The following is a 72,089-nucleotide window of genomic DNA, read 5'->3' as shown; positions in this document are numbered from 1 at the left end:
CACAACCAATTGGACAGACCAGAAACATGCTGATAATCCAATCGGCAAGATCCTTCCTTGATCTATCCTTGAAGCACCGTACCTTTAACATTCCTATCCATATCAGCCAATATGACCCCAGATGAACTCAAATCGGCTAATCTCTTCTGCTCATATCCAGAAACTACTCATGCTGATTTCTCTTCTAAACAGAAATCAGCAGATTTCCTAAACTGTATAGAGAGCTCCCTTCTTTACCAATTCTATCGACTGAACCCTATTGTTTTCCAATCGGCTCTGTTGTAATCTTCAACAAGTAGCCGAATCTAATTAGTTGTCCCCCTAAAGCTCTATCTAAGTTTAGTTCAGATCTTTCTGATTGTTATATGAGTAATATGTTAAATAAGTGTTGGATTGCAACTTTATCGTGAATTAAGATAGTTTTATGTGCACACTTGAATGTAATGTTGCATTACATGTAGATACGACTACTTCCGCAAACGGTACCTACAAGATCTCCCAAGAGTCTGCAGAGGATATTTCTGAAGACCAAGGGAACGTCACTGAGGGATTATCGGAAGCCCTGAACCAAAGTTCGGAAGATAATAATACTAACATCCCTGACTTCAGCCCCACTAGTAAAGGCAAGCCCCGGACATAACCCACTATTTTATTTACACTGATATCTATTTACATATTTCCATGCATTAAGTTCTTAGGGATTGCTTGGAACCCTAGTTGCATAATTCCAGGAACCGATGTACTGAACATTAGAACTGGAGTCCGACTAGCTGCTATGTTAATAGGACCGGTATAAGTCGAGTGATTTCCTATCACTCGCGCAATATAGGAGTTGTAATGTTTACATTCCTGCAATCACTATAAGGATGACGGATGGGAAGAATGTGAAGTATCATGGTTGAGATGATACCCCGTCTGTGTGTGTTGAATTTGATAAGGTCGCAGTGTGTGGTGATCGGGGTTAAGTGTTTGAAAGTACTAACCACATGCCGTGAGTTTTGGGTAAGTGGCAAGCCTAGTAACCAATCGGCCCGAGGAGTGGACATACCTCCCACCACTCGTATTTTGGTTCTTCTTGTTACTCGATTCGATGTGTAGGAATACGTGTTTCTGGGCAACCAGGAGTACGGTCATGTAGTCGTGCTACAGGCGTACGTCCTGCACTTTGGAAGTGCGTATGGTCCTGCAGTCGCTTGTGGTGGCTCTGATCCACGAGTCGGAATGAAAGGCAAACGGTTGCTTCGGAACAATCGTTGGATGTTCCAAGCGTGTGAGTTAGGTTTACCCTTGCAAGGTTGGAAATTTGATTCAGAATCGTCTGTTTCTCGCGAAGATTGAGACTGCTTGATCCCTTTATCACATAGAGTAACAAGAGCAATTATATGGTTATCAAAGATGATGTTTGACCAAAGATTATACCATGCTTGCTTAGTTATAGGCGCTTACCTAGAATAGATAATCAACTAGAATCTGAAAGCTAAAACTTGAAAATAAGGATTTACTCTTTATTGCTTTTCAGCTAAAAACTAAACGCAGAACCATTACAAGCCTTCATAAGTCTAGTTACATGGCTAAGTATACCATGAGACGGGTAAGCCTTGCTGAGTATTAGTATACTCAGCCTTGCTAGTTATATATTTTTCAGGTAATGTCTTTGAAGACCTACTCTTCCCCTGCCTTGGCCCTGTGCTCTTCTAGATGGTTGGTCCGTGGAATGGGGTCCGTCCCCGGCCAACACTGATGATATCGAGTGATGTCATGCCCGGGCTTAGCATGACATCCATCTTGATGACGTATTGTAAATCGTCGCATTTGTATTCCGCTGCCAAAAACCATAACTTTAACAGTTTGTAATAGTTGTACTAAATTTGGAACTTCATACTACCTTTGGAAACTCTTGTAATGTAATTCCCTGTGATGTAAAATATGATGGTGACTGTATCTCTAGACTCACCTTCGTGTGAGGTAACCTTATTTGATCCTATATTCGGTGGTTTATCGGGACGTTACCCGACAGGCCAAGGGATTATACCGTTTGAAGCACGTTGGAGCCCTCAGGAATGGACTCGCGTACTTGAGCCGGTATAATTCAGGTTGGTTCTACCACAGCTACGGAGGGCTGGGGAGCTCAAGCAGAGGTTGGGGAAGCTGATTAGGGGATCGGTAAGAGCAGTGGGCGGTCGACCGTGGCTATCCACGATGAGCCGAGGTCGCCGGAGTGAAAGGAGAAGAGGCGGCAGTGGGAAACGCAGCTGGAGTTCGGGAATTGGCAAGAGGAGTAGAAGAACAGAATGTAGAAGCCTTGGTAGTGCTGGTGCGCGCGAGAGATAGAGGTTTGAGGCTCCGTGGTGGGCTCTCCACGGCGACGATGAGGTGGCGGCCGGCGGGTGCTCGGGGAAGCCGTGGCGCGCTCGGAGCAGGACAGCAAGGGGGCAATAGCGCCGGGGTCGAGGAGAGGATGACGCGTGGGGGTTGTTCCAGCAGGAGGTGACGCGGCGGCGGCGGCAGAGCGGCGGCTAGAGGCGAAGCACTGCCGGCGGCAGTGGAGAGCAGAGCAGGGGAGGCACGTGCGCGAGGAAGAAGAAGAAGAGGGGAGGAGTTCCGGGGGACTTGTTTGAAATTTTCAAAAAGTTCAAGGGTCTCTTTGTAAACTAAGATTTCTCACTGATATAGAGATCAAATGAGGAAGTGACCAAAATGAAAGTTGTAGAGTTTTTCAAACTCTACAACAATGCTTTAGGGCTCAAGTTCAAAAACTCAAAGTTTACAGCTTTTTATGTTAAATTTTTTGAATAAAGGTGGAATTTGATTTACCTTTGTCTTTATCAAAATAAATTTGATTAAAATTTGGATATGTTTACAAAGTTTCATGGAATGTCATGATGACTTGTATTCTTACATATTAGTCCTTAAGTAAACCTGGATATTACTTTTACATTTCAACTATTTTACATATAGACCCTTCAATTTTGTGTTAATCACACATAGGTCCCTAGTTTCACACAAAGGTCTATTTTCTTAGAATTTAACCTACCTTTTACACTTTCTTCCCTATGGTCATATAAATTTAACACTTAGTATTATATTTATCCTGGGTTTTAATGTTATCTCCCATCTTACCCAATTACACTCAAGGACCTGTATATTTCATAAATTACAATTATACCCCTGGTTCTCTATACTACTCACATACACCATAACAAGCATGCATATATTATGCTAAAACTTAGTGTCTATGTTTCTAATTACCTGAATGTTACAGCCTTCCCCCCTAAAAAGAATCTCGTCCCGAGATTCCAAAGTAGAATAGAATCGAACAATTAGATTTGGGAATTGACTTGAAGGAAGTTTGGGAAATTTCGTTGAAGATAGGATTCTGTTTCCCAAGTCGCTTCTTCTTCAGTGTGATGATCCCATAAGATTTTATACATCTTAATTGTCTTTCTTCTGGTGAGTCTTTCCTTGGTATCCAAGATTCGGATAGGTTGTTCGGTGTATGATAGATCGGGTTCGATTTCAATGGCACGAGTTTCAATGATCTCCGTGGGTACTTTGATACACTTCTTAAGTTGAGATACATGGAAAACATTGTGAATGGTGGCTAATTGAGATGGAAGATGAATTTTGTAGGCCACTGGGCCACAGACTTTGAGGATTTCAAATGGTCCGACATACCGGGGTGCTAACTTTCCTTTCATACCGAAGCGCTGGACACCCTTGGTAGGAGATACTCGGAGATCGACAAAATCTCCTACTTGGAACTGCAGAGGTTTCCTTCTCTTATCTGCGTAGCTTTTCTGTCTGGACTGAGCTGTTTTAAGATTGGATTGAATAACTTTGATCTTATCTTCGGCTTCGACAACTAGGTCGGGTCCAAAGATTTTGCGTTCACCGGTCTCAGACCAACTCAAAGGAGTTCGACATCTTCGATCGTATAATGCTTCGAAAGGAGCCATCTGAAGACTAGATTGATAACTGTTGTTGTAAGAAAATTCAGCCAAGGCAAGACACTTGTCCCAGTTTGTACTATAGTGAATAATACAAGCTCGGATCATGTCTTCAAGGATTTGGTTAACTCGCTCAGTCTGTCCATCAGTCTGGGGATGATATGCAGAGCTTCGAATTAGTTTGGTTCCAAGAGCAGCTTGCAACTGTTCCCAGAAGCGTGCAATGAACTGGGGTCCTCGATCAAAAATGATGGTCTTAGGGACACCATGCAACCGAACAATTTGATCCAGATAAACTTTAGTATACTTTTTGGCAGAATAAGTAGTATGCATCGGAAGAAAGTGAGCAGTTTTGGTAAGTCTATCAATGATTACCCATATGGAATCATGTTTTTGGGATGTGTTGGGAAGACCGATTATAAAATCCATACTAATGTCTTCCCATTTCCATGACAGAATGGGTAGTGGTTGGAGTGTACCAGATGCTCTTAGATGACTAGCTTTGACTTTCTGGCATGTATCACACTCAGATACATACTTAGCAGTTTCTCTTTTCATTCTGGTCCACCAAAAATTCTGTCGAAGATCTTGATACATTTTGGTACTACCAGGATGAATAGAGGATTTAGATAAATGTGCTTCATCAAGGATTTGTTTACGAAGCTTATAATCTTTAGGTATAACAATACGATTGTTGAACCATAGAATTCCTTGATGATCTGTGTTGAAACACTTATATTTAGTTTCTCCTTGAGATAATTTTGTTTTGATAACTTTGACACCTTCATCATGTAATTGTGACATGATGATTTTATCTCTAAGAATAGACTCGATAGATAGCAAGTTCAGACTACCTTGAGGAATGATCTCTAGATTGAGCTTTCTCATCTGATTGCAGAGAGTGTCACTGGAAGTTGCTACGGATAAGCAATGACAATGTGCCTTGCGGCTAAGTGCATCCGCAACCACATTGGCTTTGCCAGGATGGTAGTGTACCTCAAGGTCGTAGTCCTTAATTAGTTCTAGCCAATGCCTTTGCCTCATATTTAGGTCAGCTTGAGTAAAGATATATTTGAGGCTCTTATGGTCAGTGTAAATATTACACTTAGCACCCATAAGATGATGTCTCCAGATCTTGAGAGCGTGGATAACTGCTGCCAATTCAAGATCATGTGTTGGATAATTTTGTTCATGATTCCGAAGCGCTCGGGATGCATAAGTAATGACCCAGTTGTTTTGCATAAGAACACAACCAAGGCCAGTTCCAGAGGCATCACAGTAGACATCAAAAGGCTGACTGCTATCTGGCTGAGCTAGCACTGGAGCAGTTGTTAGAAGTTTTCTCAAGGTGTGGAACGCTTTATCACACTTGTCGTCCCAACAGAATTTAACTTCTTTCTTTAATAGCTCAGTCATGGGTTTAGCTATCTTAGAGAAGTCTGGAATGGATCGGCGATAGTATCCTGCCAATCCAAGGAAACTTCAAATTTGATGGACTGAAGTTGGAGGTTTCCAATCCATAACTTCCTGGACTTTTGTTGGATCAACCGATATGCCTTCGCTGGAGATAGTATGTCCTAAAAATTTCACACTATCGAACCAGATTTCACATTTTGAAAATTTGGCATAAAGGCGATGATCACGTAGTCGTTGAAGAACGGCACGTATATGATTAGCATGGTCTTCTTTAGTTTTGGAGTATATCAGAATGTCATCAATGAAGACCACGACAAATTTGTCGAGTTCTGGCATAAAGACTGAATTCATGAGGTACATGAAATATGCCGGTGCATTGGTAAGTCCAAAAGACATAACCAGATATTCATATAATCCATATCTGGTCGAAAAAGCTGTTTTTGGAATGTCACAAGGCCTGATTTTGATCTGATGATAACCAGAGCGTAAGTCAATCTTGGAAAAGACTTTAGCTCCGGCTAACTGATCGAATAAAATATCAATGCGGGGAAGAGGGTACTTATTTTTGATAGTGACCGCATTGAGTGGACGATAGTCGACACATAACCTTAGGCTATTGTCCTTCTTCTTTACAAAGAGGGCCGGACAACCCCAAGGTGAAGCACTTGGGCGTATAAAACCCTTGTCAAGAATATCTTGGAGTTGAACTTTCAGTTCAGCCAATTCATTTGGAGGCATACGATACGGCCTCTTGGAAATAGGAGCGGTGCCAGGTTGAAGTTCAATAATAAACTCAATGTCTCTGTCTGGTGGCATCCCAGGCAAGTCACGTGGAAAGACGTCGGAATACTCACAGACTACAGGAATATCTTTTACTTTGATATTTGTGATAGCATAAGTGCAAGGGTGTAGATATTCTTGCTGAGGCAGATAAAGGGTAGTGGCCCCATGATATGGTGAATCAATTTCGACAACTCGGGAAGATATGTCTAGCTGTACTCGATGTTCAGTCATCCAGTTTGTCCCCAGTATAACATCAATACCCTCCAAACTTAGTAAAACCAAATCAGTTTTGATTTCTTTACTACCTAACTGAATTGGCACACTTCTAATCATTTTGTTGGAAGTAATACTTCCTCCTGGGGTAGAGATCATATATGACCCTTGGGTAGGACAAAGATCAAATCCTATTCGGTTACCATAGTTGTTACTAATAAAACTATGGGTTGCTCCTGAATCAAATAATGTAACAACTGGTTTGTGGTGAATAGAAAATATACCCGACATGACGGGAGCTCCATCCGGAAGCTCTGCAAGGGTGGTGAAGTTAATCCGTCCTTGCCAAACTTGCATTATTGGCCTCTTGCCCTTGTTCTGATTACCTTGACTGGAACTCTACCCTTGATTAGGTTTCTTGGGCCGCGAACAATCTCTGATGAAATGATCCGCACTCCCGCAATTGAAACAGCGATAATTGCTGCTTCTCTGTTGAACTTGTTGAACATTTGGTCGTAGGCCAGATGGTTGTGGTTGTTGCGGAGGTACGAGAGGTCTATACCTTCCTTGTGGTTGGGGCGGCCTGAAAACCAGTCTGCCAGACGGGGCATTCCGCTGTGGTGTTCTGAACGGTGTGTTGGGAACAACCCGATACCTCGGTGATTGAGCACTCGAGGGTCCAGTAAAGGTCTTTCTTTTCTTCTCCGCACGATGTGCTACGATACAATCTTCTTGGGTTAAGGCCATATTAACCAGCTCGCTGAAATTATTAGCCCTTAAAGATTCAGGCGTTCCTTGAGCTTGGTATTAAGGCCCCGACGGAAACGATCTTGTTTCTTGGCGTCATTATCCGCATGATATCCCGCATATTGGCACAAATGATTAAAAGTCTACGCATACTGCAGGACTGTGCTGGTGCCTTAGGTAAGTGCTAAGAATTCATTCAACTTTCGCTCCAACAATCCTTCGGGAATATAATGTGCCTTGAAAGCTGACCGAAACTCATCCCAGGTGATAACATGCCCTGCAGGCTGCATGGCGCAGAAATGATCCCACCATATCCGAGCAGCACCGCGAAGTTGCTGGGCGGCAAAGTAAGCTTTACTTGAGTCCACACAAGGTATAGTCAATAAAGCAAACTTCGATTCAATGATATGAAGCTAGGCATCAGCGTCCAAAGGTTCTTCAGTCTTACTGAAAAATGGAGGCTGGGTACTGAAGAAATCCTGATAGCTGGCCACGGGAGGATTGAGGTCGTCATGACCTCCTCGGAACTATTGACGTTGCTGGTTCTGCTGTGCTTGTACCAGCAGATTGAGAAGTTCGGTTTGCCGAGCCATAACTTCTGCCAGATTGGGAGGTGGTGGTGGCGGTTGTTGAGAACCACTGGCCTGATCTGCCCAGAAACCTTCCGGGGTTCCGCGCGTGGCTCCAACCATCTGAAACAAAGGAGATGTCCATCATTAACCATATAGCCTTACTCCCAATTTCAGAAGATATACTACTTAGATAAACAATGCATACATTCCATTCAATCATCTCATTTCAGAACATAAGGATAGTGAACAAGATGATAGAACAAGAAGCTTATATTACAACACCGATTCTGATTGTTCTCCATATCACACATCCAAAGGATCCCTACACAAGCCATCTATGTTACAACAAATGGCACGAGGTCTAGATAAACTACTTACTACCTAAAGCATTACACTTCTCACAGGTTACATCTAGAAAGTCGATGATTTACTAGACTAGAAATTGTCGAAGTTTCCTACAAAAGACTGACTGCCAGAGGAAGAGTGATGGGGACTAAGAACAGGATCCCCGTGCTCAGAGTCAAGCTCTGAGACACCCTCAATCTCTTCCGGATCTTCTTCTTCTTCAAGCATTACGGGTGCAGCGGGTAGTATCGGTTGTTGCTGCAACTCTTCAAGATGAGCCTGGGCATTGTCAGCTTCAAGGATCAGATCATGGATTTGTTCCTGAAGGAATTCAATAATGGTGTTACGCTGAGTGATTATATGGTCACTCTCGTTGATCTAATCTTCTCGATGAAGGATGGTCTCATCCCGTGCTGTGATGATCTCATCCTTCTGAGTCACTAAGGCTTGTAGTTCCACTATCTGGGTAACTTGACGGTCAGCATTCCGATAGTGACCTTGAGATACATTAGTTAACTGACCCATGTTATGAAGTAGCAAAATCTGGTAATGATGCTGCACATTCATGAACCTGGTGATACTATGGACCGTTTCTTCAGCCAGATCTCCTAGCATATGACCAAGATGCTCTGTCCGAAAGTTCCATTCCAAATTATCAGAGTCTATAGCAGGGAATAAACCAATAGGATATGCGGCAACCTCCGTTGGATGCTGATTGCAGAAGAGTTTGATAGCCTCCAAGGCAGCAGTCTCAATGGTATCAACCAGATGATACCCTACCACATCAACTTCTATGGGATGCCATTGGGGGCGGAAAGGATGTTGAGGAGTTGTCATCTTAACCCGGCATTGAGGAACTCCTTCTTCGCGATATTCCACCCCATCATATTGAGGAGGCTCCGTGTAATGAAACAAACTTAAGGATTCCCACAGGAGACGAGGAAAACCTTCCCAACGTAAGGCATTAGTGTGAAAGTGCCCTTCATGATCCCAAAAGGCATTTGAAGGAGCGGCCATCTGCGACAAGAATGCAAATGGTAAGATATGTTTACCCTGCTGAGAACTCACAAGGTAACTGGAACAAGATAACTGATTCTGATAACAGCAAAGGCTGGAAATCAGATGGATACTTAAGATACCTAACTAAAGATGTCTGTTTACCCAAACTAAGAAATACCCACATGTTACCTATTTCTTAAAAAGCAACAAAATTAAGCATCCATTTTGTTGGTTAATGTATTATGCATGCACGCACTATTCGACCTCACAACCAAAAACAACTGCCGAATATCTTCGGACTTACGTAGTTAATTTCAGCGGCATAATACATACGTCTCTCACTAATAACTAGCCGATAAGTCCTATTCGTCCTAATTTCATAATCGTGGTTAGTGTACCTGCAGAACACCACAATACATATATCAAATGAACCTTTCATGCTAGCATGTCATGAAAGCGTCGACAATCATTACTGTTCACTATAGAAACAGCATTTGTACAATTACCGCCGTACAACATTAACATACGTTATCGGAACAACGTATTCACGGGGGTACCGCAAAATGCAGGGGTATGAACATCGATCGCCATACCCTACGCCGAACCATCTACTCCCAACGTAGTCAACCGAAGTTGGTACATTGGCAGCATCTCAAGTAGGCCACTGCTTGTGAAACAGCGTTCGGTTCGCATCACCGACAGGAAGGCCAAGCTCCCTCAGTTGGCTAAGGATCCTTACCTTCTTACCTCACGATCGAAGGAGTCGTTACAGAAAGTAAAGTTGGATTGTGCATGAATTTAAGTTTTGACAGAAAAGTAATGCTGGGAGTTAGAGTTATATATATATACTACAGCCACCTCTAATTCCCTTAGTAATATTAACCTAGGGCTTTACGTACTATGCACAATCCTTAACGAACTCAACATAGTTTGCATTTACTTTGTTGACCAAATTTTATACTAAAAAGTATTTTTAAGGCACTTCACGTGTGGCAGAACCAACTCGAATTACACCGGCTCAAGTATGCGAGTCCACTCCTGCGGGCTCCAACGTGCTTCAAACGGTATAATCCCTTGGCCTGTCGGGTAACGTCCCGATAAACCACCGAATGCAGGATCAAACAAGATACCTCGCACGAAGGCGAGTCCAGAGATACAAACGCCATCATATTTTACATCACAGGCAGATATATTACATGAGTGTTCAAAGATATATTCCCAACTGAGGGAATTTATTACAAAACAGCCATAAGTTTCAAGTCATGAAGCGGAGTTTAAAGCACGGGAACGGTACACGTCGTCCATGCAGACATCATGCTAGCCCAGGCATGACATCACTCGGAGGGGTCTGCGTTGGCCGGGGATGGGTCCCACTCCACGGACCAACCATCAGGCAGAGGGTAGGGCCATGGTACAGGCAGAGCTGAGCCGTCAGGCGGATTACCTGAACAAAAGTTACAAGGCAAGACTGAGTATTCTAATACTCAGCAAGGCTTACCCGGTCATGGTATACTTAGCCATGTAACTAGACTTATGAAGGCTTATACTGGTTTTGGGTTTAGTTTTTAGCTGAAAAGCAACAAAGAGTAAATCCTTATTTTCAACTTTTAGCTTTTAGATTCTAGTCGATTATCCATTCTAGGTAAGCACCTATATCTAAGCAAGCATGGTATAATTCTTGGTCAAACATCATCCTTGATAATCATGAAATTTCTCTTGTTAGTCTATGTGATAAAGGGATCAAGCAGTCTCAATCTTCGTGAGAAGCGGACGATTCTGAATCGAATTCAACCTTGCAAGGGTAAACCTAACTCACATGCTTGGAACATCCAGTGATAGTTCTGAAGCAACCGTTTGCCTTTCATTCCGACTCGTGGATCAGATCCACCACAAGCGACTGCAGGACCATACGCACACCCAATGTGTGTAGGACGTACGCCTGTAGCGCGACTACATGTCCGTACTCCTGGTTGCCCTTGCAACACGTATTCCCACACGTCGAATCAAGTAACCAGAAGAACCAAAATACGAGTGGTGGGAGGTATGTCCACTCCTCGGGCCGATTGGTTACTAGGCTTACCGCTTACCATATTTCGCGGCATGTGGCTAGTACTTTCAAACGCTTAACCCACACTACCACACACTGCGACCTTATCAAGTTCAACAACACAGACGGGGTATCATCTCAACCATGATACCTCACAAAACTCCCATCCGTCATCCTTATAGTGATAACAGGAATGTAAACATTACAACTCCTATATCGCGCGAGTGACAGGAAATCACCCGACTTCTACCGGTCCTATTAGCATAGCAGCTAGTCGGACTCAAGTTCTAGTGTTCAGTACATCGGTTTCTGGAATTATGCAACTAGGGTTCCAAGCAATTCCTAAGAACTTAATGCATAGAATTACATAAATAGATTTAGATTGCAGTGTAATTAAAATAGTGGGTTATGTCCGGGGCTTGCCTTCTTGCGTAGGGTTGGGGGCAGTAGTGTCAAGGTTTTCCGAACATTGGTTCGGAGCTTCAGTTAGACCTTCGACGGTGCTCTCGGGGTCTTCAGGAACTTCTATGGCTGGATCAGAGATTAGCTCGTAGTCACCGTCATCGAGTGTCGTTGTTTCTACATGATATGCAACAATTGAGTTGAGATAGTGCTTAAGTTAAAGATTTTACTTCCCGATGAAGTTGCAATCCAAAAAGTCACACACATGAACTCATGAAACAAAAGGGGTTTTAGCCTTGCTTCATCATTTATATTTAACTTATGACTATAGCATCGAATGTACTGAAAACAGGAATTAAAATATTTAAGTTTAGATTCAAATCCTAATTTAAATTCAAATCTTAGGTAAATACAAATATAAAGTCTTGAAAATTTAATCATAGATTAATTATCCACTTATTAGATTATGACAAAAAGATCTAATTAATTAAGCTTTAGTAGACATGCTTAACTAATTCTATTTCAATTCAAATTTGAATTGCCCAATTTTAAAAGAACTCAGGCTACAAAACAAAACTAAGTTTGAAAATTTTACACTAGTTCATACATAATTCATAGAATTTACATACCAAAAATCACAAGTAGCAAAGTCATCATGTAGAAGCTATGCATATTAAACTCCCTTATCTTAGATTTAAAATAGATTCAAAAATACTTAGTTTCAAACCAAACTTACTTAATAAAAGTTGTAGAGTTTAAAATCTAGTTTCTAATAAAATTGGTTTGACAATTTTTGGAATTTCCTACAATTTTCTATCAATTTTACAAGTTAACTGCATGGCTCACATAAAATAACAGCAATGTTTACACAGGGGTCCTTAGCAGCACTGTTTCTCTGAGTCTTTCGGTTTGCAAATAGCCCCCTGGGCTTTTGCTCCTTCTAACCCGAGATCCTTGACCAGAGACAGAAGGGGAGCAAAGAGGGGATGACCGTGTTTCGGCGAGGAGGGTCGCCGACGGCGAGGTCCGAGGGGAGGAGAGGACTCAGGAGCTCACGGCGGTCCAGAAGCACCAAGTGTCGAGGGCTGCGCTGATCGGGAACGTGGATCTCGACGCGAACCCGAGGTGGTGGCGGGGAGGTCACTATCGATGGCGAGGTTCCGGTGACCGGCGTCGGTGGAGGGGTAGCGCAAGAGCTTCAGCGGGTCGTGGGGAAGATATTGACACAAACAATTGGGAGTGTATGCGTCGGATTAGAAGCAATCGACAAAGACAGTGGCGGCGATGGCAGGGACAGACGCCGGCGAGCGTCGGGACGGCAATACAGGGCACTAGAGACCCCACGAAGAGGTCGTAGAGTTGCACGGCGTTGATGTAGTGCGGGTTAGGGAGTCGTGGTGGCGTGGGATCACTCAGAGTGAGCTGCCCACGGTGAGGCCGAAGGCGGCGACGGCGGCGCTTGTCGGAGACAGGACTCTGGCTGCAATTGGAGGGCAACAGGGGGTCGACGAGCACGAGTAAGGAATAGGGGAAGCTCGCACAGGGGTTGGTGGGGGCGAGAGATGCCTGGTGGCGGCTGCCCACGGCAATGCCGATTGTTGCCGGAGCGGAAGAAGAAAGGCGGCAGTGGAATTTGGGTTGGGTGCTCGAGAATTGGCAAAGGAACTGAAGAAACGGAATGTAGAGGCTTGTGTAGTGCTGGTGCGCGCGAGAGATAGAGGTCTAAGGCTCCGCGGTGGGCTTTCCTCGGCGGCAATAAGGTGGCGGCCGGCGGGTGCTCGGGGGAAGCCGTGGCGCACGTAGGGCACGACGGCAAGGAGGGAAAAGGGATCAGGGGCATGGAGAAGACGACGCGTGGAAGCATGGGAAGCAGGAGGTGGACGACGGTGATCTGCACAGCGGCGGCCGGAGGGGAGCTGCACCGGCGGCAGAGCAGAAGAGCAGAGGAGCAGGGGGTAGAGGGGGTTCATTGGAAGAAGAAGGGAGGGAGAAGCTCTGGGGAACTGTTTTGTGAAAACTAAAAACTTCAGGGACCCCACAGAAAAGAAGAATTTCCCACTGATCTAGGGGTTTTCTAAGAAAAAGTCCAAAATGAAAGTTGTAGAGTTTTTCAAGATCTACAACTTAGCTTTAGGGCTCAATTTCAAAAACTCAAAGTTTGCAGCATTACATGCTGAATTTTGAACAAAGTATAATTTTGAATTACCCTTGTCCTTACCAAGGGGGATTTGATCAAACTTTTGATCTATTTGCAAATGTTTAAGGAATGTCATGATGACTAGTATTTTTACAAATAGGCCCTCAAGTAAACATGAAAGTTACTTTTATTCCACAATTATTTTGCATAAAAGACCCTTTAGCTTATGTTTTATTTACAAATAGGCCTTTACTCTTACTTAAGGGCTTATTTTCCTTAGAATTTAATCTACCCTTACACTTTCTCCTTATGGTAGCATAAATTTAATACCCAGTATTATATTTCTAATAGGTTTCAAGGCTACCTTCCACTTCACCCTATTTACATTCAAGGACCCATATTTTATAGAAATTACAGATACACCCCTAGTCTTTTGTAATACTCACATACACCATAGTAAGCATCATACTAAACCTAGTGTCCATATTTTCTAGTTACCTGAATGTCACAGCCTTCCCCCCTAAAAAGAATCTCGTCCCGAGATTCGGAAGCAGAATAGAATTAGACGATCAGATTTGGGGAATTTGTTCGAAGGAAAGTTGGGAAATTCCGTTGAAGATAGGATTCGGTTTCCCAAGTTGCTTCTTCTTCGGTGTGATGATCCCATAAAATTTTGTACATTTTGATCTTCTTCCTTCTGGTGACTCTTTCCTTGGTATCCAAGATTTGGATAGGTTGTTCGATATAGGATAGATCGGGTTCGATCTCAATGGCACGGGTTTCAACGATCTCCGTGGGTACCTTGATACACTTTTTAAGTTGAGAGACATGGAAAACATCATGAATAGTAGCCATTTGAGATGGAAGGAGAAGTTTGTAAGCCACTGGGCCACAAACTTTGAGGATCTCAAAGGGTCTGACATATCGGGGTGTTAGTTTTCCTTTTATGCCGAAACGCTGAACACCTTTGATAGGAGATACTCGGAGATATACAAAATCTCCTACTTGGAACTGCAGAGGTTTCCTTCTTTGGTCTGCATAACTCTTTTGCCTAGATTGGGCTGTCTTAAGGTTAGCTTGAATAACCTTGACCTTATTTTCGGCTTCGATAACTAGATCCGGTCCCAAGATTTTGCGTTCACCGGTTTCAGACCAACTCAAGGGAGTTCGACATCTGCGACCATATAACGCTTCAAAAGGTGATATTTGAAGACTGGATTGGTAACTGTTGTTGTAAGAGAATTCGGCCAAGGCAAGACATTTGTCCCAACTCGTACCATAGTGAATAATACAAGCTCGGAGCATGTCTTCAAGAATTTGGTTGACTCGCTCAGTTTGTCGATCCGTCTGAGGATGATATGCAGAGCTTCGAATCAGTTTGGTTCCAAGAGCTGACTGCAATTGTTCCCAGAAACGTGCAATGAATGGTGCCCCTCGATCAGAAATAATGGTCTTGGAAACACCGTGTAACCGAACAATTTGATCAAGATAGACTTCGGCATACTTCTTAGCTAAGTAAGTAGTATGCACAGGAAGAAAATGAGCCGTTTTAGTAAGTCTATTAATGATTACCCATATAGAGTCATGCTTTTGAGATGTGTTGGGAAGACCAACAATGAAATCCATACTAATGTCTTCCCACTTCCATGACGGAATGGGTAACGGCTGAAGTGTACCAGATGCCTTAAGATGATTGGCCTTTGACTCTTTGACACGTATCACACTCAGATACATATTTGGCAATTTCTCTCTTCATTCTGGTCCACAAAAAATGTTGTCGTAGATCTTGATACATTTTGGTGCTACCAGGATGAATAGAGAATTTGGATAAATGTGCTTCATCAAGAATTTGTTTTCGAAGTTGACGATCTTTTGGTACAACGATACGATTGTTAAACCATAAGACTCCTTGATGATCAATGTGAAAACACTTGTATTTAGCTTCTCCCTGAGATAGTCTTGTTTTAAGAATTTTGATACCCTTATCATGTAATTGTGACATGATGATTTTATCTTGAAGGGTAGACTCGATAGACAAGAGATTTAGACTACCTTGCGAGATGATCTCAAAATTAAGTCTTCTCATCTGATTACAGAGTGTGTCACTGAAAGTTGCTATGGATAAGCAATGGCAATGAGCCTTGCGGCTAAGTGCATCCGCAACCACATTGGCTTTGCCAGGATGGTAGTATACCTCAAGGTCATAGTCTTTGATCAGTTCTAACCATCGCCTTTGCCTCATATTCAAGTCAGCTTGGGTAAAGATATATTTGAGGCTTTTATGGTCAGTGTAAATGTTACACTTAGCATCCATAAGATGATGTCTCCAGATTTTAAGAGCGTTGACAACTGCTGCTAATTCCAAATCATGAGTTGGATAGTTCTGCTCATGGTTCCGGAGTGCTCTGGATGCATAAGCAATGATCCGGTTGTTTTGCATTAGCACGCAACCAAGGCCAGTCCCAGAAGCATCATAGTAGACATCAAAAGGCTGAGTATTATCTGGCTGAGCTAGCACGGGAGTGGTTGTTAGAAGTTTTCTTAAAGTGTGGAACGCTTCGTCACACTTATCGTCCCATCGATATTTAACTTCTTTCTTAAGTAGCTCAGTCATAGGTTTAGCTATATTGGAGAAATCTGGAATGAATCGGCGATAATATCCTGCCAATCCAAGGAAACTTCGGATTTGATGGACTGAAGTTGGAGGCTTCCAATCCATAACTTCCTGAAGTTTGGTTGGATCAACCGATATGCCTTCACTAGAGATAGTGTGTCCCAAAAATTAAACACTATCTAGCCAAAATTCACATTTTGAGAATTTGGCGTAAAGGCGATGATCACGTAGTCGTTGAAGAACAATACGTATGTGATTGGCATGGTCTTCATTAGTCTTGGAATATATTAGAATATCGTCGATGAAGACCACGACGAATTTATCAAGTTCCGGCATAAAAACTGAATTCATGAGATACATAAAATATGCCGGTGTATTAGAAAGCCCAAATGACATAACCAGATATTCATATAACCCATATCTGGTCGAGAAAACCGTCTTTGGAATGTCACAAGGCTTAATTTTGATCTGATGATAGCCAGAGCGTAAGTCAATCTTAGAGAAGACTTTAGCTCCAGCTAATTGATCAAACAGGATATCAATACGGGAAAGAGGGTATTTATTCTTGATAGTAACCGCATTAAGTGGTCGATAATCAACACATAACCTTAGGCTATTGTCCTTCTTCTTAACGAAAAGAGCGGGACAACCCCAAGGTGAAGCACTTGGGCGTATGAAACCTTTATCCAGAAGATCTTGAAGTTGGATTTTTAACTCGGCCAATTCATTTGGAGGCATGCGATATGGCCTCTTGGAAATAGGAGCGGTGCCCGGTTGAGGTTCAATAATGAACTCGATGTCTCTGTCTGGTGGCATTCCAGGCAAATCATCTGGAAAGACATCGGGGTATTCACAGACCACCGGAATATCTTTTACTTTGAGGTCTGTGATAGCATAAGTGCAAGAATATAAATATTCTTGCTGAGGCAGATAGAGGGTATTAGTTCCTTGATATGGTGAGTTAATCTCAATAACTCAGGAAGAGATATCTAATCGTACTCTGTGTTCAGTCATCCAATTTGTCCCAAGTATAATATCGATGCCCTCTAAGTTTAGTAGCACCAAATCAGTTTTGATGATTTTACTGCCTAACTGGATTGGTACACTTTTAACCATTTGGTTGGAAGTGATCTTACCTCCAGGAGTAGAAATCATATATGACCCCTGGATAGGGCAAAGATCAAGTCCTATTCGGGTACTACAGTTGTTACTAATAAAGCTATGATTGCTCCTGAATCAAATAATGTAACAACTGGTTTGTGGTGAATAGAGAATGTACCCGACATGACGGGAGCTCTGTCCGGAAGTTCTGCAAGGGTGGTAAAGTTAATTCGTCCTTGCCAGACTTGCATCATCGGCCTTTTACCCTTATTCTGGTTACCCTGATTGGAACTTTGTCCTTGGTTAGGTTTCTTGGGTCGTGGACAATCCTTGATGAAATGATCCGCACTCCCGCAATTGAAACAACGATAATTGCTGCCCCTCTGTGGAGCTTGTTGCACACTTGGCCTTGGGCTAGATTGCTGTAGTTGCTGTGGAGGTACGGGAGGTCTACACCTTCCTTGTTGTAGGGGCGGCCTGAAAACCAGTCTGCCAAACAGGTATTCCTCTGTGGTGCTCTGATCTGGGGGTTAGGAACAACCCGATACCTCGGTGATTGAGCACTCGAGGGTCCAGTAGGAGTCTTTCTTTTCTTCTCAGCACGATGTGCCAAGATACAATCCTCCTGGGTTAAGGCCATATTGACCAACTCGCTTAAATTGTTAGCCCTAATAAGATTCAGGCGCTCCTTGAGCTTGGTACTAAGGCCACGACGAAAATGATCCTGTTTCTTGGCATCATTGTCTACATGATAACCTGCATATTGGCACAGATGATTAAAAGTCTGTGCATGCTGCAATACCGTATTGGAACCCTGGGTAAGTGCCGAGAATTCGTTCAACTTTCGCTCCAGCAATCCTTCAGGAATATAATGTGCCCTGAAGGTAGTCCAAAATTCATCCCAGGAGATGACATGTCCCGCGGGCTGCATGGTGTAGAAATTATCCCACCATATACGAGCAGCACCGCGAAGTTGCTGGGCAGCAAAAGAAGCTTTACTCGAGTCCGCACAAGGTATAGTCAAGAGGGCGAACTTCGATTCGATAATATGAAGCCAGGCATCAGCGTCCAAAGGTTCTTTAGCCTTACTGAAGAACGGAGGTTGGGTACTGAGAAAGTCCTGATAGCTGGCCACTGGAGGATTGAGGTCCTCACGACCTCCTCGGAACTGTTGACGTTGCTGGTTCTGCTGTGCTTGTACCAGCAGATTGAGAAGTTCCGTTTGCCGTGCCATTACCTCAGCTAGGTTGGGAGGTGGCGGTGGCGGTTGTTGAGAACCACTGGCTTGTTCTGCCCGGAAGCCTTCCGGGGTTCCACGCGTGGCTCCAACCATCTGAAATAAAGGAGACGTCCGTTATTAACCACATGACCTTACTCCCAATTTCAGAAGATTCAATATTCGTATAAACAATGCACACATTCCATTCAATCATCTCATTTCAGAACGTAAAGATAAAGATCAAGAGGATAAAACATGAAGCTTATATTACAACGTGGATGTTGATAGTTTTCCCACATTACACAACCATAGGATCCATACACCGGCCATCTATATTACAACAAATGGTGCAAGGTCTAAGCAAATTACACACTATCTAAAGCATTACACTTCTTATAGGTTACATCTCCAAAGTCGACGATTTGACAACTAGAAATCGTCGAAGTTGCCTACAGAAGACTGACTGCCAGAAGAAGAATGGTGGGGGCTAAGAACAGGGTCCCCATGCTCGGAATCGAGTTCTGAGACTCCTTCAATCTCCTCTGGATCTTCTTCTTTGGACTCGGGTACTGCGGGTGTGGCAGGAGGTATTGGTTGTTGCTGCAGCTCTTCAAGGTGAGCCTGGGCATCATCAGCCTCAAGGATCAGATCATGGATTTGCTCTTGAAGGAACTCAATGATGGTGTTGCGCTGAGTGATTATATAATCACTCTCATTGACCTGATCTTCTCGGTGAAGGATGGTCTCATCCTGTGCCGCGATGATCTCATCCTTCTGAGTCACCAAGGCACGAAGTTGATCAACTTGAGTATTTTGTCTGTCAGCCTCCCTATAATGACTTCACGCAGCATTAATCAACTGACCCATCTCACGACGTAGTAACAGTTGATAGTGATACTGCACATTCATAAACCGCATCATCCCTTGAAGCGCTTCTTCCGGTGGACCTTTCAATCTATGACTCTCAGGGACAATTCTGAGATTCCATTCTGGCTCATTGGGATTTGTCGTTGAAAATAACCCAATGGGCTGTCCTGCAACTTCTTTTGGATGCTGGTTACAGAAACGATAAATTGCTTCTAATGCTGCTCCTTCAATGGTATCAACTATTCGATAGCCCATCATGTTGACTTCAATGGGCTGCCATTATGAGCGAAAAGGATGCTGAGGAATGGTCATTCTAACTCGAGCTCTGTGAACACCTTCTTCCTGATACTCAATAGTGTCATATTGGGGAGGTTCTGTATAGTGGAATGACCTTAAGGATTCCCAAAGTAAACGAGGGAAACCTTCCCAATGCAGGGCATTGGTATGGAGATGCCTCTCTGGATCCCAAAAGACATTAGAAGGGGCTGCCATTTGCAACAAGAATGCAAATGGTGAGATAGGTTTACCTTGCTAAGAAGTCACAAGGTAAATAGAACGAGACAAACGATACTGATATCAGTAAGATCTAGAAACCGGAGGAATACTTAAGATTCTTGACCAACACTACCACTAGAACCCCATTAACCCATACTAAAGATAAACAACATGCCATTCATCCTCATCAAACTTAAACATACATTACATTCTTTTATTTGTCAAGGAATTATGCATGCACATACTATTCGTTTTCTCAACCAAAAACAACTGCCGAATATATTCGGACTTACGCAATTAGTTTCGGTGGCATAACTCATATGACACTCCCTAACAACTAATCGATAAATCCTACTCATCCTAATCTCTTAATCGTGGTTAGTGTACCTGCAAAAGATCACAATATATACATCCAATGAACCTTTCATGCCAGCATGTCATGAAAGCGTCCCCAATCATTACTATTCACTATAAAAACAGCATCTGTACCATTACCGCCGTACAGACAACGTTAACATACGTCGTTGAAACAACGTATTCACGGGGGTACCGCAACATGCGGGGGTATGAACAGCGATCGCCATACCCTGCGCCGAAGCATATACTCCCAATATAATCAACCGAGGTTGGTATATTGGCAGCATCTCAAGTAAGCCATTGCTTGAGAAACAGCGCTCGGTTCGCATCACCGACGGGAAGGCTAACTCCCCAGTTAGCTGAGGATCCTTACCTTCTTACCTCATCGTCGAAGGTGTCGTTACAGAATAAAAGGTTGGGTTGTGCATGAATTTAGGTTTTGACAGGAAAGTAATGCTGGTAGTTAGGATTATATATATATATATTATAGCCACCTCTATTTCCCACATAGGCATTACCCTAGGGCTTTACGTACTAAGCACAATCCTTAACGAACCCAACGTAGTTTTGCAAAATACTTTGTTGGCCAAATTTTATACTAAAAGTATTTTTAAGGCATTTCATATCTCCAGTGTACACTTTTTAGCTCTGATACCAGCTGTGGCAGAACCAACTCGAATTACACCGGCTCAAGTACGTGAGTCCACTCCTGCGGGCTCCAACGTGCTTCAAACGGTATAATCCCTTGGCCTGTCGGGTAACGTCCCGATAAACCACCGAATGCAGGATCAAACAAGGTACCTCGCACGAAGGCGAGTCCAGAGATACGAACGCCATCATATTTTACATCACAGGCAGATATATTACATGAGTGTTCAAAGTAACATATATTCCCAACTGAGGGAATTTATTACAAAACAGCCATAAGTTTCAAGTCATGAAGCGGAGTTTAAAGCACGGGAACTGTACACGTCGTCCATGCAGACATCATGCTAGCCTAGGCATGACATCACTCGGAGGGGTCAGCGTTGGCCGGGGACGGGTCCCACTCCACGGACCAACCATTAGGCAGAGGGTAGGGCCATGGTACAGGCAGAGCTGAGCCGTCAGGCGGATTACCTGAACAAAAGTTACAAGGCAAGACTGAGTATTCTAATACTCAGCAAGGCTTACCCGGTCATGGTATACTTAGCCATGTAACTAGACTTATGAAGGCTTATACTAGTTTTGGGTTTAGTTTTTAGCTGAAAAGCAATAAAGAGTAAATGCTTATTTTCAACTTTTAGCTTTCAGATTCTAGTCGATTATCCATTCTAGGTAAGCACCTATATCTAAGCAAGCATGGTATAATTCTTGGTCAAACATCATCCTTGATAATCATGAAATTTCTCTTGTTACTCTATGTGATAAAGGGATCAAACAATCTCAATCTTCGTGAGAAGCGGACGATTCTGAATCGAATTCAACCTTGCAAGGGTAAACCTAACTCACACGCTTGGAACATCCAATGATAGTTCCAAAGCAACCGTTTTCCTTTCATTCCGACTGGTCGATCAGATCCACCACAAGCGACTGCAGGACCATACGCACACCCAATGTGTGCAGGACGTACGCCTGTAGCGCGACTACATGTCCGTACTCCTGGTTGCCCTTGCAACACGTATTCCCACATGTCGAATCAAGTAACCAGAAGAACCAAAATACGAGTGGTGGGAGGTATGTCCACTCCTCGGTCCGATTGGTTACTAGGCTTACCGCTTACCATATTTCGCGGCATGTGGCTAGTACTTTCAAACGCTTAACCCACACTACCACACACTGCGACCTTATCAAGTTCAACAACACAGACGGGGTATCATCTCAACCATGATACCTCACAAAACTCACATCCATCATCCTTATAGTGATAACAGGAATGTAAACATTACAACTCCTATATCGCGCGAGTGACAGGAAATCACCCGACTTCTACCGGTCCTATTAGCATAGTAGCTAGTCGGACTAAAGTTCTAGTGTTCAGTACATCGGTTCCTGGAATTATGCAACTAGGGTTCCAAGCAATTCCTAAGAACTTAATGCATAGAATTACATCAATAGATATAGATTGTAGTGTAATTAAAATAGTGGGTTATGTCCGGGGCTTGCCTTCTTGCGTAGGGTTGGGGGCAGTAGTGTCAAGGTTTTCCGAACTTTGGTTCGGAGCTTCAGTTAGACCTTCGACGGTGCTCTCGGGGTCTTTAGGAACTTCTATGGCTGGATCAGAGATTAGCTCGTAGTCACCATCGTCGAGTGTCGTTGTTTCTACATGATATGCAACAATTGAGTTGAGATAGTGCTTAAGTTAAAGATTTTACTTCCCGATCAAGTTGCAATCCAAAAAGTCATACACATGAACTCATGAAACAAAAGGGGTTTTAGCCTTGATTCATCATTTATATTTAACTTATGACTATAGCATCGAATGTACTGAAAACAGGAATTAAAATATTTAAGTTTAGATTCAAATCCTAATTTAAATTCAAATCTTAGGTAAATACAAATATAAAGTCTTGAAAATTTAATCATAGATTAATTATCCACTTATTAGATTATGACAAAAAGATCTAATTAATTAAGCTTTAGTAGACATGCTTAACTAATTCTATTTCAATTCAAATTTGAATTGCCCAATTTTAAAAGAACTCAGGCTACAAAACAAAACTAAGTTTTAAAATTTTACACTAGTTCATACATAATTCATAGAATTTACATACCAAAAATCATAAGTAGCAAAGTCATCATGCAGAAGCTATGCATATTAAACTCCCTTATCTTAGATTTAAAATAGATTCAAAAATACTTAGTTTCAAACCAAACTTACTTAATAAAAGTTGTAGAGTTTAAAATCTAGTTTCTAATAAAATTGGTTTGACAATTTTTGGAATTTCCTACAATTTTCTATCAATTTTACAACTTAACTGCATGGCTCACATAAAATAACAGCAATGTTTACACAGGGGTCCTTAGCAGCACTGTTTCTCTGAGTCTTTCAGTTTGCAAATAGCCCCCTGGGCTTTTGCTCCTTCTAACCCGAGATCCTTGACCAGAGATAGAAGGGGAGCAAAGAGGGGACGGCCGTGTTCCGGCGAGAAGGGTCGCCGGCGGCGAGGTCCGAGGGGAGGAGAGGTCTCAGGAGCTCACGGCGGTCCAGAAGCACCAAGTGTCGAGGGCTGCGCTGACCGGGAACATGGATCTCGACGTGAACCCGAGGTGGTGGCGGGGAGGTCACTGTCGACGGTGAGGTTCCGGTGACCGGCGTCGGTGGAGGGGTAGCGCAAGAGCTTCAGCGGGTCGTGGGGAAGATATTGACGCAAACAATTGGGAGTGTATGCGTCGGATTAGAAGCAATCAACGAAGATAGTGGCGGTGGCGGCAGGGCACTAGAGACCCCACGAAGAGGTCGTAGAGTTGCATGGCGTTGATGTAGTGCGGGTTAGGGAGTCGTGGTGGCGTGGGATCACTCGGAGTGAGCTGCCCACGGTGAGGCCGAAGGCGGCGACGGTGGCGCTTGTCAGAGACAGGACTCTGGCTGCAATTGGAGGGCAACAGGGGGTCGACGAGCACGAGTAAGGAACAGCAGCCGCCCACGGCAATGCTGATTTTTGCCGGAGCGGAAGAAGAAAGGTGGCAGTGGAATTTGGGTCGGGTGCTCGAGAATTGGCAAAGGAACCGAAGAAACGGAATGTAGAGGCTTGTGTAGTGCTGGTGCGCACGAGAGATAGAGGTCTAAGGCTCCGCGGTGGGCTTTCCTCGGCGGCAATGAGGTGGCGGCCGGCGGGTGCTCGGGGGAAGCTGTGGCGCGCGTAGGGCAGGACAACAAGGAGGGAAAAGGGATCATGGGCATGGAGAAGACGACGCGTGGAAGCACAGAAAGCAGGAGGTGGACGACGGTGATCTGCAGGGGACAGAGGGGGTTCAGAGGAAGAAGAAGGGAGGGAGAAGGTCCGGGGGACTGTTTTGTGAAAACCAAAAACTTCCGGGACCCCACAGAAAAGAAGAATTTCCCACTGATCTAGGAGTTTTCTAAGAAAAGCCCAAAATGAAAGTTGTAGAGTTTTTCAAGCTCTACAATTTAGCTTTAGGGCTCAATTTCAAAAACTCAAAGTTTACAACATTACATGATGAATTTTGAACAAAGTAGAATTTTGAATTACCCTTGTCCTTACCAAGGGGGATTTGATCAAACTTTTGATCTATTTGCAAATGTTTAAGGAATGTCATGATGACTAGTATTTTTACAAATAGGCCCTCAAGTAAACATGAAAGTTACTTTTATTCCACAATCATTTATCGGGTATTAATTATTTTATCTAGACACATTAAATAGCAGGGTTGATTACATTAAGTATCTAACTAGTGGCATAGGGTAACAGGTTGGGTGGGTTTCCAATATTAAAATAACCATATTAAATAGCTTTATTTATTTTCTATACCAATTATTTACATGAACCCTATGTTGATATTAAATTATGGACTTATTATAATATGTCCAATTTATTTTAGTTGTTTGACACCTAATCCTAGGTTGGGAATTTAATGACAGGTTATGTTATTTAAGAACAGTACCCTAGAATATTTTCATGATTTTTGAGTATTTAAATCCATAGATATTAATTATATAAGGTTAACTATGCATTATTCATAATTAAACTCATATATTGAGAAAATACTACATAAATAATAGAATAATTATTTTTCATAAATTCTACATGTCAAAAAAAAACTAACACAACTGGTTTCACATTTTTATCATTTTTCTATCAATTACTATGCATTCTCTAAGCCTACAACTAATTAAATTAACATTTAAATTAGAGTACAAAAAATTCAGAAACTGAATTTCATCCCTTAAGTAAAGTTTTAGATCTTAAAAAGAGGATTCTAATAAATTTTAGTTTGTATTTTTATGATTTTTCCTTGAATTGATACAGAATTTCAAAGTTTGCATCAAAAAAACACAAAGGGGTCCTTCTAGAACTATTCACACGAGTCTATGGTTTTGTAGATAGCCCCCTGGGCTTTCAATTCTTCTAAGCCCGGGGTCCTTGGCTAGAGATAGAAGCAGAGCAGAGAGAGGACGGCCATGCTCCGGTGAGAAAGGTCGCCGGCGGTGAGGTCTGAGGGGAGGGAAGGTCTCAGGAGCTCATAACGGTTCGGTTGCACCCCGTGTCGAGGGCTATGGTGGTCGGAAGAGCGGATCTCGACGAGAACCTGAGGTGGCGGCGGAGAGGTCACGGTCGACGGCGAGGCTCCGGCGGCTAACGTTGGTAGGGAACCTGCACACGAGCTTTAGTGAGTCGTGGAGAAGGTGTTGGTGCAAACAATTGGAAGCATACACGTCGGATTAGGGGCAACCGGCGAAGACAGTGACGGTGGCGGCGGGGATGGATGCTGGCGAGCATCGGGAGAGCGATGCAGGGCACTAGAGACTCCACGAAGCGGTTGTAGAGCTTCACAGGGATGATGTAGTGCTGGCTAAGAGGTCGTGGTGGCGCGGGAACGCTCGGAGGGAGTTGCCCACGGTGAGCCGAGGGCGGCGGCGGACGGCAATCGTCGACAGCCGTGTTCCGGCCAAAATTGGAGGGCTACGGAGGGCTGGGGAGCTCAAGCAGAGGTCAAGGAAGCTGATTAGGGGATCGGTAGGAGCAGTGGGCCGGCGACCGTGGCTATCCACGATGAGCCAAGGTCGCCGGAGTGAAAGGAGAAGAGGCGGTAGTGGGAAACGCAGCTGGAGTTCGGGAATTGGCAAGAGGAGTAGAAGAACAGAATGTAGAAGCCTTGGTAGTGCTGGTGCGCGCGAGAGATAGAGGTTTGAGGCTCCGTGGTGGGCTCTCCACGGCGACGATGAGGTGGCAGCCAGCGGGTGCTCGGGGAAGCCGTGGCGCGCTCGGAGCAGGACAGCAAGGGGGCAATAGCGCCGGGGTCGAGGAGAGGATGACGCATGGGGGTTGTTCCAGCAGGAGGTGACGCGGTGGCGGCGGCAGAGCGGCGGCCAGAGGCGAAGCACTGCCGGCGGCTGTGGAGAGCAGAGCAGGGGAGGCACATGCGCGAGGAAGAAGAAGAAGAGGGGAGGAGTTCTGGGGGACTTGTTTGAAATTTTCAAAAAGTTCAAGGGTCTCTTTGTAAACTAAGATTTCTCACTGATATAGAGATCAAATGAGGAAGTGACCAAAATGAAAGTTGTAGAGTTTTTCAAACTCTACAACAATGCTTTAGGGCTGAAGTAAAAAACTCAAAGTTTACAGCTTTTTATGTTAAATTTTTTGAATAAAGGTGGAATTTGATTTACCTTTGTCTTTATCAAAATAAATTTGATTAAAATTTGGATATGTTTACAAAGTTTCATGGAATGTCATGATGACTTGTATTCTTACATATTAGTCCTTAAGTAAACCTGGATATTACTTTTACATTTCAACTATTTTACATATAGACCCTTCAATTTTGTGTTAATCACACATAGGTCCCTTGTTTCACAAAAAGGTCTATTTTCTTAGAATTTAACCTACCTTTTACACTTTCTTCCCTATGGTCATATAAATTTAACACTTAGTATTATATTTATCCTGGGTTTTAATGTTATCTCCCATCTTACCCAATTACACTCAAGGACCTGTATATTTCATAAATTACAATTATACCCCTGGTTCTCTATACTACTCACATACACCATAACAAGCATGCATATATTATGCTAAAACTTAGTGTCTATGTTTCTAATTACTTGAATGTTACAGCCATGATCCCGTGAAGCTCACCGCCCTTCACTCGACTACTTTTGAGCTCCAATTTGGCCTTGCCGACGCTCGCCGGTGTTCTTCTCCTCCGTCGTCGTCACAGTCACTGTCGGTCACCTCTTTCCCGTAGCTTTTAGCCTCAATTGAATGCAGCAGTGCATCACCCGTGGCTCACCGATGCTCGTGCGCAGGGCCTTCGCCGACGTTGATCACCAGAGCATCGCTGTCGTCGTCGACCTCTCCGCCACCTCCTCGGTCTGCCGTGGGGACCCATCTTCCCGACTACCTCAACCCTCGCCAAGGTGATCAATAGAACCGCCTTGATCCCCTGGAGCTATTCCCCCACCTCCGATCCGCCGCCGGTGAACCGCCACACCAGAACAGTGCCGCCGTAGTTGAGCTCTATCGCCACCGCTTCGGGTCGCCGTCGTTCCACCCCTCCAGTTGACCCCGACCATCACATCACCCCCAGCGAGGACCACCCTAGCCCCCTGATCCTCCCTGGCCGGTTCCCCCTCGCCGCCGGTGACCACCGTCGCTGGAATTTGGCCGGCAAGTCTCGGCTCTCTTTCCCGATGAGCCAGGGACTTGATTGCATTGATTCAAATCTTCCCGAGGGCCTGGCTGCAAGATTTCAGTTCCTCCCCTCAATTCAAAATTAGTGATCTTTAGAAATTTGTAAGAATTCGTAGAAAATTCAAAAAAATGTCAAACTAGTTTTGTTTGAATCCTTGGAGTAAAATATACAACTTTTATGTAATAACCTTGAGCTGGATAAGTGGATATTTTGAATTAGAATAAATACTAGGAAATGGGTGTGTTAATTAGATCTCTTGATCCATAGCTGTGCTGATGCTGAAATTTGAAACATAGGACACGTGTCTCATGTATAGCTCTATATAAAATTTGTAGACTTAGAACTGTTTCCTAACTATGATGTTCAAGTATCTTTGTTTCAAATTGATGAAAGCTTTAAGATTTATTCTAGAGTGAATCTGTTAGTATTTATAGCTGAAAATTTTACTTTAACCTTCTTTCAGCATGTGTAATCCATGATAAAATTTTGAACATCAGTAGTATAGAGTAGCTTAAGTTATGAATTTAGGCTTAGATTCAAAGATAATTCATGAATAATAGTTCTGATTTATGAAAATTTATGAAATTAAATTAGAGTGTTACTTTTGAGTAGTGTAATATGTTCACAAAATTTCAACACAAGATCTAGTATAGAACTTCTAATGTAAATAAATTAGGATCTTTTCCAATACTACTTAATGTAATTAGCTTAATTATTTAGAGTAACTCCACATGTCATTTAATGAAGTTAGGTAATATAAGTTAATGCTCGATAAATGACTGCCCATAGAAAAGGTTAATTAACTTGTTGGATTGCAACTTTATCATGAAGTAAAGTTCTTAAATCAACGACCATTGGTTCAAATCACTGCATATCATATAGATTCGACAACACTCGCCGACGGAACCTACGAGTTGATTCCAAAACCTGAGTAGGGCATTTTGGAAGACCAAGTGAACATCACCGAGGAATTAACTGAAGCCCCGAACCAAAGTTCGGAAGTTTTTGACATCCCTGACCCCAGCCCCACCCAAGAAGGCAAGCCCCGGACATAAACCGCTATTTTTACTACACTGCAAATTATATATTCATATATATCTACTTGTGCATTTAAGTTTCCAGGAATCGTATTGAAACCCTAGTTGCATATTCCTAGGAACCTATGTATTGAATACTAGAACCTGAGTCCGATTAGTTGCTAAGCTAATAGGACCGGTAGAAGTCGAGTGATTCCCGGTCACTCGCGAGCTCCTAGGAGTTGCAATGTTTACATTCCTGCAACCACTACAAGGATAACGGACGGGGTTGTGATTATGATTCATGACCTTGGCAAAAACCTCGTCTGTGTTGATGAAACTTTGATAAGGTCGCAGTGTGTGGTAGCGGTGGTTAAGCGTTTGAAAATACTAGCCACATGCTGCGAAATATGGAAAGCGGTAAGCCTAGTAACCAATCGGCCCGAGGAGTGGACATACCTCCCACCACTCATAATTTGGTTTTTCGTACACGCACCAACATGCGGGAATACGTTCCGCACAGCGGACAGGAGTATGGTCATGTAGTCGTGCTACAGACGTATGTCCTGCACATTGGATGTGCGTATGGTCCTACAGTCGCTTGTGGTGGCCCTAATCCATGAGTCGGAATGAAAGGCAAACGGTTGCTTTGGAATGATCATTGGATGCTCCAAGCATGTGAGTTAGGTTTACCCTTGCAAGGCTATGAAACTTGATTCAGAATCGTCCGTTTCTCGCGGAGATTGAGACTGCTTATTCTTTCTGCCACATAGAGTAAGAACATTAACTATTGTTGAAATAATCTTGATGGATGCTAATCTCTACCTTGCTTGCCTAGTATAGGTGCTTACCTAGAATGATTAATGACACTAGAATCTTAAAGCTAAAACATGAAAATTAGATCATACTCTTAGTTGCTTTTTAGCAAAAAGAAAACTAGAACCTCTCAATCCTTCATGATTTAGTTATGGGCTAAGTATACCCAAGCTTGGTTAAGTCTTGCTGAGTATTAGTATACTCAGTCTTGCTAGTCTGCTTTTCAGGTATGACCGGTGTGAACCAAACGGATAGTCCAGCCTGGCCTTTCTCTATTCCGTTTGGCTGGTCCGTGGAGTGGGATCCTTCCCAGGCTGGCAATGACCCTCCGGAATGACGCCATGTTTAGGGCGAAGCATGGTGCCAACTTTTGCGACGTGTAGTCGCGATGTTAATAACTTTCTTCCGCTGTGACTCTGGACAAGCTGTTTAGCTTGTTGTTTTAAACAATGTCTGTTTAAGTTACTTTAAGTTTTGAAACCAGTTTGTAATAATGTTTAATTATTCTGTGGACTGAAAGTTTGTGAGCTGTGGTGTGATTGTAAACTCGTCATCGTGCAAGGTAAACCTACTTCGATCCTGTTGAACCGTGGTTGTATCAGGTGGTGACCCGACAGACCAATGGGTTGTTCCGTTTGAAGTGCGTTGAGTTAGTATCGCCTGCATAGTGATGACTAGCGCACTTGAGCCGGAATAATTCAGGCGGTTCTGCCACAGTTGGTATCAGAGCTGTAGGTTTACTCTTACAATCGGCATTAAAACCGCAGCAGCTCTTAACAATGTTTTCAGGATAAAATTTGGCTTAACAAAAGAAATTTAAAAATCGCGTTGGATTCGTTAAGGTTGGTCCATAGATCGTAATGCCCTAGGGGTTTATATGGGAGTAATCAGGTGGCTATTAGTATGTATATGTGTATAGTTGTTATCGCCATAATCTGGACGGGCCAAAAGTGGGCCATGGAGCAAGATGGGCCTAGAAGACAGTTACGATAAGCTTGCGAATCGGACCTTTGTGCGGGTGATTGGGGCCAGAAAGGCCGTGTAAATTTAGATATAGGCAGTTAAGGTTCATGTCATGTTTGGTTAGGGTTAGTTAAGGAGGACAAGTCTACGGACTATAAATATGTACCATGAATAAACAAGAGACAGAATCATTCATCAACAACTCTCGGCGCATCGCCTCCCCTATTTTAGGGTTTTTCATCGGGTAAGTGCCATGCGGCCCCGATCATGCTCTGCATGATCGGGGTAGCATCACCTTTGATCGTTTGTTTTATGTGTTGCTCGTGCTGAAGCCCTGTAGATGGCGAGTAGCACTAGTTATCTTAGCGCACTTAGAGTAGCATTATCTTTTGTGTATCCTATTCATGCTTTGTTCGTTGCTCACGTGTGCTTAGTAATCATCGTGTTCGATCATGAATACGATGGTTACATCTTGCTTTATCTTTATCCGCAGATCCGATCTGTTACGGCTAGTTTCTGGTTATTTGGAGATTTAGTTCAATATGTGCATGATTAGGCCTTGCAAACTAGTTGAAAGTTCCGGCAGTATGTTTAGTATCGGATCGTAGCTCGAATAGAGGTTGCTCTAGGAATCGGCTCTCTGGCTGGTTCTATGGTCTCTGTTTAGATCGTCTGTTCCGATGCTTTTATGTATTCGTTAGGCTCAATCACGTGTAGGATGTTCCGATCGTACAATGAGGGCTTAGTCGTTGTAGATTGGATTAGATTGATATTTATGAAGCAAGATTTGTTTTGTCGATAAGCATATATATACATTGCCTGTTCCAAAGATCCAATCCGGTAATGATGCAATCGGCTCTCTATAGCCGATACAGGGGAGGAAGTGATGAGCCAATCACGGCTCGGACTAATCTTTACACATGTCTGTGCATACAGGAATTTGATACATCACACCTTCCTGATCAGGTGCAGGATCAGGTTGCACGCCTAGCGACTTCAAGCCAGGGTGCGCGCCGGATCGCAGGGCCGTTGACCGAGGGACCGGGGCCCACCAGCCGTCCCGGAAGCCTCCCGGCTCCTCGTGTTGCCTGTCACTGCTCGCCGGCGGGTTTTGGCCGACAACACATTCTGGCACGCCCGGTGGGACCATCTTCATCGACTTTGCCATCATCATCGACACCATCTTCATCGACTTCATCATCATCGTTGACTTCATCAATCATGGACGGTGGAATGGCAAGAGACGATCCAATCACTTACGAGGAGCTCTCTACCGAGCATAAGCAGAAATATGACGAAATCAAGGCTCAATTTGAAGCCGACCTCATCGGCTCTTTTGAAAGGACTCGCAACCACGATGTTAGGTGGAAAGGGTTTTCACCCGAAGGTGCTCTTGACGGAGTAGATCTTTCTACCCCATCTGAAGATCGTACCAGAGCTCTGCGGCAGGAGGTAAATTATGCGGTGGCTCACTCATTGCACCGGCATTCTTAAAGTTTGGTCAATGCTTTCGAGCGCGTAGCTTTGCGAGTGGTCCAAGAAATTATGAGGCATCAGCATTCTCCAACTGGGCCTACCTTGGGAAGTCATAAGGGAGAATTGCCGTTCCAGACCAGACCTCCATTGCCTTATGCGCTCGCAGCTTCGGAATCACATGGTGCTCCAGCTTATGTGGTTTATAAAGTGGGAGGTGACCCCATGGATCACCAGTTCTTCAGCGAGCCACCCAAGGAAATCCCACATGGCTACATGTGTGCATACATACCGGACAACAATAACCCGATACATTCCGCACAAAAAGTAGTTGGAGGGGTTTCTAGAGCCGACGCAGACAAGCAAGCATGGTTAGCAACTTATGCTACCGGGCCGAGTCACGATAGTATGCACTCGGCCCCTGGGTTACAAACAGCGGAGCAAATCAGCACCATTTTGAGGGATCAGTTTGGCATATTACCAAAGAGGAGAGCGATCGGCTATACTAAGCCGTATCCAAGTGATTATAATTTAATCCCATTGCCGCCCAAGTATCGGCTCCCTGAGTTTACCAAATTCAGTGGGGCAGAAGGTTCTAGTTCTATCGAACATGTGAGCCGATATTTGGCACAATTGGGTATGATCTCCATATTGGATCCGTTGCGAGTAAGATTCTTCTCGCAATCGCTCACAGGACCGGTGTGGCAGAACCAACCTGAATTATACCGGCTCAAGTACGTGAGTCCACTTCCGAGGGCTCCAACGTACTTCAAACGGTATAATCCCTTGGCCTGTCGGGTAACGTCCCGATAAACCACCGATACACAGGATCAAATAAGGTTACCTCACACGAAGGTGAGTCCAGAGATACAATCACCATCACATTTTACATCACAGAGGAAATTACGTTACAAGGGTTTCCAAAAGAGGTACGAAGATTTAAATTTAGAGAAAAGATTACAAGCTGTTAAAACTATGGTTTTTAGCAGCGGAAAACATATGCGATGATTTCAACTCGTCGTTAAGACGGATGTCATGCTAAGCCCGAGCACGACATCGCTCGATATCACCAGTGCTAGCCGGGGACGGATCCCATTCCACGGATCAACCTTCTGAAAGAACACAGGGCCAGGGCAAGGGAAGAGTAGGGTCTTCCAGACATTACCTGCAAAACATATAACTAGCAAGGCTGAGTATACTAATACTCAGCAAGGCTTACCCGGAATTGGGTATACTTAGCCCATAACTAGACTCATGAAGGCTTATAACAGCTCTGGGTTTAGTATTAGCTGAAAAGCAACTAAGAGTAGATCCTTATTTTCAATTTTTAGCTTTCAAGTTCTATGTGATTATCCATTCTAGATAAGCACCTATAACTAATTAAGCAAGGTAGAGCTCTTAATCTCAACCATCAGTATTACTCATCGTATAGTTGCTCTTGTTACTCTGTGTGATAAAGGGATTAAGTAGTCTCAATCATCGTGAGAGGCGGACGATTCTGAATCGAATTTAACCTTGCAAGGTAAATCTAACACACACGCTTGGAACACCACAGGGTCATTCCGAAGCAACCGTTTACCTTTCATTCCGACTCGTGGATCAGAGCCACCACAAGCGACTGCAGGAACATACGCACATCACTCGTGCAGGACATACGTCTGTAGCGCGACTACAAAACCCGTATTCCTGGTTGCCCTTGCAACACGTATTTCCTCAGTCGAACATAAGTAACCAGAAGAAGCAAAATGAGTGGTGGGAGGTATGTCCACTCCTCGGGCCGATTGGTTACTAGGCTTACCGCTTACCATATTTCGCGATATGTGGTTAGTACTTTCAAATGCTTAACCCCGATCGGCACACACCGCGACCTTATCAATTTCAACAACACAGACGGGGTATCACCTCAACCATGATACCGCACAAAACTCCCGTCCGGCATCCTTATAGTGATAACAGGAATGTAAACATTACAACTCCTATGTCGCGCGAGTGATAGGAAATCACCCGACTTCTACCGGTCCTATTAGCATAGCAGCTAGTCGGACTCAAGTGCTAGTATTCATCACATTGGTTCCTAGGGAAATGCAACTAGGGTTTCAAGCAATTCCTAAGAACTTGATGCATAGAATACGTAAATAGATTTAGATTGCAGTATAATTAAAATAGTGGGTTATGTCCGGGGCTTGCCTTTACTGGTGGGTCTGAAGTCAGAAATGTTAACATCTTCCCAACTTTGGTTCGGGGCTTCAGTTAATCCCTTGGTGACATTCACTCGGTCTTCAGGAACATCCTCTGTAGACTCCGGGGAGATCTCGCAGGTACTATCTGCGGAAGTAGTCGTATCTACATGCAATGCAACATTCCATTCATAGTGTGCACATAAAACTACCTTACTTCACAATTCAATTGCAAACCAGCATTCATACAACATACTATTCACATATCAACCAAAAAGATCTGAACTAAACCTAAATAGAGCTTTAGGGGGACAACTAATTAGAATCGGCTACTCGTTGAAGATTACGACAGAGCCGATTGGAAACAACAGAGGTTTAGCCGATGGAAAGGTGCATCGGTTCCTAGATGATCGATGAAAGCATCGATTACTTTGGCAGAAGGATGATTCCCAAAGCAGTTGTCTTAACTAAGATGTGCTTAAGTGTTATTCTAGATAACTACGTGTGGTTATATCGGCTCAATTACGTCAACACAATAATTGAGTGACATATATCCGATCTTTCAGTCGATAAATCGACTGATAGGAGTATGTGGACAAGGATGGGGAAACTAAGGATTGATCGGCCATATTTGACCGATACGGAAAACGACTAGAATCGGCTTGGATCGGCCGATAGCAAGAACCCTAAGATTGTGTGTCTCTCTGATACATCGACTCTGTGCAGTCGATATAGAACAGAACAAAAGAATTGTATCGGCAGTAGCCGATACTAGAAAGGTAACAACCGTATCAGCTACTCAGCCGATGGTAGAAGCATACTAAAAGAAATGCACCGGCCGATAACTGTTATACAGAAGTATTCTAAACTCAAAGGAAACGGATGTTTAGCGGTTGGGTTGATAACCTGACACTGAAGCATAGCTGTCGAGACGTATTAGCTAGGCAGCAGATACACATGGACTAAGAGGAATCCTTATACGAAAAGGGCCTTAAGGAGATTGCAATCAGGGCGAGAACAATGTCTTGATGGCAGGGATATGAGCACTCATATGAAAGGTTTGACGAAACATCACATATTTCTATTTAAGATCTATATTCTATGGCTTACTTTTCAGTTATAACACAAGCATACAATATAGAGCATAATAAAACATTCATTCCCTAACATTTGACCTAAACCACACATCAAAGACTTTCACTCAAGATAACAACATAAAACTTGTAGGTTTTGACTTAGGGTTTCAAACGAAACTGATGTTACATTTTTATGAACTTCCTACGAAAATCTATGAAATGCAGAAGTTCATCAATTTGAAATAAAGAAAACTCTGGAAACCTTACAGAAAACACCCTAGAACTATCTAAAACGTAGCAATTAAGTCCCTGGTCCGGGAAAACAGATAACAGGATGTTAACGATGATATCCCGGCAAAGGAATCGCCGGCATTAAGAAGATTTAGTAGGTTAGGGCAAACCTTGAGGTAATTTCGGATGTGGAGGAAGAACGGGTAAAAGGTGAATTCCCGTGGCGAACAGGATCGGCGAAGAGAAAAGCTCGACGATGACGAGATTCTATGGGTGACGAAGAAGTCTGTCGGGAAATGGTTGCCGTGGGTGGAAGATGGTCGAAGGGGTAATCTCCGAGGTGACTTGTGGTGATAGCGGTTGAGTGAGCCACGAGGGATGCGAACTGTTGGAGGTCGTGGATTCTGGGACGAGACGATGGAGCCGAACTGATTCGCTTGGCCAACTCCTCCTTCTGACTTGCCGCGCCATAAGTGCTTCTCCGCCTCCGCTAGGATCGAGGTCTACTCGCACCTGGCCACCTCTAAATCCTCCACGAGCAGTCTGCAGTGCCGCCTGACTTCGTCCATTGCCTTTTCCTCGACGGCCTCCGACGTTTTCCACGCGCGACTCTACTGTACACCACTTCAGTCGTGACTTGAGCTCGCCCAGCGGTAACACTGCCATGCGCTGTACGCCGCCGCTCTGCATGTCATTGCCCTGCTTGTCAATACTCTGCATAGTCCTCCTGCGCCGCGTGTGTTCTCCCTTCACGCCGTCGCTACATCCGCCCAACGGTGCCTTGCACCCTTGACGCTTCGTCCAATAGCAGAACCCTCGCGTCCTTCAGCACCGTGCGTATCGGCATTTCATCGAACACCTGGGCTTCATCTTCGACACGGCCAAACCTGTACCACTCAGAGATCTCCGTGGCATAAACAGGGTCGACGCCACCGCGTTCCTGCATCGCGCGCAGAAGCTCTTCATCGCAACTCCTCCTGCGCGTGCCATTGCTCGGCACGTCGCACTCCAACACTATCTGCTCGTGCCCATGGGTCCGTTCTACTCCGGCCGCCCAACATCTGCACACACCGCCAGCTTCCGCGCGTCACTACGCGCACACTCGCGCCACCCGCTGCGAGCTTCTGCACTGCCAGCCGTGCTGCTCACGAGTCTGCGTCACATCCGCACGCCGCTAGCTTGTTGGGCACATGCGCGTCTGCTCCTGGGCCGAGCCGCGTCCACTTCCTGCGCTTCCGTGCACCTCCACGCCTCCCGCGCACGCTCCGCGCTCCTGCTGTCGTGCACGCCCGAGCCACATCACCTGCTCCCGCTCGCCACCAGCCCGCTCGGGCTCGCCGCTCCGGCCCCCTGCGCGCGCTCGCCTGGGCCACCACCAGCCCGCGCATTGCCGCGCGCACCCGAACCGCCGCTGCGCTCCAACTCCCGCGCGACCCGCACGCTTGCTCGCGCTGCCGTCCACTAGCTCCCATGCCCGCTGCCTGCTCTGTGCGCCTGCGCGCTGGCTGCCGCTCGCCTCCCGCGACGCCCGCTCCCGCGCGCCCCGCCTGGGCCCGCCTAGCGCAGCGCCACCACACCAGCGCCGCCCCCGCGCGCCTCCGCCCGGGCCTTGCCCCGCACCGGCTCCCCTGGACCGCACTCCGCTCGGCCCGAACCGTCGCCTGCCCGTGCGCTGCCCCAGCCGCCGCCAGCGCCTGCCTGCGCTCACCCGAGCCCGCCTGCGCCAGCCCAGCCGAGCCGCCGCCCTGCGCCGCCAGCACCTGGCCGCCAGCCACGCTCGCGCCCCAGCGCCGGCCCGCGCGCTGCAGCCGCCCGCTCACGTGCCCGAGCCAAGCTCCGCTCGCCCGGCGCCAGACCTTCTCCCGCGGCCGAGCCGAGCCTGCGCCCTCCGCCCCAGCGCCGGCTGCCGCTTGGGCCGCTGCTGCCTGTGTATGGGATGGAAGAGAGGGAGGGAGTGGATGAGGATTGGGATGGTGCTGTCAGTGAGAGGAGGAGAGAAGGAGACGGCAGGAAGAAGATAAGGCACCAGTGATAAGAAAACAGAGGAGAAAGGGGAATGGATTTCCCCAAGGACCTATGCGTAAATACTGAAAACTGCAAGGGCCTATCTGTAAAACAAAATTTCCCGTTGATTTAAAACTCAAATGAAGAAATGCCCAAAATGAAAGTTGGAGAGTTTTTCAAACTCTACAACATTGCTTTAGGGCTCAAGTTCAAAAACTCAAAACTTGTATTTTTTACACGTGAATGTTTGAACAAAAGTCAGATTTGAATTGATTTTGTCCTAAAGAATGAAATGTTATAAAATTCAGGACCTAAATGCAAGCATTTATGACACGTCATGATGACGGGATAGACTCGTCATAATGAGTGGATAGACATGTCATGATGACTTGCACTTTTACACTTTAGTCCTGAGTAATTTTGAAAGTTACTTTTGTAAATCAGAAACTTGCATAAAAGGACTTGTACTTTTATAAAATTACGTAAACACCCTTATTTTTACCATTTTACCCAAAATTTTTACACACTTCAACATACACATTTCAATTGAAACTTTTGGTTAAATACATAACTTTTTTTTACAAGGGATTAATTGTATGAAAAACACGTTTGCAAAACCACCCTTCACTTATTTCAAAATTATCCTTCTCCAAATACATTTTACAAAAACAACCCTAGGTTTTTCTGTAATTACAAAAATACCCCTTTTTACTTGCACTTTAAATTTTTCAAAAACTTCACACAAACACACATAAGCTTTATACAAACAAACACATATTTCACACTAACAAAATATATGTCTAGCATTACAAATACACGAACTATCACAGCCCTCCCCCCTAAAAAGAATCTCGTCCCGAGATTCGGACGAAAGGCTCTGAAGGGAAGAGAAGCAAATCACCCATTAAAAATGGCAAGAAGCAATCGCACTAGAGAAGATTGAGGTTGATGACGAGAGCATGGCGAGATGAGTATACGAGAGCATGAAGAGATTGTACATAGATGAGTTTGACAAGATAAGAAAGGAAAAGGTGATCAAGTTCTCCCAGAGCTAAGATCACCACATGATGATGATAAATGTCGGTGACATTCATCACAAAGCTCATGGATAGCAAGTGAGGATAGTACAAGAGATTGACAAAATGATGTTTGAATTATTCTTGCTCAGAGTTTATTATCTGAATAATTTTAGATGATGTTGATTGCAAAACATGCTTATTTATACCGATGCAATTAAGGAAAAATGCTCCAATTCAGAGCACAATGCTCGATATATAACCATGAACATGATGCAGTGTTGAGATGTATGATTGCAATGATGGTGCATCATGAGGATGAAGAATTCTATGCACAATCGAAATGATGCATATGATACAATGTAATAACCATGATGTTGACCAAATGATGCATACACTATGATGCAAGGATGATGACATTTGCAATGTATGCACGTATGAAATGCATGAAGTATGATGCATACCCTCATGAGTTGATGATGCACGTGACTCACACCCTACAACCGTTCTCTCGTAGCTAACACCTGGACAGTCCTATATCCTTAGACAAGGATTAGAAGTTAGGACACTAGTAAGGTTGCATAAGAAGAGATTGCAGTGGGGTTACGTCACATATACCTAGTCACCAGTGCGCTCCTAATGGCTCAATCATATGGCTGCAGCACACATGAGGCCTTAGGTTCCGACACGGCATCATGGTCATGTGATTAAACACCACCACAAAAGAGAGATAGCAACCTTGTAGTGCCAACAACAGCAGGATAGACTTAGGGACCCAAGACAACCCAAAGTTATACTAGAGGCACACTCGTTAGTTAATCTATGGGTTTTCGATGATGATGCAACACCATGCACTGACCAAAAATGGTATATGTTTTGATGCAAGACTTTTGCCATAAATCTTTTTTTTATTTTTAATTAAAATCATCTGAGCAAAAATTAAAGGTACAATTTTCAGATGTTGTAACCAGAATAGACAACAAGATATGGTACAACATCGAGAGAGGACAGATGATTCACTGAATAATGGATCCAAGGGTTTGTTGATAACTATCAAGATTTAACCCTCAAGGAGAAGCAAGATCAAGGGTTTGATTTAGCTGTCAAGCTAAGATCGGTGACAGGGTTCAAACATAACCCAATCTACTTGATTTACAAGAGACTCCCTTAACTCTAAGATAGCCTAACAAATTTCATTGGCTCCCACAACATAGAGTCTAGACAGACATTCAGGTACAAGCAACATATTTCAGTACAACAACATAACAAACAAAGCAATCAGGTCAATCCAAGATGTCATGATGTATGCACGTTCTACACGTCCTCACAAACAAAAATAACTGCCAAGTAATCTTGGTCTTACGTGGTTAGTTACGGTGGCATCATATAAATACGTCTCTCCCTATATATATACTAGTCGTTCTTACGTTCAAGCTTACGTAACGAGGTTAGCATACCTGCAGAAAATCACAATATGTATATACTGAACCTTTCATGCCAGCATGTCATGAAAGCGTCCCCAATCATTACTGTTCACTATAGAAACAGCATCTGTACAATTACCGCCGTACAGACAACGTTAACATACGTTATCGAGATAACGTATTCTCGGGGGTACCGCAAAATGCGGGGGTGTCGCTGTTCATACCCCATACCTAACTATATACTCCCAATGTAGTCAACCGAGGTTGGTACATTGGCAGCATCTCAAGTAAGCCACTACTTGAGAAACAGCGTTCGGTTCGCATCACCGACGGGAAGGCCAAGCTCCCTCAGTTGGCTGAGGATCCTTACCTCCTTACCTCATCATCGAAGATGTCGTTACAGAAAGTAAAGTTGGGGCTGTGCATGAAATTAAGTTTTGATAGAAAGTAATGCTAGTAGTTAGAGTTATATATATATACTATAGCCACCTCTATTTCCCTTATAAACATTACCCTAGGGCTTTACGTACTAAGTACAATCCTTAACGAATCCAACGTGACTTTGCCAAACATTTTATTGGTCATGCTTTTATACTGAAAGAATTTTTAAGGCAAAATGTACCTCCAGGGTAACCTTATAGCTCTGATACCAGCTGTGGCAGAACCAACCTGAATTATACCGGCTCAAGTACGCGAGTCCACTTCCGAGGGCTCCAACGTGCTTCAAACGGTATAATCCCTTGGCCTGTCGGGTAACGTCCCGATAAACCACCGATACACAGGATCAAATAAGGTTACCTCACACGAAGGTGAGTCCAGAGATACAATCACCATCACATTTTACATCACAGAGGAAATTACGTTACAAGGGTTTCCAAAAGAGGTACGAAGATTTAAATTCAGAGAAAAGATTACAAGCTGTTAAAACTATGGTTTTTAGCAGCGGAAAACATATGCGATGATTTCAACTCGTCGTTAAGACGGATGTCATGCTAAGCCCGAGCACGACATCGCTCGATATCACCAGTGCTAGCCGGGGACGGATCCCATTCCACGGATCAACCTTCTGAAAGAACACAGGGCCAGGGCAAGGGAAGAGTAGGGTCTTCCAGACATTACCTGCAAAACATATAACTAGCAAGGCTGAGTATACTAATACTCAGCAAGGCTTACCCGGAATTGGGTATACTTAGCCCATAACTAGACTCATGAAGGCTTATAACAGCTCTGGGTTTAGTATCAGCTGAAAAGCAACTAAGAGTAGATCCTTATTTTCAATTTTTAGCTTTCAAGTTCTATGTGATTATCCATTCTAGATAAGCACCTATAACTAAGCAAGCAAGGTAGAGCTCTTAATGTCAACCATCAGTATTACTCATCGTATAGTTGCTCTTGTTACTCTGTGTGATAAAGGGATTAAGTAGTCTCAATCATCGTGAGAGGCGGACGATTCTGAATCGAATTTAACCTTGCAAGGTAAATCTAACACACACGCTTGGAACACCACAGGGTCATTCCAAAGCAACCGTTTACCTTTCATTCCGACTCGTGGATCAGAGCCACCACAAGCGACTGCAGGAACATACGCACATCACTCGTGCAGGACATACATCTGTAGCGCGACTACAAAACCCGTATTCCTGGTTGCCCTTGCAACACGTATTTCCTCAGTCGAACATAAGTAACCAGAAGAAGCAAAATGAGTGGTGGGAGGTATGTCCACTCCTCGGGCCGATTGGTTACTAGGCTTACCGCTTACCATATTTCGCGGTATGTGGTTAGTACTTTCAAATGCTTAACCCCGATCGACACACACCGCGACCTTATCAATTTCAACAACACAGACGGGGTATCACCTCAACCATGATACCGCACAAAACTCCCGTCCGGCATCCTTATAGTGATAATAGGAATGTAAACATTACAACTCCTATGTCGTGCGAGTGACAGGAAATCACCCGACTTCTACCGGTCCTATTAGCATAGCAGCTAGTCGGACTCAAGTGCTAGTATTCATCACATTGGTTCCTAGGGAAATGCAACTAGGGTTTCAAGCAATTCCTAAGAACTTGATGCATAGAATACGTAAATAGATTTAGATTGCAGTATAATTAAAATAGTGGGTTATGTCCGGGGCTTGCCTTTACTGGTGGGTCTGAAGTCAGAAATGTTAACATCTTCCGAACTTTGGTTCGGGGCTTCAGTTAATCCCTTGGTGACATTCACTCGGTCTTCAGGAACATCCTCTGTAGACTCCGGGGAGATCTCGCAGGTACTGTCTGCGGAAGTAGTCGTATCTACATGCAATGCAACATTCCATTCATAGTGTGCACATAAAACTACCTTACTTCACAATTCAATTGCAAACCAGCATTCATACAACATACTATTCACATATCAACCAAAAAGATCTGAACTAAACCTAAATAGAGCTTTAGGGGGACAACTAATTAGAATCGGCTACTCGTTGAAGATTACGACAGAGCCGATTGGAAACAACAGAGGTTTAGCCGATGGAAAGGTGCATCGGTTCCTAGATGATCGATGAAAGCATCGATTACTTTGGCAGAAGGATGATTCCCAAAGCAGTTGTCTTAACTAAGATGTGCTTAAGTGTTATTCTAGATAACTACGTGTGGTTATATCGGCTCGATTACGTCAACACAATAATTGAGTGACATATATCCGATCTTTCAGTCGATAAATCGACTGATAGGAGTATGTGGACAAGGATGGGGAAACTAAGGATTGATCGGCCATATTTGACCGATACGGAAAACGACTAGAATCGGCTTGGATCGGCCGATAGCAAGAACCCTAAGATTGTGTGTCTCTCTGATACATCGACTCTGTGCAGTCGATATAGAACAGAACAAAAGAATTGTATCAGCAGTAGCTGATACTAGAAAGGTAACAACCGTATCAGCTATTCAGCCGATGGTAGAAGCATACTAAAAGAAATGCACCGGCCGATAACTGTTATACAGAAGTATTCTAAACTCAAAGGAAACGGATGTTTAGCGGTTGGGTTGATAACCTGACACTGAAGCATAGCTGTCGAGACGTATTAGCTAGGCAGCAGATACACATGGTGTAGGATCGAGATGGCGGACTAGAGGGGGGTGAATAGTCCTTTCTAAAACTAATTGCGCCGGCTAACCGAAACTTATGCGGAATCAAAACTATTCGCTTAGCCAAGACTTCACCCTCTAACTATGACTCTAAGGCACTTCCAAAAAGATCCTACACAAAGCAAATGGAGTGCCAAGCTAATAAGAGCTCTCCTAACAATTCTAATGCCAAGCCACACAAGTCTAAGCACTAGTACTTTACAAACAAGGGGAGCTCCTACACAATTCTAATGGGCAATAGCACAAAGCCAAACCTAAGCTCACTAGATGCTCAAGGACAAGGATACACAATACAAACTCAAGAGCTCAACTTGCATAGCTACACAATCTAAGCAAGAGCAACTAATTAAACTACACAAGCTAACTAGTTACACTATGATCTCTACTTCTAGCTACACAAGCAAGAAGATGATTAGCAAGCTACACAAACTAACTAAATACTAGAGAGCAACTACACAAACACAAGATATATATGAATGTAAATACAAGGCTTGTGATTTGGAGAATGCAAACCACCGAGAAGAGTAGACAAGATTGACACGGTGATTTTTATCCCGAGGTTCACTTGGTTGCCACCAAGCTAATCCCCGTTGAGACAAGCTCCAAGGTTGCCGCCGATCCTCTTGCTAGTGGTGACTCTCAAGTCACACTCTCCCACGTGGAGTGCTCACACCGAGCTCTAGCACATGATCCGGACGAACCACTTGTTGCTCTTCACGTCTCGCTCAACTAGAGTTGCTCTTCGCGGCTCCCGCGGGGTGAGCACAATACCCCTCACAATCTCTTCTCCGGAGCACCGCACAATCTTCTTGCGGGCTTCAACGGAGCCTCTTCCCACCAAGCCGTCTAGGAGGTGGCAACCTCCAAGAGTAACAAGCACACCGGCTTGCAACACGATCACCTAGTGCCACTCGATGCAATCTCTCAAAGCAATCGCACTAGAATCGCTCTCTCACTCAATTGGATGATCACTATCAAGTTAGAGTGAGTAGAGGGCTCTCAAGCACTCTCACACATGGACACCAAGTCCCCAAGGTGCTCAGCACCCTCAAATGGCCGGCCACACCCTCTATTTATAGAGGGAGGCCCCAAACTAGCCGTTACACTCAAATCCCGAGAAAACAGAGATTTCGCGGACTGTCCACCTCACAGAAACCGGACCGTCCGCCATTCAAAACCAACGGCTAGAACAGCAATTATTATGTGTCAGAGTCGACCGTTAGAGCCCCTGGCGGACTGTCCGCGCCCTTGGGGCGGACTGTCCGCGGTTCAAAACTTCGAACCAACCGATTTGCAAACATCTCTGACTAAATCTGGAAGTGACCGGCGGACTGTCCGCACCCCATGGGCGGACTGTCCGCAGTTCAAAAAGTGAGCACACACAGAAACCGTAGTGTTTCTGTCCCAGAATTTTCAGTAGGAGGCGGACCGTCCGCCCCCAAGGACCGGACGGTCCGCAGTTCATTTTGGACACCCAAGATAGAACTACCAAGAATCTGCGCCCGTTTCAGCTTTTAATGGCGGACCGTCCGCCCCCATGGACCGGACGGTCCGCAGTTCATTTTGGACCACCAACAGAGCCAAAAATGGCTCTGTTAGAGCTCATCCGGGATAACGGCGGACCGTCCGCCCCCCATGGGCGGACCGTCCGCAGGTCTCTTTCTAGCAGAAAAGTACCTCGGTAAAACGGCCATAACTCTTAGCTCCGATGTCCAAATTAGGTGATCTTGGACTCTATGGAAAGCTAATTCAGAGGGCTACACAACCGAACTGAATACTTGGTCCAAAACACAATGGATCAAAGCAGTATTCCACTCCAAGAGACAACCTAATTTCCGGAGAAAACCGAAAAATCTTTCTTGCTTCCCAAAGTTAATCAACATCAACTCCAACTCTTTCTCCTTTGCAAAACTGCCAACACCACCACGTGAACAACACCATGTGCATGTGTGTTAGCATTTCACAATCATTTTCAAAGGATTTTCACTTGATCTCACCACGCCACTCGATCCTAGCAACATCGCAATGTTAGATCGCTCAAGTGGCACTAGATGACCGATATGCAAACAAGTTTGCCCCTCTTGATAGTACGGCCATCTATCCTAAATCCGGTCATGCACTTCTCTACACAACCTTTGACCGGTGAAATGAAATGCCCTACAAGTCATACCTTTGCCTTGCACATTTCATTTCATTTTCGCAAATATTGATGCCACACAAGCACCAGATTCCATCATGCCTTTTGATCATCTTCATGAGTCAACACTTGGCTTGATCTTCCTTGAATGATATGATCCACTCCATATCATCACATGACCTCTTTGGTCCATCGATCTTGACCTTGCTCGCTCTTCACCGTTGCCTCGGTCCATCGGCGCCAAATCTTGCCCAAGCTTCACCGCCTCGCGGTCCCTCGCTTTAAAGCCTTGACTTGCCCTTCTCCATTGCAACCGGTCCATCAAGCCAAGTCTTGTCTTGATCTTCTCCATTTTGGTCACATAACTCCATGTTATGTCTCATATGCAATGAGCTCCGCGATCACACTATATGAGCATAGCATCAACCCTTAGCCATTTCTCCTCCATGGCACATGTTGCTCATACTAGTGTCTTTGTGTGGACTAATCTCCTGTGTATCTCAACATAAACACTTATTAGTCCACCTAAGTTGTCCATCAATTACCAAAACCAAACAAGGGCCTTTCAATCTCCCCCTTTTTGGTAATTGATGACAACTCTACAAAGATATGGAAATTAAGCATATTCCAAGCTAGCACTTTACACACATGTAAATAGCTAACTTGGTTTGGATTTTATGTTTCTTATCCATCATTAAGACCACTTGTGGAAGATTGGATAAGCACCATAAAGATCCGACTTGGTAGTGATAACTCCCTCTACATGTGTGCTCAAGAGATTTAATTTTTAGACTCACACACATGCATAATTATGAAATTTGTGGGATTTTTATCACTACTAAGTGATGCTAAGGTATATAGGATAAACCTTTGAAGCGTGATAACAATTTGAGTTGCATCCTTAAAATTCATTCCTTAGCATCAATGAGTAACTACACATTCATCAAAAACTCAAGATACCTCATGAGATCAACAATATTAGAAAGGCTCTTGATTTATTTGTAAAAAAAAATATCTAGCTACAATCTATGCATGCTAGTTATCAAATCATCAATCAAGTTCTATGACTAGCATACATCACACACACGCAATGCATATATATATTTTAAAACTTATGCAAATGCAAGCAAGCACATGAATATGCACATATCAAATGCAAACAACTAAGTTCATGAGCTTGCTCCCCCTACTTGTGTGCTCCTCTTGTCCAAGAATATTGATCCTCCTCAATATTGCTCCTCTGGATCCATGTCCATGATCGCACTCTCATCTCATCTCCCCCTTTGTCATCCTCATCCAAGGATAATTCATATCTTTGTTCATTTCTCTCCCCCTTTGTCATCAATGACCATAAAAAAAAGGGCTGAAACTACATGAAATTTGCCATGTGAAGATCAATGGCTACCACTTGAAGTTGTACCTCTTGTACTTGTAGGGTTACCACTTGAATACCCCTTGTAGGCAATCATATGAAGCGCTTGTGGTTTGATACAAAGAGTTGGACTTGGATAGATGGCTGAGTCTTGAATCTTCATTTTTGATGGACACTTTAAATTTGATTAAAATTGACACCACTTGTAACAACAACATGTGAAAGCATGAAAACCACATTGAAATGCCACATGTAGGATACTAGTAGGATTCTTGACCTTGATACCTTGTAGTGGGGCTCCTCCCCCTATTTCAAAGTGTTTATCAATCTACTTGAATGTTGAGCTTTTCTTGATGAGGGTTGTTTTCTTGATTTGAATTGATCACTTAAAGTAGAGGATCACTTGTGGAACCACCATTGTTGCACTAGATCTACTTGAATGAATACCATTTGTATAACCATGTATATCACTTGTAGAGATATAGTGATATACCTTTTCTTGAATCTAGTATCACTTGTAAAATCATGATGGACCACTTTGTTGAATTTGACATTGATAATCAATTCTTGAACTAGATTGTTTCCATGAGCTTCTTTCTCTTTGACTTGATCTAGACTATTTGCCCAAATAATTCAACTCGGTTTGAACCAATGACAAGCTTCTTCACACCTCATTCTAAGGGTTATCTTGACAATGTTGAGTTAAACACTTGAAAGCTCATTTTCTAGATCAACTACTTGGGTTTACTAGCTCATAAACATGTCATATGTTACCACTAGATCATATCAAGCATAGAAGCAATAGTGGCATCATAAAACATTTAAAATTATTTTATTTTTCATGAATGATCACTATATATGACTATATGCACTAATCATGTCCTTAGCATAATATGAATGCATATGTCAATCAATTTCACCTTGCTATGTTGGAGTAGAGGATAGTCATTAGATTCCAATTTAGCTCTCCAAATAGCATCATGAAGTCCAATTATAATAGCTTGGTGAAGACAATGAATACCAATATGAAAACCATTCTTCACCCATATGAAATGAATACCACTTATCATGAAATGCACTATCTTATTGTGGTTGGCTTGCTTCATCTCTTTGATCCTTGCTTGCATGAGAGAATACCATTTGAATATCACTTGAAATATCATGAATCTCTCTATATTCGGTGTTGCTTGCTTTTCTTGATCTTCCAATTTAAGTACCAAAAATATGATAAGTACACACTACAATCAAATGGCCTTGTACCTAATACTTGTCATGCTTCTAGCTCCTCTCAAAACCAAACCTAGGTTCCTCAACCACTTGTAACGATGATTCCAACTTGAGGACCTTTCAATTTAAGTGACTCAAGATCAATCCAACATTTGTCACTTTTCTGGCAGATTTTGTACTTCTCAAAGAATACATCAAATCTCTCAAAGTACAAGTTGAATTGCCACGAAAATTTGTGGAGATGTGTGGAACTAAGTCATCTAGTAGCCATAAAAATTTGAGCTTCAATGCATTTCTAGATTGCTACCAGGTTTCACATCTTCACTCATGGGTGCATGCTGAAAACTGCTGCACATGCATTGACAAGATCCACTCCAAAACCAAAGTATTTCTCATCATATTCTCATGAAATTTGTACAGAAACTAGTACCATAAGTGTAGGGCATGCATACCAAATTTCAAGCCAATCCAAATAGATTTGTTCATCCAACTATGGCTATCTTCTCAGCTTACTCAGATTTTCAATAAAGGACAGATTTTGAGCAATTGAGCTATACTTCATCAAATTGAATCAAACATGGTGTCAACTTGTTTGAATACTCTCACAAGACATATATCCAATTATATCACTTACTAAATATCATCTCATGATCATATCCATTCAAATTGATTCAATTTTGATTAAAGGCATTTAATCCATTCAAACATCTTATAGCAAGCAATAAGAGCATATATATCCAATTCAAGCATCTCATATGCACCCAAATAAATGTGATCAACTAGAAATATACCTTTGTAGCTCATGATAAGTTTAGCTGCTTGGATCCACCTGAAAACCATATGAGCGGACTGTCCGCGTTCCTTGGCGGACCGTCCGCGCTTGCTTAGTGCACACACCATCAGTGTAACCGAAGCTTGCCGGTGCATCTGGCAGACCGTCCGCGGATAATGGCGGACTGTCCGCGCTACCAAAATTCAGACAGCCCAGAATTTTGCCAACTTTCATAATTTCAACTATGAATTGGTATCATTGCTCATATAAAAATCTAAAAATCTTAAATCTTGCATGAAAACCTTCCAAAGACTCATATGAACAAGTTACAACAAGAATTCAAAAATAAAACGAGTAAAATCATAAAAACTCATAAATAGCTCAAAATTGCTTCAAAAATTCAGAAAAATGAAACAAAGAGTATACATAAGAACCAAATGTCATATGTACTAGTTTTCAAATCATTTTTGAGAAGTCAATATCATTTAAATCATTTTCCAATATGCAAAATGATTTTTCATCCAAAACAAGATTCAACTCAAATAAATTTGCAAGCCATCAAATATTTCCAATAAATCATCACAACTAGAATAAGACATTTGTATGTTGTAGTACTTGGACTTCATTGTTTTGACTTGACATTGGGATGAGAATAGCACTAGGCTTCAATTACTCGACCCAATCATATAATGAACAAGATAAAACCAATTGAATCAAGCCTCCAATGTCATTGGTACCTACACACATTTATCCACGTTTTGATGGTACCCAAACTAGGTTGGGTCCTCTCAAGTTAGGAGCAACATACTTTGTCAAAGCCTTAGTATGAATAGCGGGATGTTTTGTAATAGCAACAAATGAGGTACCATTTCCATCCTTTCTAAGCATAATATGTGCATTAATTGAAATAGGCTTAGAATTATTACCTAAGGGACATGAATAAGCCATGTGTCCCTTTTCCCGGCATAAGTAGCATCTTCTCTTTTGTTGAGCCTTTCCTTCCTTACTCATTTGATGCTTCTCATTGCCTTGCTTCTCATTATTTGCTTGAGCCTTCTTCTCAAGCTTGTTTGGGCAACCCGAAGCTAGGTGACCCAATATTGCACAACTATGGCACTTGATGTGAGCATGTGGATTCTTATCTTGAATCTTGTTCTTGCTCAACATCTTGGCATCTTGAATATGAGTTGGATGTCTTGCTCTTACCTTGCCACCCCTTCTTGTTCTCTTTTCATCATCTTCAAGTCATCAACTTGATCATCATGGTTGATCTTGACTTGAGGTTGGGGTGCCTTCTCCTGCTCAACTTGTGGCTTTGGTTGAGCTTCTTGTTGCTTCATCAATTGCTTGGTTGGACACATTGAGGTGAGGTGACCCCAAGTGCGGCAATTGAAGCATTTGACATGTTTAATCTTTTCTTCTTCCTTCTTCAACTTGAGGTTTTCTTTGTTGGGGCAACCATTTGCAAAGTGTCCCATCTCATGGCATTGAAAGCACATGAAATGAGATAGCTTCATTTCTTCTTGCTTCTTCATTTTCCTATCATATTTATTCTTGCCCCATCTCTTGCCTTTGGCTTTGCTCTTGTTCGAACCAATGCCGCTCATGTCACCAAAGTTTCTTTGATTTTTGATTATGCTTTCAAGGGTGACTTTTGATTTTGTCCATCTCTCTATCTTGTTGCTCAAATACTTCACTTGACTTTGGAGCTCTTTGTTTTCTTCTACAAGGTTAGTCTCATATTGCATACTAGAAGAAGAACAAGCATCTATATGTGAAGTACATGGCATAGACAATAAATCATCACATGAGGTGGATACATGTTTCTTGCCTACATCACAAGGGTTAGCAATATTTTGCAATTGATCCTTTGACCCATGTGATGAGCTCTCACTAGTTTTAATTTCTTTATTAGAAAACTTGCTAGTGATTAAAGCATGGTCTAGTACCAAGTTCTCATGAGCAACACTAAGCTCCCCATGAGTCAATTTCAGCTCCTCATGTGAACAACTCATGACATAAAGTAGATATTTTTGTTGTTCACATGTGTCTTTGAGAAATGAGTTTTCTTTTTCCAATTTGATTGTTTTGGCTAACACTTTCTCAATTAATTTGTTCATACTAGCATATCTACTCAAGAGCTCATTATATGAATTAGGATTAATCACATTGCAATTTGATACCTTTGTGTCACCTTGTGACCTGAAGCAATATGATGATGGAGATGAGCTTGAAGTAGAAATATCATCCATGTATGAACCAACTTGATCATCAAGTGTGCTTGGAGTAGGATCATCATTTGCAGCACTTGAATCATCACCATCAATCATATCAAGTGAGCTAGTTGTATATTGATCATCATCATCATCACTTGACCATGAGGTGGAGCAATCTTCCACAACTACCATATCGTGGATGTGCTCACCATCCTCATGTATTTCCTGTATGGCCTTAAAATCATCATGATCATTGGAAGCCGCCCCATATTTCTCATTTAGATAACTCCAAATCTCATGGGCGGTTTCCTTGTCCATGACCTCACAAAGAATGCAATCATGCAAAGATCTAAATAATATGTTAGTAGCTTGGATGTCTAGATCTAGGCATTTCTCTTGTGTTTGAGTTAGATTTCTTTCATCCAACACATGAGAAAAACCTACATCTACCATCCACCACATTTGAGGGCAAATAAACTTAAAATTGCATGTCATCCAATTTTTCCACCGTGCAAAGTGTGTGCCATCAAAAATTTGTGGACACTCAACACCTAGTCCATAAGACGCCATCCTCTCGGGTCGGTAAGGACCACAAATGAGAGACCTCGGCTCTGATACCACTTGTAGGATCGAGATGGCGGACTAGAGGGGGGTGAATAGTCCTTTCTAAAACTAATTGCGCCGGCTAACCGAAACTTATGCGGAATCGAAACTATTCGCTTAGCCAAGACTTCACCCTCTAACTATGACTCTAAGGCACTTCCAAAAAGATCCTACACAAAGCAAATGGAGTGCCAAGCTAATAAGAGCTCTCCTAACAATTCTAATGCCAAGCCACACAAGTCTAAGCACTAGTACTTTACAAACAAGGGGAGCTCCTACACAATTCTAATGGGCAATAGCACAAAGCCAAACCTAAGCTCACTAGATGCTCAAGGACAAGGATACACAATACAAACTCAAGAGCTCAACTTGCATAGCTACACAATCTAAGCAAGAGCAACTAATTAAACTACACAAGCTAACTAGTTACACTATGATCTCTACTTCTAGCTACACAAGCAAGAAGATGATTAGCAAGCTACACAAACTAACTAAATACTAGAGAGCAACTACACAAACACAAGATATATATGAATGTAAATACAAGGCTTGTGATTTGGAGAATGCAAACCACCGAGAAGAGTAGACAAGATTGACACGGTGATTTTTATCCCGAGGTTCACTTGGTTGCCACCAAGCTAATCCCCGTTGAGACAAGCTCCAAGGTTGCCGCCGATCCTCTTGCTAGTGGTGACTCTCAAGTCACACTCTCCCACGTGGAGTGCTCACACCGAGCTCTAGCACATGATCCGGACGAACCACTTGTTGCTCTTCACGTCTCGCTCAACTAGAGTTGCTCTTCGCGGCTCCCGCGGGGTGAGCACAATACCCCTCACAATCTCTTCTCCGGAGCACCGCACAATCTTCTTGCGGGCTTCAACGGAGCCTCTTCCCACCAAGCCGTCTAGGAGGTGGCAACCTCCAAGAGTAACAAGCACACCGGCTTGCAACACGATCACCTAGTGCCACTCGATGCAATCTCTCAAAGCAATCGCACTAGAATCGCTCTCTCACTCAATTGGATGATCACTATCAAGTTAGAGTGAGTAGAGGGCTCTCAAGCACTCTCACACATGGACACCAAGTCCCCAAGGTGCTCAGCACCCTCAAATGGCCGGCCACACCCTCTATTTATAGAGGGAGGCCCCAAACTAGCCGTTACACTCAAATCCCGAGAAAACAGAGATTTCGCGGACTGTCCACCTCACAGAAACCGGACCGTCCGCCATTCAAAACCAACGGCTAGAACAGCAATTATTATGTGTCAGAGTCGACCGTTAGAGCCCCTGGCGGACTGTCCGCGCCCTTGGGGCGGACTGTCCGCGGTTCAAAACTTCGAACCAACCGATTTGCAAACATCTCTGACTAAATCTGGAAGTGACCGGCGGACTGTCCGCACCCCATGGGCGGACTGTCCGCAGTTCAAAAAGTGAGCACACACAGAAACCGTAGTGTTTCTGTCCCAGAATTTTCAGTAGGAGGCGGACCGTCCGCCCCCAAGGACCGGACGGTCCGCAGTTCATTTTGGACACCCAAGATAGAACTACCAAGAATCTGCGCCCGTTTCAGCTTTTAATGGCGGACCGTCCGCCCCCATGGACCGGACGGTCCGCAGTTCATTTTGGACCACCAACAGAGCCAAAAATGGCTCTGTTAGAGCTCATCCGGGATAACGGCGGACCGTCCGCCCCCCATGGGCGGACCGTCCGCAGGTCTCTTTCTAGCAGAAAAGTACCTCGGTAAAACGGCCATAACTCTTAGCTCCGATGTCCAAATTAGGTGATCTTGGACTCTATGGAAAGCTAATTCAGAGGGCTACACAACCGAACTGAATACTTGGTCCAAAACACAATGGATCAAAGCAGTATTCCACTCCAAGAGACAACCTAATTTCCGGAGAAAACCGAAAAATCTTTCTTGCTTCCCAAAGTTAATCAACATCAACTCCAACTCTTTCTCCTTTGCAAAACTGCCAACACCACCACGTGAACAACACCATGTGCATGTGTGTTAGCATTTCACAATCATTTTCAAAGGATTTTCACTTGATCTCACCACGCCACTCGATCCTAGCAACATCGCAATGTTAGATCGCTCAAGTGGCACTAGATGACCGATATGCAAACAAGTTTGCCCCTCTTGATAGTACGGCCATCTATCCTAAATCCGGTCATGCACTTCTCTACACAACCTTTGACCGGTGAAATGAAATGCCCTACAAGTCATACCTTTGCCTTGCGCATTTCATTTCATTTTCGCAAATATTGATGCCACACAAGCACCAGATTCCATCATGCCTTTTGATCATCTTCATGAGTCAACACTTGGCTTGATCTTCCTTGAATGATATGATCCACTCCATATCATCACATGACCTCTTTGGTCCATCAATCTTGACCTTGCTCGCTCTTCACCGTTGCCTCGGTCCATCGGCGCCAAATCTTGCCCAAGCTTCACCGCCTCGCGGTCCCTCGCTTCAAAGCCTTGACTTGCCCTTCTCCATTGCAACCGGTCCATCAAGCCAAGTCTTGTCTTGATCTTCTCCATTTTGGTCACATAACTCCATGTTATGTCTCATATGCAATGAGCTCCGCGATCACACTATATGAGCATAGCATCAACCCTTAGCCATTTCTCCTCCATGGGACATGTTGCTCATACTAGTGTCTTTGTGTGGACTAATCTCCTGTGTATCTCAACATCAACACTTATTAGTCCACCTAAGTTGTCCATCAATTACCAAAACCAAACAAGGGCCTTTCACATGGACTAAGAGGAATCCTTATACGAAAAGGGCCTTAAGGAGATTGCAATCAGGGCGAGAACAATGTCTTGATGGCAGGGATATGAGCACTCATATGAAAGGTTTGACGAAACATCACATATTTCTATTTAAGATCTATATTCTATGGCTTACTTTTCAGTTATAACACAAGCATACAATATAGAGCATAATAAAACATTCATTCCCTAACATTTGACCTAAACCACACATCAAAGAAAACTCTGGAAACCTTACAGAAAACACCCTAGAACTATCTAAAACGTAGCAATTAAGTCCCTGGTCTGGGAAAACAGATAACAGGATGTTAACGACGATATCCCGGCAAAGGAATCGCCGGCATTAAGAAGATTTAGTAGGTTAGGGCAAACCTTGAGGTAATTTCGGATGTGGAGGAAGAACGGGTAAAAGGTGAATTCCCGTGGCGAACAGGATCGGCGAAGAGAAAAGCTCGACGATGATGAGATTCTATGGGTGACGAAGAAGTCTGTCGGGAAATGGTTGCCGTGGGTGGAAGATGGTCGAAGGGGTAATCTCCGAGGTGACTCGTGGTGATAGCGGTTGAGTGAGCCACGAGGGATGCGAACTGTTGGAGGTCGTGGATTCTGGGACGAGACGATGGAGCCGAACTGATTCGCTTGGCCAACTCCTCCTTCTGATTTGCCGCGCCATAAGTGCTTCTCCGCCTCCGCTAGGATCGAGGTCTACTCGCACCTGGCCACCTCTAAATCCTCCACGAGCAGTCTGCAGTGCCGCCTGACTTCGTCCATTGCCTTTTCCTCGACGGCCTCTGACGTTTTCCACGCGCGACTCTACTGCACACCACTTCGGTCGTGACTTGAGCTCGCCCAGCGGTAACACTGCCATGCGCTGTACGCCGCCGCTCTGCATGTCGTTGCCCTGCTTGTCAATACTCTGCATAGTCCTCCTGCACCGCGTGTGTTCTCCCTTCACACCGTCGCTACATCCGCCCAACGGTGCCTTGCACCCTTGACGCTTCGTCCAACAGCAGAACCCTCGCGTCCTTCAGCACCGTGCGTATCGGCATTTCGTCGAACACCTGGGCTTCGTCTTCGACACGGCCAAACCTGTACCACTCAGAGATCTCCGTGGCATAAACAGGGTCAATGCCACCGCGTTCCTGCATCGCGCGCAGAAGCTCTTCATCGCAACTCCTCCTGCGCGTGCCGTTGCTCGGCACGTCGCACTCCAACACTATCTGCTCGTGCCCATGGGTCCGTTCTGCTCCGGCCGCCCAACATCTGCACACACCGCCAGCTTCCGCGCGTCACTACGTGCACGCTCGCGCCACCCGCTGCGAGCTCCTGCACTGCCAGCCGTGCTGCTCACGAGTCTGCGTCACATCCGCACGCCGCTAGCTTGTTGGGCACACGCGCGTCTGCTCCTGGGCCGAGCCGCGTCCACTTCCTGCGCTTCCGTGCACCTCCACGCCTCCCGTGCACGCTCCTCGCTCCTGCTGTCGTGCATGCCCGAGCCACATCACCTGCTCCCGCTCGCCACCAGCCTGCTCGGGCTCGCCGCTCCGGCCCCCTGCGCGCGCTCGCCTGGGCCACCACCAGCCCGCGCATTGCCGCGCGCACCCGAACCGCCGCTGTGCTCCAACTCCCGCGCGACCCGCACGCTTGCTCGCGCTGCCACCCGCTAGCTCCCACGCCCGCTGCCTGCTCTGCGCGCCTGCGCGCTGGCTGCCGCTCGCCTCCCGCGACGCCCGCTCCCGCGCGCCCCGCCTAGGCCCGCCTAGCGCAGCGCCACCACACCAGCGCCGCCCCCGCGCGCCTCCGCCCGGGCCTTGCCCCGCACCGGCTCGCCTGGACCGCACTCCGCTCGGCCCGAACCGTCGCCTGCCCGTGCGCTGCCCCATCCGCCGCCAGCGCCAGCCTGCGCTCACCCGAGCCCGCCTGCGCCAGCCCAGCCGAGCCGCCGCCCTGCGCCGCCAGCACCTGGCCGCCAGCCACGCTGGCGCCCCAGCGCCGGCCCGCGCGCTGCAACCGCCCGCTCACGCGCCCGAGCCAAGCTCCGCTCGCCCGGCGCCAGACCTTCTCCCGCGGCCGAGCCGAGCCTGCGCCCTCCGCCCCAGCGCCGGCTGCCGCTTGGGCCGCTGCTGCCTGTGTCTGCGGATGGAAGAGAGGGAGGGAGTGGATGAGGATTGGGATGGTGCTGTCAGTGAGAGGAGGAGAGAAGGAGACGGCAGGAAGAAGATAAGGCACCAGTGATAAGAAAACAGAGGAGAAAGGGGAATGGATTTCCCCAAGGACCTATGCGTAAATACTGAAAACTGCAAGGGCCTGTCTGTAAAACAAAATTTCCCGTTGATTTAAAACTCAAATGAAGAAATGCCCAAAATGAAAGTTGGAGAGTTTTTCAAACTCTACAACATTGCTTTAGGGCTCAAGTTCAAAAACTCAAAACTTGTATTTTTTACACGTGAATGTTTGAACAAAAGTCAGATTTGAATTGATTTTGTCCTAAAGAATGAAATGTTATAAAATTCAGGACCTAAATGCAAGCATTTATGACACGTCATGATGACGGGATAGACTCGTCATAATGAGTGGATAGACATGTCATGATGACTTGCACTTTTACACTTTAGTCCTGAGTAATTTTGAAAGTTACTTTTGTAAATCAGAAACTTGCATAAAAGGACTTGTACTTTTATAAAATTACGTAAACACCCTTATTTTTACCATTTTACCCAAAATTTTTACACACTTCAACATACACATTTCAATTGAAACTTTTGGTTAAATACATAACTTTTTTTTACAGGGGATTAATTGTATGAAAAACACGTTTGCAAAACCACCCTTCACTTATTTCAAAATTATCCTTCTCCAAATACATTTTACAAAAACAACCCTAGGTTTTTCTGTAATTACAAAAATACCCCTTTTTACTTGCACTTTAAATTTTTCAAAAACTTCACACAAACACACATAAGCTTTATACAAACAAACACATATTTCACACTAACAAAATATATGTCTAGCATTACAAATACACGAACTATCACAGCCCTCCCCCCTAAAAAGAATCTCGTTCCGAGATTCGGACGAAAGGCTCTGAAGGGAAGAGAAGCAAATCACCCATTAAAAATGGCAAGAAGCAATCGTACTAGAGAAGATTGAGGTTGATGACGAGAGCATGGCGAGATGAGTATACGAGAGCATGAAGAGATTGTACATAGATGAGTTTGACAAGATAAGAAAGGAAAAGGTGATCAAGTTCTCCCAGAGCTAAGATCACCACATGATGATGATAAATGTCGGTGACATTCATCACAAAGCTCATGGATAGCAAGTGAGGATAGTACAAGAGATTGACAAAATGATGTTTGAATTATTCTTGCTCAAAGTTTATTATCTGAATAATTTTAGATGATGTTGATTGCAAAACATGCTTATTTATACCGATGCAATTAAGGAAAAATGCTCCAATTCAGAGCACAATGCTTGATATATAACCATGAACATGATGCAGTGTTGAGACGTATGATTGCAATGATGGTGCATCATGAGGATGAAGAATTCTATGCACAATCGAAATGATGCATATGATACAATGTAATAACCATGATGTTGACCAAATGATGCATACACTATGATGCAAGGATGATGACATTTGCAATGTATGCACGTATGAAATGCATGAAGTATGATGCATACCCTCATGAGTTGATGATGCACATGACTCGCACCCTACAACCGTTCTCTCGTAGCTAACACCTGGACAGTCCTATATCCTTAGACAAGGATTAGAAGTTAGGACACTAGTAAGGTTGCATAAGAAGAGATTGCAGTGGGGTTACGTCACATATACCTAGTCACCAGTGCGCTCCTAATGGCTCAATCATATGGCTGCAGCACACATGAGGCCTTAGGTTCCGACACGGCATCATGGTCATGTGATTAAACACCACCACAAAAGAGAGATAGCAACCCTGTAGTGCCAACAACAGCAGGATAGACTTAGGGACCCAAGACAACCCAAAGTTATACTAGAGGCACACTCGTTAGTTAATCTATGGGTTTTCGATGATGATGCAACACCATGCACTGACCAGAAATGGTATATGTTTTGATGCAAGACTTTTGCCATAAATCTTTTTTTTATTTTTAATTAAAATCATCTGAGCAAAAATTAAAGGTACAATTTTCAGATGTTGTAACCAGAATAGACAACAAGATATGGTACAACATCGAGAGAGGACAGATGATTCACTGAATAATGGATCCAAGGGTTTGTTGATAACTATCAAGATTTAACCCTCAAGGAGAAGCAAGATCAAGGGTTTGATTTAGCTGTCAAGCTAAGATCGGTGATAGGGTTCAAACATAACCCAATCTACTTGATTTACAAAAGACTCCCTTAACTCTAAGATAGCCTAGCAAATTTCATTGGTACAAGCAACATATTTCAGTACAACAACATAACAAACAAAGCAATCAGGTCAATCCAAGATGTCATGATGTATGCACGTTCTACACGTCCTCACAAACAAAAATAACTGCCAAGTAATCTTGGTCTTACGTGGTTAGTTACGGTGGCATCATATAAATACGTCTCTCCCTATATATATACTAGTCGTTCTTACGTTCAAGCTTACGTAACGAGGTTAGCATACCTGCAGAAAATCACAATATGTATATACTGAACCTTTCATGCCAGCATGTCATGAAAGCGTCCCCAATCATTACTGTTCACTATAGAAACAGCATCTGTACAATTACCGCCGTACAGACAACGTTAACATACGTTATCGAGATAACGTATTCTCGGGGGTACCGCAAAATGCGGGGGTGTCGCTGTTCATACCCCATACCTAACTATATACTCCCAATGTAGTCAACCGAGGTTGGTACATTGGCAGCATCTCAAGTAAGCCACTACTTGAGAAACAGCGTTCGGTTCGCATCACCGACGGGAAGGCCAAGCTCCCTCAGTTGGCTGAGGATCCTTACCTCCTTACCTCATCATCGAAGATGTCGTTACAGAAAGTAAAGTTGGGGCTGTGCATGAAATTAAGTTTTGACAGAAAGTAATGCTGGTAGTTAGAGTTATATATATATACTATAGCAACCTCTATTTCCCTTATAAACATTACCCTAGGGCTTTACGTACTAAGTACAATCCTTAACGAATCCAACATGACTTTGCCAAACATTTTATTGGTCATGCTTTTATACTGAAAGAATTTTTAAGGCAAAATGTACCTCCAGGGTAACCTTATAGCTCTGATACCAGCTGTGGCAGAACCAACCTGAATTATACCGGCTCAAGTACGCGAGTCCACTTCCGAGGGCTCCAACGTGCTTCAAACGGTATAATCCCTTGGCCTGTCGGGTAACGTCCCGATAAACCACCGATACACAGGATCAAATAAGGTTACCTCACACGAAGGTGAGTCCAGAGATACAATCACCATCACATTTTACATCACAGAGGAAATTACGTTACAAGGGTTTCCAAAAGAGGTACGAAGATTTAAATTCAGAAAAAAGATTACAAGCTGTTAAAACTATGGTTTTTAGCAGCGGAAAACATATGCGATGATTTCAACTCGTCGTTAAGACGGATGTCATGCTAAGCCCGAGCACGACATCGCTCGATATCACCAGTGCTAGCCGGGGACGGATCCCATTCCACGGATCAACCTTCTGAAAGAACACAGGGCCAGGGCAAGGGAAGAGTAGGGTCTTCCAGACATTACTTGCAAAACATATAACTAGCAAGGCTGAGTATACTAATACTCAGCAAGGCTTACCCGGAATTGGGTATACTTAGCCCATAACTAGACTCATGAAGGCTTATAACAGCTCTGGGTTTAGTATCAGCTGAAAAGCAACTAAGAGTAGATCCTTATTTTCAATTTTTAGCTTTCAAGTTCTATGTGATTATCCATTCTAGATAAGCACCTATAACTAAGCAAGCAAGGTAGAGCTCTTAATCTCAACCATCAGTATTACTCATCGTATAGTTGCTCTTGTTACTCTGTGTGATAAAGGGATTAAGTAGTCTCAATCATCGTGAGAGGCGGACGATTCTGAATCGAATTTAACCTTGCAAGGTAAATCTAACACACACGCTTGGAACACCACAGGGTCATTCCAAAGCAACCGTTTACCTTTCATTCCGACTCGTGGATCAGAGCCACCACAAGCGACTGCAGGAACATACGCACATCACTCGTGCAGGACATACGTCTGTAGCGCGACTACAAAACCCGTATTCCTGGTTGCCCTTGCAACACGTATTTCCTCAGTCGAACATAAGTAACCAGAAGAAGCAAAACGAGTGGTGAGAGGTATGTCCACTCCTCGGGCCGATTGGTTACTAGGCTTACCGCTTACCAAATTTCGCGGTATGTGGTTAGTACTTTCAAATGCTTAACCCCGATCGGCACACACCGCGACCTTATCAATTTCAACAACACAGATGGGGTATCACCTCAACCATGATACCGCACAAAACTCCCGTCCGGCATCCTTATAGTGATAACAGGAATGTAAACATTACAACTCCTATGTCGCGCGAGTGACAGGAAATCACCCGACTTCTACCGGTCCTATTAGCATAGCAGCTAGTCGGACTCAAGTGCTAGTATTCATCACATTGGTTCCTAGGGAAATGCAACTAGGGTTTCAAGCAATTCCTAAGAACTTGATGCATAGAATACGTAAATAGATTTAGATTGCAGTATAATTAAAATAGTGGGTTATGTCCGGGGCTTGCCTTTACTGGTGGGTCTGAAGTCAGAAATGTTAACATCTTCCGAACTTTGGTTCGGGGCTTCAGTTAATCCCTTGGTGACATTCACTCGGTCTTCAGGAACATCCTCTGTAGACTCCGGGGAGATCTCGCAGGTACTGTCTGCGGAAGTAGTCGTATCTACATGCAATGCAACATTCCATTCATAGTGTGCACATAAAACTACCTTACTTCACAATTCAATTGCAAACCAGCATTCATACAACATACTATTCACATATCAACCAAAAAGATCTGAACTAAACCTAAATAGAGCTTTAGGGGGACAACTAATTAGAATCGGCTACTCGTTGAAGATTACGACAGAGCCGATTGGAAATAACAGAGGTTTAGCCGATGGAAAGGTGCATCGGTTCCTAGATGATCGATGAAAGCATCGATTACTTTGGCAGAAGGATGATTCCCAAAGCAGTTGTCTTAACTAAGATGTGCTTAAGTGTTATTCTAGATAACTACGTGTGGTTATATCGGCTCGATTACGTCAACACAATAATTGAGTGACATATATCCGATCTTTCAGTCGATAAATCGACTGATAGGAGTATGTGGACAAGGATGGGGAAACTAAGGATTGATCGGCCATATTTGACCGATACGGAAAACGACTAGAATCGGCTTGGATCGGCCGATAGCAAGAACCCTAAGATTGTGTGTCTCTCTGATACATCGACTCTGTGCAGTCGATATAGAACAGAACAAAAGAATTGTATCAGCAGTAGCCGATACTAGAAAGGTAACAACCGTATCAGCTACTCAGCCGATGGTAGAAGCATACTAAAAGAAATGCACCGGCCGATAACTGTTATACAGAAGTATTCTAAACTCAAAGGAAACGGATGTTTAGCGGTTGGGTTGATAACCTGACACTGAAGCATAGCTGTCGAGACGTATTAGCTAGGCAGCAGATACACATGGACTAAGAGGAATCCTTATATGAAAAGGGCCTTAAGGAGATTGCAATCAGGGCGAGAACAATGTCTTGATGGCAGGGATATGAGCACTCATATGAAAGGTTTGACGAAACATCACATATTTCTATTTAAGATCTATATTCTATGGCTTACTTTTCAGTTATAACACAAGCATACAATATAGAGCATAATAAAACATTCATTCCCTAACATTTGACCTAAACCACACATCAAAGACTTTCACTCAAGATCACAACATAAAACTTGTAGGTTTTGACTTAGGGTTTCAAACGAAACTGATGTTACATTTTTATGAACTTCCTACGAAAATCTATGAAATGTAGAAGTTCATCGATTTGAAATAAAGAAAACTCTGGAAACCTTACAGAAAACACCCTAGAACTATCTAAAACGTAGCAATTAAGTCCCTGGTCCGGGAAAACAGATAACAGGATGTTAACGACGATATCCCAGCAAAGGAATCGCCGGCATTAAGAAGATTTAGTAGGTTAGGGCAAACCTTGAGGTAATTTCGGATGTGGAGGAAGAACGGGTAAAAGGTGAATTCCCGTGGCGAACAGGATCGGCGAAGAGAAAAGCTCGACGATGACGAGATTCTGTGGGTGACGAAGAAGTCTGTCGGGAAATGGTTGCCGTGGGTGGAAGATGGTCGAAGGGGTAATCTCCGAGGTGACTCGTGGTGATAGCGGTTGAGTGAGCCACGAGGGATGCGAACTGTTGGAGGTCGTGGATTCTGGGACGAGACGATGGAGCCTGTGGCAGAACCAACCTGAATTATACCGACTCAAGTACGCGAGTCTTCACCGAAGGGCTACCTCGTACTTCAAACGGTATAAAACCATTGGTCTGTCGGGTAACGTCCCGATAAACCACCGAACTCAGGATCCAACAAGGTACCTCACACGAAGGTGAGTCCAGAGATACAATGCCAAAATATCTTACACCACAGGCAGTTACATTACAACAATGTACAAAACATCATTAGCTCCCACAGAGGAGCGATTATTACAAGACAGGTTTTAGTTTTTAGTCAAGCAGCGGAATTTGAAAAGCGTAGCCATTATTCACGTCGTCATTTCAGATATTATGCTAGCCCTGGCATAATATCACTCGGCGGGATCGGTGTTGGCCGGGGACGGATCCCATTCCACGGACCAACCATCAGGCAAAGGGTAGGGCCACGGTGTAATAAATGCTGGCTCATCAGAAAGATTACCTGAAGTAAATCAACAAAAGCAAGGCTGAGTATACTAATACTCAGCAAGACTTACCCGGAATTGGGTATATCTTAGCCCATAACTAGACTCATGATGGCTTTTAGCTTTGGGTAGGGTTTTCAGCTGAAAAGCAACAAAGAGTAGATCCTTATTTTCAACTTTTAGCTTTCAGGTTCTAGTTGATTAACCCTTCTAGGTAAGCACCTATAACTATTCAAACATGGTAAAATCTTTACTCAAACATCATCTTTGATAATCACATAATTGCTCTTGTTACTCTATGTGGTAAAGGGAATAAGCAGTCTCATACATCGTGAGAGGCGGACGATTCTGAATCGAGATTCAACCCTTGCAAGGTAAACCTAACTCACACGCTTGGAATACCACAGGGTTTTCCGAAGCAACCGTTTGCCTTTCATTCCGACTCGTGGATCAGTGCCACCACAAGCGACTGCAGGTCATACGCACATCCAAAGTGCAGGAAGTACGTCTGTAGCGCGACTACAAACCCCGTACTCCTGGTTGCCCAGCAACACATATGCCTACACGTCGAACAAAGTAACCAAAAGAAGCAAATACATGTGGTGGGGGGTATGTCCACTCCTCGGGCCGATCGGTTACTAGGCTTACCGCTTACCATATTTCACGGTATGTGGCTAGTACTTTCAAACGCTTAACCACCGCTACCACACACTGCGACCTTATCAAATTCCACGTCACAGACGGGGTATCATCTCACCATGATACCTCACAACTCCCGTCCGTCATCCTTATAGTGATAACAGGAATGTAAACATTACAACTCCTATATTGCGCGAGTGACAGGAAATCACTCGACTTCTACCGGTCCTATTAGCATAGCAGCTAGTCGAACTCAAGTTCTAGTGTTCAACTCATAGGTTCCTGGAATTATGCAACTAAAGTTTCCAAATAACTCCTAAGAACTTAATGCATATAGATATATATATATAAATAATATAGGTTGCAGTGTAATAAAGTAGGGGTTATGTCCGGGGCTTGCCTTCGCTGGTAGGGTTGGGGTTAGTCAAACTATTTTCTTCCGAACCTTGGTTCGGGGCTTCAGAGAAATCCGCGACGAGAGTTCCGGGGTCTTCAGAATAACCTCCTTCTTGTTCCGGGATCAGCTGATAATTCCCGTCGGCGAGAGTGGTCGATTCTACATGATATGCAAAATGAAGTTTAATGGATGCATATATTTGTAGTTCAGTTCACGATAAAGTTGCAATCTAAATAAAGGGCATTACATATTGACAATCAACTTAGCTACCCTACACTGGGCAGTCATTTATCGAGTACTAACTAAACTAACTAGTCTCGTTAGGCAGCCGGGGTGGGTTACCCTCAAACTTCATCTAACTCCTTTAAGTAGCGTATTTGATTACCTTAAGCAATACTACATACACTTAGCAATTTCCTTTTATTAGCTAAACATGGCATTTTCGACTTTAAGTTATTATTTAATTATGGGTAGCCTTGAATTAATCTTAGGCAATTATAATTTAGTAAAATTAAATTAATACTTTATGAAAATTACCTTAAGTGGGTTTAATTGAAATAACATTATTCTAGATATTTTATACAATAAATAACAATTTACTTAATTTTAAACAAGATCAAGATTTGAAATTTCAAGGTATAATTACAACTAGAGTTTTACACTACAATTAGGGTTCAAAATTTAAGAACATCATAAACTACTCAAGCCTAACATTCCAGAAAAGTTTCATAAATTTTCATGCACTCTAATTATTATTTATGATTTATCTTAAGAGCTAAGTTTGAAATTTATACTCAAGTTATATTAGGTTTCTGTTTCTCAAATTTTTATGTTATATCACACTCATAAAGACTAAACTATAGGAAAAATTTCATCCCTAAATATGCATAGATACTTCTGAAACTAATTTGCCAAGCTTTTACTAACTTATAACAAAAGTAATCAAATACTCTAAATAGAGAGCTGATCTAGGCCTCAAAAATTTACACAGGGCTATTTACATTACCTACAACACATGCTCTAAAAACCAACAGCAACAAGGCTATGGATCACAAGATTTAATTAAAGCATCCTTTTACTAGTATTTAAAATACAGAACAAACTATGCACTTTCATGGCATGGTTATAAAATAAAAGTTGCAGAGCTCATCGTAAGGTTTCTAACCCAACCAATTTTGTATTTTTATGATTTTTCTACTGTTTTCTATGCATTTTCAAAGTTCACAGCAAGAAACTCAATTAAGGTTTACAAAACAGTCCCTAACTTTAGCACAAAACCCCTGAAACTTCATTGTCTTCTCCAATGGAGCCCCTGGCCGCGGTCCAAGAGGAATGGCGACATTTGACCGGCCAAATCCGGTGGATTCAAGTCACGAGGGAGAGGGAGAAGAGGGGGATTAGCTAGAGGAGATCAAGGGCTACCTGGAGAAGTGCTCGGTTGGGTTCCTAGGGTGGTGTAGCGATCTGCCCGCGGGGAGCCGACGGCCGGCGGCGGGAACGACCTCGACGGCGGCGCTCCGGGCAAGCTGGGCGGCAAGGGCCGGGTCTAACAGCTTCAGGGAATCAAGGGAAAACTTCCAGTGGTGTTAGATGGGGCGGAGGAGGGCTGCAGGAGTGGTTCCACGGTGGTGCCGAGCTCGCCGGTTTTACAGAGGCAATGGCGACGGCGTTCCGGGGGCTAGGGGCGAGGAGCTGGCGAATTGATGGATAGAATAGATCGAGGAGCTCCCAGTGATGCTGATGCGCTCGCAACATAGGAGTTGGGCACTCGGTTTGGAGCTCGCCACGGCGGCAGCTCGGTGGCGGCCGCACGGCGACGGCGTGCGCGTGGCAAACGCGGAAGAGGCCAGGGGAAAAGAGGAGCCGAGGTGGGAGAGGTAGAGGGCGACGCGTGGAAGAGGAGTGCAGCAGGAGGTGGCGCTCGGGAACTACGCCGGCGGTGAGCGGCGACGGTCAGGCGCAGAGCAGAGGAGAAGCGGCGCAGACAGAGGAAGAAGAAGCAGCAGGTGTCAGCAGGACTGATTTGCAAATTTAGAAATTTCCAGGGACTCCTCTGTAAAGAAAGAATTCCCGTTGATACAAAAGTCTAGTGTGAAAAGTGTCTAAAGAAAAGTTGTAGGTAATTTCAAATTCTACAAGAATGTTTTAAGGTTCAAGTTCAAAATCTCAAAGGATACAGTTTTATTTTAAACTTTTGAACACAACTTAAATTATACACTTTGTGTTATAATTCAAACAAATTGCTTTAATGTTTGGGGTCTTTTTGCAAGTTTGCCTACAGTAATCATGACTAAGCCTTTTTATATTTTAGCCCTTAAGTAAATCTGAGTTTTACTTTACCTATTCACCATTTCACATGTAAATCCTTATATTTGTTTTAATTACACATAAGTCCTTAGTTTCATACAAAGTTTATTTCTTTCAGGTTTTCAACTTAATATTTGTACTGTTCTTCTCTATATTTGAATTTGACACTTAAGAGCATTTTCACACAATTGCACATAAGAACTTATGAAATTCATAATTTACAATTACACCCCTAGTTCTTTGTACAAACCCTAATATACATACAACACACTAATACCTAGTGTCTTTATTCTAATTACAGGAATGTTACAGCCTTCCCCCCTTAAAAAGAATCTCGTCCCGAGATTCTGAAACTGAGTAGAACCGAATTATTAGATTTGGGGATTGGCTTGAAGGAAATCTGGAAAATTCCGTTGAAGATAAGACTCAGTTTCCCAAGTCGCTTCTTCTTCGGTGTGATGATCCCATAAGATCTTGTACATCTTAACTGCCCTTCTTCTGGTGAATCTTTCCTTAGTATCCAGGATTCGAAGAGGTTGCTCGATGTACGACAAATCAGGTTCAATCTCAATGGCACATGTCTCAACGATTGCTGTGGGTACTTTGACACACTTCTTAAGTTGAGAGACGTGAAAGACATCGTGAATAGCCGCCCATTGAGATGGAAGACGAAGTTTGTAAGCCACTGGGCCACAAACATTAAGAATTTCAAAAGGTCCAACATACCGAGGTGCTAACTTCCCCTTTATGCCAAAGCGTTGGATGCCTTTGGTAGGTGATATTCGGAGATAGACAAAATCTCCTATTTGAAATTGTAGAGGTTTTCTCCTCTTATCTGCATAACTCTTCTGTCTGGACTGAGCGGTTTTAAGGTTAGATTGAATAACTTTAACCTTATCTTCGGCTTCAACGACTAGGTCTGGTCCGAAAATTTTGCGTTCACCGGTCTCTGACCAACTCAAAGGAGTTCGACATCTACGACCATATAACGCTTCGAAAGGAGCCATTTGAAGACTAGCTTGATAACTGTTGTTGTAAGCAAATTCAGCTAGAGCAAGGCACTTGTCCCAACTTGTACCATAGTGAATAATACAAGCTCGGAGCATGTCTTCAAGGATTTGGTTAACTCGCTCAGTCTGCCCATCAGTCTGGGGGTGATATGCAGAGCTTCGAATCAGTTTGGTCCCTAGAGCTGATTGCAATTGCTCCCAAAATCGTGCAATAAATTGGGGTCCTCGATCAGAGATGATGGTTTTTGGAACCCCATGCAATCGAACGATTTGTTCCAGATAGACTTCGGCATATTTCTTAGCAGAGTAAGTGGTATGCACAGGAAGAAAATGAGCTGTTTTCGTGAGTCTATCAATGATCACCCATATGGAGTCATGCTTTTGAGATGTATTGGGAAGACCGACAATGAAATCCATGCTAATGTCTTCCCATTTCCATGATGGTATGGGTAATGGCTGAAGCGTACCAGAGGCTTTTAAATGGCTAGCTTTAACTCTCTGGCATGTATCACATTCGGATACATATTTGGCAATTTCTCTCTTCATTCTGGTCCACCAAAAATGTTGCCGAAGATCTTGATACATCTTGGTGCTACCAGGATGAATAGAGAATTTGGACAAATGTGCTTCGTCGAGGATTTGCTTACGAAGTTGACGATCCTTAGGCACAACCATTCGATCGTTGAACCATAGGACTCCTTGATGATCAGTGTGAAAACACCGATATTTAACTTCTCCCCGGGATAGCTTGGATTTAATAATTTTGACACCCTCATCATGTAGCTGCGACATGACGATTTTATCCTGCAGAGTAGACTCAACGGAGATCAAGTTTAAACTACCTTGGGGAACAACCTCAAGATTGAGTCTCCTTATTTGATGGCAAAGAGTGTCATTGAAGGTGGATATGGTTAAGCAATGACAATGTAACTTGCGGCTAAGTGCATCCGCAACCACATTAGCTTTGCCCGGATGATAGTGTACCTCAAGGTCATAATCTTTGATTAACTCCAACCAACGCCTTTGCCTCATATTTAGATCAGCTTGAGTGAAAATATATTTGAGGCTCTTATGGTCAGTGTAAATGTTACACTTAGCACCCATAAGATGATGTCTCCAGATCTTGAGAGCGTGGATAACTGCTGCCAATTCAAGATCATGTGTTGGACAATTTTGCTCATGAGTCCGAAGTTCTCGGGATGCATAAGCAATAACTCGGTTGTTTTGCATAAGGACACAACCAAGGCCAATTCCAGAAGCGTCACAGTAGACATCAAAAGGCTGGGTACTATCTGGCTGAGCTAGTACTGGAGCAGTCGTCAGAAGTTTTCTCAAAGTGTGAAATGCTTCCTCACACTTATCATCCCAACGGAACTTAACTTCTTTCTTAAGTAGCTCAGTCATGGGTTTAGCTATCTTGGAGAAGTCTGGAATGAATCGGCGATAATATCCTGCCAATCCAAGGAAACTTCGTATTTGATGGATGGAAGTGGGAGGATTCCAGTCCATAACTTCTTGAACTTTGGTTGGATCAACCGATATGCCTTGACTAGAAATAGTATGTCCCAAAAATTTCACACTATCCAGCCAGAATTCACATTTCGAGAATTTGGCATAAAGGCGATGATCACGTAGTCGTTGAAGAACGACACGTAAATGATCAGCATGGTCTTCTTTAGTTTTGGAGTATATTAGAATGTCGTCAATGAAGACCACGACAAATTTGTCTAACTCCGGCATGAATACTGAATTCATGAGATACATGAAGTATGCCGGTGCATTAGTAAGTCCAAATGACATGACCAGATATTCATAAAGTCCATATCTGGTTGAGAAGGCTGTTTTTGGAATGTCACTGGGCCTGATCTTGATCTGATGATAACCGGAGCGTAAATCAATCTTAGAAAAGACCTTTGCTCCAGCTAGTTGATCGAACAAGATATCAATGCGGGGAAGAGGATACTTATTTTTGATGGTAACCGCATTGAGTGGACGGTAGTCGACACATAGTCTCAGGCTATCGTCTTTCTTCTTAACAAAGAGAGCAGAACAACCCCAAGGTGAAGCACTTGGACGTATATATCCCTTATCAAGAAGATCTTGGAGCTGAATTTTCAGTTCTGCTAACTCATTTGGAGGCATACGATACGGCCTTTTGGAAATAGGAGCAGTGCCAGGTTGAAGTTCAATGATAAACTCGATGTCTCTATCTGGTGGCATTCCAGGTAAATCGTCTGGAAAGACATCGGGGTATTCACATACTATAGGAATATCCTTGACTTTGATATCTGTGATAGCATAAGTGCAGGGGTGCAGACACTTTGGCTGAGGCAGATAAAGGGTAGTAACCCCATAGTATGGTGAATCAACTTCAACAACTCGGGAAGCAATATCTAACCGGACTCGATGTTTAGTCATCCAGTCTGTCCCAAGTATAATATCAATACCCTCCAAACTTATTAAGACCAAATCAGTTTTGATTTCTATACTACCTAATTGAATTGGCACATATCTACTCACTTGGTTGGAGGTAACATTTCCTCCAGGGGTAGAGATCATATATGACCCCTGGATAGAACAAGATTCAAGTCCTAGTCGGGTACCACAGTTGTTACTAATAAAGCTATGTGTTGCTCCAGAATCAAATAAAGTAACAACTGGTTTATGGTAAATAGAAAATATACCCGACATGACGGGAGCTCCATCTGGAAGTTCTGCCAGAGTGGTGAAGTTAATCCGTCCTTGACGGACTTGCATCACCGGCTTCTTGCCCTTGTTCTGGTTCCCCTGAGTAGAGCTTTGCCCGGGATTAGGCTTCTTGGGCCGCGGACAATCTCGGATGAAATGGTCCGCACTTCCGCAATTGTAGCAGCGATAATTGCTGCCTTTCTGTGGCACTTGCGGAATATTTGGCCGTTGGCAAGATTGTTGTGCTTGTTGCGGGGGCACAGGAGGTCTGTACCTTCCTTGCTGCTGAGGCGGCCTAAAAACCAATCTTCCCGTTGGAGCATTGCGCTGTGGTGCTCTGGGCGGCGTATTGGAAACAACCCGATACCTCGGTGGTTGAGCACTCGAGGTCCCTGCAGGGTTCTTCCGCTTCTTCTCGGCATAATGTGCCACAAGGCAGTCTTCCTGAGTTAAGGCCATGTTAACCAACTCACTGAAAGTATTTGCCTTCACAAGGTTCAGGCGTTCCTTGAGTTTGGTGTTAAGGCCTCGGCGGAAACGGTCTTGCTTCTTGGTATCATTATCTGCATGATACCCTGCATACTGGCACAGATGATTGAAATTCTGTGCGTATTGCAAAACTGTGTTGGCACCTTGTGTAAGAGCCAGGAACTTGTTAAGCTTTCGCTCCAATAATCCTGCGGGAATATAGTGCACACTGAAAGCGACCCGGAATTCATCCCATGTGATGACATGCCCTGCAGGTTGCATGGCATAAAAATTGTCCCACCAGATTCTAGCAGCACTACGAAGTTGTTGAGCAGCAAAGGAAGCCTTTCTAGAATCCGCACAAGGTATGGTCAGGAGAGCGAACTTCGATTCAATGATGTGGAGCCAGGCATCGGCATCCAATGGTTCCTCGGCCTTACTGAAGAAAGGTGGTTGAGTACTGAGGAAATCTTGGTAACTAGCCACAGGAGGATTACGATCATCCCGGCCTCCTCGGAATTGATGCTGCTGATTCTGCTGTGCTTGAACCAGCAAATTAAGCAACTCCGTTTGCCGAGCCATGACTTCGGCAAGGTTGGGAGGAGGTGGTGGCGGTTGTTGAGAACCGCTGGCCTGATCAGCCCGGAAACCTTCCGGTGTTCCACGTGTAGCTCCAACCATCTGAAATAAAGGAGATGTCCATCATTAACCATATAGCCTTACTCCCAATTTCAGAAAATATAAACAAAGCACATACTCCATTCAATCATCTCATTTCAGAATCATAAGGATAATGAACAGGATGATAAAACAAGAAACTTATATTACAATATTGGTTCTTTTGTTTTCCACATCATACATCCGAAAGATCTCTACGCAGGCCATCTATGTTACAACAATTGGCATGAGATCTAGCTAAGTTACATACTCCTTAAGTCATTACACTCCCCCTAAGTTACATCTAAATAGTCGACGATTTGCTAAACTAAAAATCGTCGAAGTTGCCTACAGAAGATTGACTGCCAGAAGAAGAGTGATGGGGACTAAAAACTGGATCCCCATGCTCAGAGTCAATCTCCGAAACACCCTCAATCTCTTCTGGATCTTCTTCTTCTTCTTCAGGTACTATGGGTATAGCGGGAAGTATCGGTTGCTGCTGCAATTCCTCAATGTGAGCCTGGGCATCATCAGCCACAAGTATCAGATCATGAATTTGTGCCTGTAGGAACTCAATAACAGTGTCACGCTGAGTGATAATATGATCACTCTCATTGATCTGATCTTCACGATGGAGGATTGTCTCATCCCTTGCTGCAATAATTTCATCCTTCTGAGTCACCAAAGCTTGTAATTCTTCTATTTGGGTTACTTGATGGTCAGCATTCCGATAGTGGCTTTGAGCCACACCAGTTATCTGACTTATCCCATGACGCAGTAGCATTTGGTAATGATATTGCACATCCATGAACCTGGTAACGATACGGACGGTTTCTTCAGCCAGATCTCCTAGTAGATGACCATGATGGTCTGTCCGAAAATCCCAGTCCGAATTACCCGGGTCTATGGTAGGAAATAACCCAATAGGATATGCGGCAACTTCAACGGGATGC

This window comes from Panicum hallii, chromosome 1 (assembly GCF_002211085.1).
Source record: "Panicum hallii strain FIL2 chromosome 1, PHallii_v3.1, whole genome shotgun sequence".
NCBI classification, from domain to species: Eukaryota; Viridiplantae; Streptophyta; class Magnoliopsida; order Poales; family Poaceae; genus Panicum; species Panicum hallii.
The sequence above is the reverse complement of the archived record's forward strand: the minus strand, read 5'-3'. Positions refer to the sequence as shown.